The sequence below is a fragment of the Mucor mucedo genome (genome assembly GCF_025094135.1).
Source record: "Mucor mucedo strain NRRL 3635 chromosome Unknown EV154scaffold_168, whole genome shotgun sequence".
Lineage (NCBI taxonomy): Eukaryota > Fungi > Mucoromycota > Mucoromycetes > Mucorales > Mucoraceae > Mucor > Mucor mucedo.
In genome coordinates this window covers 1-65,317 of record NW_026252452.1, presented here as the reverse complement: position 1 = coordinate 65,317, position 65,317 = coordinate 1, and the positions used below count along the sequence as shown (strand labels likewise).

The window sequence follows — 65,317 nt, the reverse complement described above, 5'->3', positions numbered from 1 at the left end:
TACTCACTCTCAAAGTACATTTTTTTGCGTGCCATTTAAGAAGATGAGAACTTTGATATCAGGCGATGTATGAATCGTAATTTTTTTGCCAAGGTGTGGCTCAAACTGACTCGGTATGCACGAGGAAGTGTTGAGGATATCATAGATATAATAATAAAGTTAATTGTCACATCACATTAAGGATGGATAATAAATATAAAGTTAATCATGAATCACGCATTACCCTGCTTGTCCTCATCCTACCGTTGGAGTCTGTACACAGGGCACATCCCTGTGGCGAGTAAATATTTATTCTGCAAAAGCAATACAATCGAATGGGCTTGGACTAGAGAATATTAATAGATCCTGAGCACAAATTACTCTTGTCATTTGATGTTATAACTGTTGATCCCTCTGACTAATATTTATATACTCAGTATGGAAGGGCTAAATTTAAAGACATGTTGATTATTTACTATCACCAGATTATTACATCACGATCCAGTAAGGCGCTTAGTATTCTCCCTAAAACTATCCGAGTTCTTGATATAAATATCCATAGTTTTTTCTCATAGACCATCAATACATTTTGAATACATTTTTTTTTATACGTTTTTAATTATATTTTTTCGTCCATAATAAAGTGGTATCCAAGTTCTAACAGCATCACTTTTGGGTTATATTTTATTTTGTTCTCCATGCAAAACAGGAAGGGCTGGCGGAAGAAATGCGGTGACTCGTGCATTCATTGACACTTATCTTGATGACTATTTGGAGGTCACTGGTTTTGTTCCATCAGATTTCCGCTATGTTCAGCAAGCATCTTTAATCGAAGGAGCAAAGATCTTTACATCTTATAGCAACAATGTTCAGATGCGTTTGGGAATTCATATCAGACAAGCTGGTAATCATCTACTCCGTATCAGACAAAGAAAAGCCGAATTAATTGCTTATAGAAGACGTGAAGGATTAATTGAAGCACTGATAAAATCTGAAATATACAGAGAAATAACTGAGCCGGCGACAAGATTTAAGGAACTTATAGCTAGAAGGTTACCTCAAGATTTTGTATTGGACGGAGAGCAGTTCGGGGACCCTATCTACAATAACGCTCTTGAAATTCTTTGCCTGTCCTTACCAGTTATCCCGTTGACTACCAGTTTTGTGGGAATAGCATTTATTACGATTCCAAAGCAAGACCAGTTGAACATATGCGGGCTTTTTACGAACTGGCTTTATCATTTATTGATATAGAATTACCTGTGTTTAATTGCTTCCATTACGCCGCTTTTGGATTCCTTGCTACACAACCATCGATTCAAAAATTCTTTGTCAAAATATTCTTGGTCGTCGGTGGACTAGTCGTCAAGATAAGATAGCACTTTGGCGTGAAGTAATTAACCTAAACTCGGATGCACTCAAACACCAAGAAAATGGTGAGCTCCAGTTTAGAGAAACTATTTAAACGGATGGAGTAGGTGTAACTGTGATCAAGAAAAGAATGGACCGTGAAAGCAGATATACTGCTCGTTTTGCTGTTGTGGTTGAATCAATTTAGTACATTTCACAAGAGATTGCTCAAGAAACTGTTGGAAGATGTGTTACAATTGATCCTGGACGAAGAGATTTGCTATTCTGTGTGCATGAAAACTCAACCGCAAACAATCCAAACAAGTTTCGATTTACCAAACAGTACCAAGACAGGTTTGAAAAAATCAAAAAATACCGTAGAATCCGTGAAGCTGTGAAACCCGCTAGAGTAGCAGCCGCTGAAAGGCTTTTGATTAATTATGATTCCTTGAATAGAGATGAATTTGAACAGTATCTTGAAAACAGGTCCAATATGACAGGCATCATCCAAAACCACTATGTCAACTTCCGAACCAACCATCTTACTGCTCATCCTTTGCACAGAAAACTGCGGCTATCTGCCTATATCAGAAGACAGCAAGGAAACGAGGATTTTATTTCAAAACTAGATGAACATTTTGGTGTCGAAGCTGTTTATGTTATGGGTAACTGGTCTTCTCCTAATACAAGATTTCATGAGCCGGTCCGAGGCCTTGGATTCCGTCGGTTGCTTTAAAAAGCTGGTAAAAGGGTGTAGTTGATTGATGAATTTAGAACAAGTCAGTGCTGCCCAGCTTGTGAACGTAGAAGTCTTGAAACGTTTCGGATGGTCGATAACCCGCGCCCTCATAGACGAAGAGCAAATCCTCGTGTAATCAGACATGGTCTCTTAAGGTATGTTAATTTTACTTGTTGATAATTTCTTTATCTAATAATTTTTTTTTGTTCTTGTGACAGATGTACAAATCATAATTGTAGAGCCATGACTAATAACACAAATAGGATTGTTCTTCGTCTATGGAATTGTGATATGGCTTCTTGCTTGAACATGGTTGATATTGTTCGATCTCTTCGTGCTGGAAATGGCATCCCCCCAAGATTTCGACGTGGAGAGGCTCCCCAGAACCAACGGAGAAAAGCAAGAACCCAAAATGAACAAGCAAACATTAGAAATGTTCGTCAACGTCGCAACTAGAATTTTCCAGGCCTGTTATCGCAGGTCAACCATAGATACACTTAAGTGGTAAGCTCAATTTTTTTTTTTCGGTCTTTGACACAATCATTTTTTCGGAAGATGAACGTATTTTTTTTTATGTTGTGAACGAATTTTTTTTTACATTTTGATCTAATATTTTCTGAAAATAGTGTATGCGCACAATATATCCAGCCTATAATCTACTTGATATTTAATAGCAACCCGGTACTGAAACATAAACCATTAACTGATCAAGATATTAATGTCTACTTCCAATCCACGCTCCCATCTGATCTTTCCGGATAACAATCTATTTCAATCCATTTTTATAAAAAGGATTCCCTTTTCCATTTAATAAAAAGATATCTAGTTTTAGTCTCAAATAATTTAACCGTTTATTTCTTGGAATATATCACGATCGTGTTATTGGCTTGTACTATTTAAAATAAATGTATGACTATTGTTGTCTATGTGTTGATGAGTAATCAAGGTAAAGTGATAGAGTGCAATAGTATTTATTTTATGCAAGGAATAATAGAACTTGATTGAAAGAAAATAAGAATTGATGAGAGAGTTATATAAGTATATAAACCATCGCCAATGATAAATTTATAAAAAGATGACCTTAAGCTCTGTACACTCAAGAGATAACCTTCAAGCTTATTACGATTTTTTATTTTTTTGTTCAGACAGATACACCTGTCGTGTTTTGTTTGCAAGAAGGATCCTATTTGAGCCCTTAAGCAAAACTATATTGAACATTACTGAATTCAGTCACGATGGTATCTTCCAGCATTATTTGAACTCTGTCCGTATTCTCAAACCGATAATGATTATTATTTTTGGAGAGATTTGACAATCTTTTCAGAGAGTAGTGAAACATATTCGGACCATTGTGAAAAAAATCTAGCCGAAATAAAAGTAAATTTGAGATAAATGCATCAGGAAATTTATTATCCAACACGTTTATATTACGTACTTAGGCTAATTAAATTTGTCTACTGCATAATTACTTGAACTCTGAAGACAAATATGAATATACCATGACTTAGTCTTTTGTCTTTTATTGATAAGGACTCAAATGGAGAGCATGTTGACATAAACAGTAACATAACAAAAAGTGAGAAGATTTTTAAAAATTATAGGAGCAGCCGAGTCTTGTTAGTATTCTATATATCTAAATAATATTATACTAAATCATTCATTCAGATGGATTTTTATAATAGCGCACTGAACGTTCTAAGTATTTTCTTCTTTTTATTTATTTTTACAGTTGCAATCTATGAAAAAGCAAATAGACCAAACCTGGAAACTTGAGACGATGGCAGAAGTAAAAATCTAGTACGAGATAAAATTGAGTCCGGCGATATTTTTAGCTTACGACAACCAGGTTAATACGTTAGTATTGTACATTAACCTCATGGATTATATCTGCAGTACATACAACGACGATAAATAAAACCCTAATTGACAGTGAGTTCCGGTTCGCTTGGTATAATTGAGCTGTGCTAGCCTACATTATCCAGAGTGAAATATATCCGTACTTCTTTTGAAAAGATGTAGTTGATAAATTTGCTTTATAAATATTAGATTCAGTCAACTTCGAAATCCTGAAACCTTTTTTTTCTTAAAATTATAATTTGTGTGTTCAAGATGTGAATACTCAACAAGATATTATGAGAAGAGCTGTTGATGAGAAAGCCAAAAAAATAAACAAGAGCACAGTAACATTTAGGATTTTTAAGTTGTAACAGGCATAGCTTAGCGATTATCATCACCCACGTGTTAGCTTAAACCAGGTACGAAAAGACCATCAGAATCCTTTTGGTCGGCTCACATACGGCCCGTTGGCATGGTGGGGTCTGGATTATTTCTCCTACTTAGTTCGCACTAAATAAAAGTAAAAAGAAAAAACTAAGTGTAGAGATTGCAATAAAAGTAATCATAAAATAGTGCAAAACAAAGCAGACGATGCGATCATTATTAAACAGCCTAAAAGTTAAAGTGAATTCTATACAAACTGCATATTTAAACATTCATCAACAACTTATTCAACACTGTTACTTAGTTCGCATAAAAAGCAAAAAAAAAAAAAAAAAAAGGTTACGTAGAACGGGACGAATCAAATCAAACGTCTGCATTGAAACACACAAAGTTGTACTAGTGACAATCTTGAAGAAAGAGTACCTGAATGTTTCAGCCATTTTTTAAAAAATATAATAGTGCAAGATCAAAGCAGCATATGGAATACAAAGCATCTAAGGTAGAAGAAATCTAGACCTTGTCTTAGGAAGATAAGGTCAAAAACAACTGTGAAAACCGAATAAAAGGCTATATCTGGACAAACTCCAGAAGTTATCTGAGCATGATCACAATACTGTAATGCGTGTACAATTATTTGAACTATTACATAATATTCATTGGCGATCAAGCAATCAATGGTAAGATCTTATCATAAAAACTAAATGGTGTGCAATCACGTAGTTTTTTTTTTTTTTTTTCAAAAAAAAAAAAGTTAAATTTTAAATTTCTTCCTGGTAGTTCAATAGAGTATTTGTTTAGCTCTACTAGATAATATAATGCAGTTTATAATATGGTTCCATTAGTGTGCAACGAATAGTTACTATGTAACTGCGACTTGTATTAAAGTTGCTACAATATACATCCATAATATTGTCGAATGCCTTGAAAGCATATTTGTTATACACTGTTTCGAAGTTATGTGATAATCACCCCCTAAATCTCAGAGACGGTCAATTTTTTACCGTATCCATGACGGGCACTGCCTTTATTTCATTATTTTTGCCGTCTCTGTGAGAGATACTGTCCTTAATTCATTATTTTCACCATATCCGTGACAGATAGGGTCAATTTATTTCCGTTATCGACCGTATATTCGACAACATATTAAAGAAAGAAAGGGGAAAGGAAAGGATAAAGCCAATGAAAAAAGTAACATTCCAAAGAGAGAAGTTAGTGTTAATGTAACAGTTGGTATTGATAAAGAAAAAGAAATGAGAGCCGTAACATCATCTTTAAGTTCATTAATTCGTAATAATAACCCGATAATATTCGCACTTTTTTTATAGAAACTATTCGTTCAATTATAGAAGAAGCAACCAACTATACTACTGACTATGGTATTGCTGTCAGAAAGCTTTTCTTAGTATTCAAAAACTATAGCTTTGATATCAGCAATGACAATGTTATATCTCTTGTAAAATCAAAAGGAGAAAATATAAATACAATTATTCCTGATGGTTTCAACATACTACAAAATAACGCTTTTCTTAGGGACAGCCAATTTTTCCTTAGGGACAGCCAAAGTGCACGTAGTCGCAGCGTAAGATCTGAGATTTGGATGTTCTGTAGACCTGGGAACAAGGATATACAATCAAAGACTATGTATCAATTACAAATATATGTATACTAAACGATTTATACTTATTTTGACAATTCCATCATCACTCTTTCGCCTTTGAGCTCGTTTGATCTTAATCTTACGCAGAAATATTAAGGTTAAGTCCAAACGAGAAGCTGAAAGTAAGCTGGAAAACACATATTCTGGTTTACACTATGTTGTTTGTATATATTTCAAGTTGTTAAGTTATACTGCTCTCTTGATGTCTATTAAAGTATCATAATCCCAACATTACGACTACGCGCACCCTGACTGTCCCTAAGAAAATTTGGCTATCTCTAAGAGACACGACAAAATAATGCTCATCTGCCTCCTGTTTATGTCAAATGATTCGTAACTCAAATTATTTCAATAATCATTACAAAAAGTTATTCGATACAAAGCATTAACATATAATAAATCCAAGTTATTTTGGCGAGAGAGGAACTTTACAATCCACACTAGAGAAGAATATATTGCATCAAGAGCTCCTTAAGATTGTAACCTCGTGAACAAAACAAAATACCGCAATTAGACGCCTACGTTATGAGAATTGTTCTTCAAGTTTTTTGTACCAACTTTGGAAATATATGGAACAACAAAAAAAGTTGTCAAAACTGTTATCAAACTTTTTAAGAGTTTTACTTCGAATTCATTTGGCTCCCAAAAGAGAAGCACGATCACAAAAGTACAAGGCAGAAAAACAGCAATAGTGTAACACACGATGTAAGAAACCGTTTTTTTAAATAGCCTACCATTCGATCGTATTGGTATTATCAACAAAAACCGAAATGGAAAAAGAGCCCTTTTTAAGAATGAAGAAAGAAGACTAAAAAAGTATGCTAGAAAAGCTGAAGTTGATAAAATAAATGGTCACAAGTGGATTAGGAAATCCGAAAGTTGCCAATTCAGAATAAATACGTATAAAAACGTACTTTTGAAAGAGATAGATATGAATACTATTAGCTCCACATCTAAAACTAACCACAATTACTATCTTACAGAGGAGAGAGGATACAAAAAAAGATGCCCGAGAAGAACTTGAGGCTCCGGATGTCGAGCTAGAAATCATGGCGGATAGTAATATTTCAGCTGAGAAAAGACTGATAGAAATTGAGGATGGTAATATTAATGATGACGAAACAGCTGATACGTCCAGAAGACAGATAAAATCTTTGGTAGCTGTGGTACGAAATGTAATGTTCAAGAATTTCGGGAAAACAATCAACGAAAAGCATATACGAGCCATATGTTGTACTGATATTCAACCTAATGAGCTAGAAACATGCACCCTTATTGTCAATTTCATAATGCCATATATACCAGAAAAAAAGAACTGGAGAGTCTTGCCGTATCAATTGCCGATGGTTTTAAAGACGAATGAAATTTTCCATTGATGTGGATATAGCAAGTTTACTACTGCAGTATCACCTTTGACAAAACCTAGTCAACTTAACGCATTAAAAATGGATGCCCCTTCCTTTTTTTCGTTGTTTTTCTCATCTAAAAAAGGTCAAAATTCAGACATTTTTAACTATATTAACAATGTAATAGCTTTTAGACAAATTGCAAGTGAAAACAAGGATGTCGTGATTAGCTCTTTTTTAATATGCCCTTAATCGAAGGAATAATGGAAAACCACAAGCGAAATTTTGCCCATTGGTTTACATTTCTACCAGACGTCAAGACAGTTAGGTTGATTGGAACAAGAAAAAACTACCCCGCTTCAGGTACCATTAGACCTGGTAACCAATCAAATACGGAATCTTTAAAACGCAGTGACCAGTCCTCAATGATGCATGAACAATCTGTGCAAGTAAAAAGTTTAGAAGAAAATTCCAGTAGACTCAAGTTATTACAAGCTAAAGTCTTGGCGCTTGATGGTTTGCTGAAAGAAGCTTTCGAAGACAGGAGATTGAATATGTATCAGAAGGATATAACCAATTTGAAAAAAAGGTGGGTTCATCCAAACCATTACCAAGCATTGTCTCCCCAAAACCTTCGTTGTTAAATCGAGAGAGAGATAGAGTTTGGAAGTGGATCAAAGAAAGTCGATTTTTTTTAAAGATCGACTAATTATAAAGGAGATAGAAGCAACCATACTGATATATTATTAGAAGGCTCAAGAAGTATAGATAAACTCCAGAACGCATACGAAGAGCTTGTCGAGAATAGAGATACACTTCGCAATTTCTATTATTCGAGAAAGAATTCAATCAAAAAGAAAGGTTGAGTTACAAAAGAGAGAGTTTGTTGACAGATTACTTTCTAACGAAATAAAATACGTTCCCAACGACAAGTAATGCAGAAGCACTATGTTCGTGGGTGACCGAGGGTATGGCTTGGGATCCAGTATTAAAGGTCACTTGAAGTACGGGGGGATTTGGAAACCAAAAAAACATAACTTGTATACTTCTGTTGTTGAAACCAACGAACATAATACCTCTCAAACTTGTATTTTTTGCTTCAACAAAACATCACATCCAATTTCAATATTATCCGCAAAAAACAAGTCTGTCGTCAAAAGTATCAATTAACGTCAGTTTGCAACAGTAACTGTATATCAGTCAAGGTAGCATTTTCCTATGAATTAAGAGAAACTGTTTTCGCTTTAGCTATAGGAATATCGGATTAACAAGTCTTCTTTTTGGTTTACCTCTTCCACCCTTTAACCCTAAAAAATTAGTCAATTTAATACTGACCCCATTAACCATGCCGTCACATCTTTCCTCAGAAGAAACGATTATAGACACGCTATCAATAATAGCAATATTTATGAAGGTAAAGCACTATACTCAAAAGTATATTCTTGTGTTCTAATCTTATTTTTTATTTCATTCATACATATATTTCAGATAATTATTTCGTGAGACTTAAATTTTATTTCAAACTCATTTGCTGTATATACTAATTTTTTTTGAGACCCATAGTCCATTTACCCTTACAGTATCAGGCTTGGGGCAGATAAACGACAAGAAATTATGGTCAGGCTCTTTGTTAAATTGATAAATAAAAATAAGACCTCCTCAAATATGCTTTAGATTTATAAATCACCCTTTTGAAATTTACGCAATTATGGTAACATTTAAGACTTGTAATTTGATTTCCAGCAAAATGATTTATATTTTCGGCCTTGTTATTAATACAATTTTGACACTTTAAATTCAGACTGGGATTAGCTTTTTTATGAGACAAATTGAAATCATAATTCGGGCTATGTCTACTTGTTTCGGGTGAAATGAAAATGGAGTCGATGTAACCATTAAATCAAAATTAATCGACAGAAAGATATAGGGTCCTAACCCGATTAATCACAGGTTTCCCATACATTGTAGTGTTCAACTAAAATATTTGACCTATTTTGTATTACACGCTGCATTAGTTGAAATAATTAGTCCAATGTATTTCTTTTTGTGTGTTAGTGAAGAGCACAGGAATACTAAATGTTTACAAAATTTGAAAGTATTTTTCCTAGACTTCTTTGTTAGCAGAAAACACTAAATGCGTTTCAATACGTAAAAAAATAGTCGCCTAGCAATGAGGTCAGATAAACAGTACACAGCACTCACTTCCGATTTGTGCCTTTTTTTTTCTGTCTCTGTGCTTACATTTGAATCATGCACGGTGCCACAAACTTTGTTTGAAGTTTCGGGCGGAATAAATAAAGTCTCCGGGTTGGACGGACTGGGCATAAACAGAGACGAAGTTTTAGTTACACTTGCGCGTCGGTAACATTGAAACTGTTACTAGAGAGTGGTATGAGTATTCCAAACTTCAATTCCACATCATATAATAAATGTATCTGATTACTTAGTATTGCACTAGAATGTGGAAATAACTGATCATAATTTATGACCAGAGCAAAGTAATCAATTGTTGTAAATGCTACATTTCTGTGCTGTTTAGATTCTCTATATCCTGTGCAATTTAATATAATCTTATCAGTGCATACATTGCATTCAACAATGAAAATTAGAACTCGTGCCACGTATGGGCGAAGATCATTACTATAGTGTAAGATTGATTAATAAACTTGATGCATGCTATAAATGGTGCTTTTACGAAACACTGAGAATAACATGAATATTTCAATGAGTTATAAAACCACGGAAAAAGGTGGATGTCTTGCTAGCATGCTGTAATATTGTACGCATGAAGAAAGATCAACGTTCATTCAAGTTTTTTATGTATAGTCCTTCAAAGCAAGTTTAGACTTTACAGTATTTTTTATACAATAAACAGCTGATTTTAATTACAAGGCTGTTCTCATATGATGATGTCTATAAGCACCGCGAACTTTTTTTTTGGCACTGAAACCAGAGCATTTACAATAAGCCTCTTACGGGTTTCATCTTTTCCATTTCGCCCGTTTTTAAAGAAGGTCTGTGGTTGGTTAGCGGGAGGGTATCATGGACGTTAATTTTAAGCTCAGGACCATGGCATTATTTCCATGACTCCTTCACGAATATAATATTTCTGGTACCATCCTAATGATTTCCTTGATATATATATATATATGAATGATCACCAGTAGTTACACATGTCTTTTGATATTTGTCGTCATCAAATAAAGCAAGTATTTACAAAAAAAAAAAAAAAAAAAATGATGGCAGGTGGTTCCTTAATTTTTTTAATTTCTCGATTCATTAAAAATGCGGGGGAGAAGGCTAATCGTTGATCATGTTGCAGTACACAAGCTGCTGTCAAAATCTCTGTTTTGTCCGAAATTCGGAAATGAAAACATTGCTAAATATGCTCATTGGGACCAACAACAAAGTTTGATTTGCTTTTAATAGTGAGATTTAATTTTATAGCATGTTTTTTTTAAAGAGTGGGGTAAAAAAAAAAAAAAAAAAAAAAAAAAAAAAAAAAAAAAAAGAAAGCGGTCTAAATATAGTACTTCTAGATCGCTGTCGAGATTTAAATCTCATGTTTATCCCTATTATATCATCATGTGCCACGCGTTTTATTTATAAAATGCAACATAAAAAAAAGGATGCATGTCATTTATTCGTTTTGTAATTTGGAAAACAGGGTCCGGACTTACAAAATAGGTTACGTGAAAACGACAGATATGTCATTTGCCTGTGTAACCATCAGTGTGGATATGCGCACTAGTTCTATATATTTTTTTTTTAATTCTTGTCAGAATGTAAACCAATCCCAAGTAGATAAATAACCACCTATAACGATTTATGGCTATTATTTTGTAAGTCAGAAATAGAACACCAGCGAAACTTTTTTTTCGATATGCAAAAACGTATATCCACTAAGGTGGCGGGAATAAACTGGGACATTTTTTAGGAAGGGCACCCCCCAGAAATAGTTTGTGTTCCATTCCATTGGTTTTATGAGTGATTTTATCAGCACTTTGTTTGATTAGATTAATCGTTTCCCCGTATTTTTCATCTATTTCTCCGAATAAAGCCAGCTTAGCAAATCCACCAATAATAGAAAGTTGGAGATGTGCGTGTAACCTTCGATAAGATGATAACAAAAAATGCTCATCAGATCCAGAAAATCGATAACATCTTTTTTTTTAATGAATAATAGCAACGGTTAAACGATTTGGAAGATAAAAATTTATGTGATTTTAATTTTTATTATAATTTTTTTTTTTTGTAAAAAAAAGAAAAGGGGTGAATATGTATAGATTTTAAAAATAAAAGAGAAATATATAAGAGAAAATATAGAGAAAATAAGAAAGAGAGAATTAAGCTTCTTCCTTGACGATTCTGGCAACCAAATCACCAGAGTTCAAAGAATCACCTTCTTGTACAGCCACGCGCTCAACCTTACCAGCAACAGGGGAGGTAACAACGGTTTCCATCTTCATGGCGGAGAGGACAGCAAGAGGATCACCAGCCTTGACGTGAGAACCCTCCTTAGCACGGATCTCAACAACAACACCAGACATTGGTGCGGCAATATCTCCGGGGTTGGATAAGTTGGCTCTCTCACGTGTCACAATCTCTACAGCAGAGTTGCGATCGACAATACCCACAACACGAGCTTCACCGTTCAATTCAAAGTAGACATCACGCTTACCAGTGTTGTTAAGAGGACCGACAGCCAATAACTTGATGATCAAGGTCTTACCCTCTTCAATTTCAACATGGAATTCTTCGTTGATCTCAGGCTTGGATAAGAAGTAACGAGTAGGTAAAACAGAGAGATCACCGTATTGGTTAACCATATCACGGTATTCAGCAAAGACCTTGGGATATAAAGCAGCAGAGATAACATCATAGTCACGAATATTGGAACCATACTTTTCAACCAATTCCTGCTTCAACTTGGCCATATCCAAAGGAGCCAAAGTGGCACCAGGACGGGTATCAAGACGAACTTGGTCACGAATGATGTTGGAACGTAAAGGCTCGGGGAAACCACCGTAAGGTTGACCGAGATAACCTTGGAAGAACTCGACAACAGATGTGGGGAAAGAAAGAGTAGCAGCACGTTCTTCAACTTCGGGTCCAGTGAGACTGTTGGAAACCATGAATTGAGCCAAGTCACCAACAACCTTGGAGGAAGGTGTGACCTTGACAAGATCGCCACAAAGAGTGTTAGCTTCTTGGTAAGCCTTCTTGATTTGCTTCCATTGAGTACCGAGACCTAATTGTTGAGCTTGGAACATCAAGTTAGTGTATTGTCCACCGGGCATCTCATGCTCGTAGACACCAGAATCAGCAGCACGAACATTAGCCTCGAAACAAGAGTAGAGCAAACGGGCTTGTTCCCAATAAGAGTTAATGGCATGAATATCTTCCATACGGATACCGGTACCCAAACTAGTTTGTTCGAAACCAGCAACAATGGCACCCATAGCAGGTTGAGAGGTGTTACCAGACATGGAATCGATAGCAACATCAACAATATCAGCACCAGCGGCAGCGGCAGCCATCATGGAGGCAACACCAGTACCAGCGGTATCGTGAGTGTGAACATGGATGGGGAGATCAGGGAACTTGGCACGGATGGTAGAGACCAAAAGACGAGCAGCCTCAGGCTTCAAGACACCAGCCATATCCTTGATACCAAGAATATGAATACCTTCGTTGACAAGTTCTTGGGTCAAGTTGACATAGTAGTTCAAGTCGTACTTCTTACGTTCAGGGTTGGAGACATCACCAGTGTAACAGATGGTAGCTTCAACAACACCACCGGCCTTCTTAACAGCGTCAATACCGAGCTTCATGTTTTCAACATAGTTGAGAGAATCGAAGATACGGAAGACATCCATACCACACTTGACGGCCTTGTCACAGAACTCGTAGACAACGTTATCAGGATAAGAGGTATAACCAACAGCGTTAGCACCACGGAGGAGCATTTGGAAAGGAATGTTGGGAACAGCCTTACGAAGAGCAGCGAGACGATCCCAAGGACACTCGTGAAGGAAACGCATACAGACATCAAAGGTAGCACCACCCCAACATTCAAGGGAGAAAGCGTTGGCAAGGGCATGAGAAGTAGCGGGAGCAATACGCAAGAGATCTATTTTTGAATTAATAAATATATATAAAAAAAAAAATCATGCCATAAAAATAGTTTATAATACGTTACCAACAGTTCTCACACGAGTGGCTAACAAACTTTGATGAGCATCTCTCCAGGTGGTATCGGTGATCAAGACACCGGGGTAAGCACGAACAGCCTTAGCAAAAGCAGCAGGACCTTGTTCGACAATGATCTTACGCCAGCCTTCGGTGGCAGGGGCAGAGACATCGATGTCCTTGTTGCTTCCCTTTTCACGTAACACAGGAACCTCGATCTCATCCTTGAAGGATGGGTCACCTACCTGGCCCTTGATCTGAGAACCATTGACTACGACATCACCCAAGTAACCCAACATACGTTGAGCACGGTTTTGGAATTGAACAAGACGGAAAAGATCAGGAGTGTCATCAATGAAGGTGGTCCAGCAGTTACCGTTGATGAAGGTATCGAAAGTCAAGAGACGTTGCAAGAAGGGAATGTTGGTCTTGACACCACGAATTCTGAACTCGACAAGGGCACGGACAATCTTTCTACGGGCAACTTCGTAAGTAGAACCGGAACAAGTGACCTTGACCAAAAGAGAATCGTAATGAGGAGTAATGATGGCACCGGCGTAACCTGCACCACCATCGAGACGAACACCGTTACCACCAGAGGAACGGTAGACCTCAATCTTACCAGTATCCGGTTGGAAATTTAATTCGGGGTCCTCAGTGGTGACACGACATTGAATAGCAAAACCACGTTGACGAATACGTTGCTGAGTCAAACCCAATTGAGGTAAAAGAGCACCAGCGGCAATTTGAATTTGAGCAGCAACAATATCAATACCGGTAATTTCTTCAGTGATAGTATGTTCGACTTGAATACGAGGGTTGATCTCGATAAAGTAATGACGGTTTTGGGCATCAACCAAGAACTCGGCAGTACCAGCATTCTTATACTTTACAGCCTTGGCAATCTTGATAGCATCGGCTAAGATGGCTTCACGTACCTTGTTATCGAGGTTCTTGGCAGGAGCAATCTCCACAACCTTTTGATGACGACGTTGGACGGAACAATCACGCTCGAACAAATGGACAACGTTACCAGCACGATCAGCAAGCAATTGGACTTCAATATGTCTGGGTTTGTCAAGGAAACGTTCGATGAAGACGGTACCATCACCAAAGGCAGAGAGAGCTTCGGATTGAGCACGAGTGAAGGAATCTTCCAAAGAAGCCTCATCACGAACAACACGCATACCACGTCCACCGCCACCCATAGCAGCCTTAATAATAATAGGGAATCCATGCTCCTTGATGAAAGATTTAGCTTGAGTGAAATCACTGACGGGACCAGGAGTACCGGGAACGACAGGAACATTACAGTTCATGGCTTAAAATAGTAATAAAGTAAGCATCCGAACAAAAACAAAAAAAAAAAGAAAAAAGCGTTACTTACCGATGGTTCTGGCTTTGGTCTTGTCACCTAAACTATCAATGACTTCGGCAGAGGGACCAATGAAGGTGATACCAGCAGCCTCGACCTTACGAGCAAATTCAGCATTTTCAGACAAGAAACCATAACCAGGATGGATCATGGAAACACCACGTTCCTTGGCGATACGGACAATCTCATCTTGGGCCAAATAAGCAGCGACAGGAGTATATTGACCAATCTTACCGATTTGATAAGATTCATCAGCCTAACAAGAAATGTTAGAGGTAAGCCCAAATCTAATCTCAGAGGGTTCGGATATAATATTTACCTTGTAACGATGCATGGACAATCTGTCTTCGTGAGAGTAAATAGCGACAGTCTTCATGGAGAGTTCGTGTGCTGTACGGAAGACACGAAGCGAGATTTCCTACATGAAAGTGTTAATAGTTGCTATATTTGTAAGTTTGTGCTCATGAATCTTACACCACGGTTGGCAACCATCAATTTACGAAGGTTACCCATGACTTCACTATTTCTGCGAATAGTTTCGACGGAGTGTTCACGAGCAGGAGGCATAATATTTGTTTGTGAATGAAAGAAGAAAAAGGAAAAAAAGAAGTAAAAGAAAAAATAAATCAAGCTGTTTATATAACCTTACCAGATTTTTTTTTTTTTTTTTTTTCTCAGGAGGGTCCGGTAAAAAAAAAATTCTTATCCCGTTTGATTTCATGTGTCATCATATGTATTATTCTTTACAATAGAGTCCCCGATATTTTTTTTTTGTTCTTTTCCTTTTGGAGAGTTGCTGGTTATTGGACCTCCCCCCCCCAAAAAAAAAAAGCTTATCTAGAAACGGAGATTGTATTCAAAAAAAAAAATAAAATTTATTTAAGGTTTTTATCCACCCATCAAGTTCATATGTTCAAGTAAGAATATCTCCAAATCTTGCCAGCCACCACCCACACGTATCAAGACCTTGTTTCTTTTTTGTGTTTGATTGCGGTTATTGTCATAGGTCATTAGTTTACAAGTATAAATTTTTTTACCACCTCCCAGCGATGGAGTTAATTCATTACCAAAATAATATCGTCCTTCATGCTGTCCTGCTGCCTTTTGACATTGAATGGGTATTGGGCTAGAATTAATAATCATTCCAATTTCCTTATCAAGTGCATCTTTGGGATTGGGTCTATATTTACCAGCTTGTTGTTGTGGTGGTTGCTTTGGTATCATGGGTGACCCAATACGATTCAGTCGATAGTTGGGCGTCTTGGGTCGAGGTATCAGTGAAGACGCTGTGGGGGTCTTGGGTCGAGGTATCATACTAGGTGTCCCACATCTCCTGGCATTCGGTGTCATCGATCTTGTACTCGTAGATAAGCTACTTTTAGATCTCGCTGAATTATGTAACTGTTGTTGGCTTATGGTGGGTGTCTGCTGTCTTCGAAAATCACTCGTATCAAAATCATCATCTTCCTCTTCTTCTTCCTTCACTGATCTCTTGAACGTGTCAGATGTGCTTGGTACCAGGTTACTTCGCTTCTCACGAGACAGTGGACTCATCTGCTGTGATCTACCATACACTGGACTAGGCGACTTACTACTATTCATACTCTGCCAGAGATTCTTACTAGGGTTCGTAGGCGTCTTTCGATGATACTCGTCCATCATATTAAACGGAATAGGTGAAGAAGACGCCACCGACGAGATATACGGACTTCGGGATCGATCCATCGTATTTGGTTCAGGCGACTTCATCAAGAACTGGCTTGTGTCACTTCTATCACTAGTACGTGACCAACAAATAGAGGCGGGACTCACAGGTCTTGTATCGGGTAAATCTTTCTTTCTCAGGTTATCCATGGTAATTTTCAATTGATTCCAGCGATTTAACATGGCCTCATGACGGTTTAAGGTTAATACGTTTCGGGACACACGTGCTGCAATACCGTTCCCCAACATCATTAGCATTTTAGCAATTGAAGGTGTATAATACTTGTATTTGGCATCAAAGTTCTTCTCCACCGAGCGCAACTTATCCAAAGAGGTGCTGGTATTCGATCCCGTAGAAGAATTACTGGTGGTGGTTGAGGTCGAGGTGCTAGTGGAAAGCCCCGTCTCTTTTATTTGTTGTATCATCAAATAACATTGCGAAACAGTTTTATCTAATCCATCCATCATCCCATCCACTTGATCAGCCACTTGTTTAAATACAATCAACCAGCGGTCTTCCTTTAATTCAATCTTTAACTCATCAATTTCTAAACGCAATGATTCCCAACGGTCTTGTACCAGCAAGTGTTTACGGCCTAATAACCCGGAGCTGTCTTGCGGTGGCGAAGTAGACATTCTGGTATATACTTTCTCGACAAGGTTAAACAAGGGTCCTACTTGGTTGTCGATTTCGATCAGAATACCGTCCTCCTTCTGCTCTCCTTGAGACACCGTCTGATGCCGTTTCTCTTGGTACTGGAATATCATGATGGATAAATCATCAATCTGGAAAAGTATGGTCGACATCAGAGACAGCAAGTCGGATTTCTCATTTAATTCTTCCATCGATTTTTTCACGCTACTGATAAAATGTTGTAATCCAGACCATTCCGATTGAATCTTGGTGATAGTGACGGTGGGATCGTCATGAATGATTTCATTCAGTTCGATTAACAAAGGTATCACCGGTACCATTCTTTGACACGTCTTTAATAAAGGAGCCATGTCTGGAACTTGCTGTCGCTTGATATTCTGCTCTATAGTAAATGCTGTCATGTGTGCTACTTCTAACCATTGCATAATACGGGTCGTGATCCCTTGAAATTGACATGTAAGCTCACTGATCGACAGTCTATCATGTATCTGGAGTAATTGTTGTACTTCTTTATCTGGGATTTCGAGTTCGTTTAATGCATCATACACTGACTCTCCTGTCGTTGTAGTCGTCGTCATGGAAACGGATTGCGTGGGTAATAAATTCAATGCCATCACTCTATTTTTCTTCTTTTCAAAAAAAAAATTAGTCACAAATGTCACGTTTACATATTTTTTTAGTTTTCTTACTTTTTTATAAAAAAAAGATGAGTTGTGTTTTTGTTTTGGTAAAAAAAGAAAATGTAAGAGATGGGAAAAGGGAGTCTAATGGGTATTTGTTATTTCTATTTGTTTGCAGGTTGGGTATAAAATATAAATGCTATGACATGCAATAAAGAAAGATAAATATATTGTTGTAAAAAAAAAAAAAAAAAAGAAAGAGAGAGAGAAACAACAACAAAAAAAAAAAAATCTGAGCTATAAAAAAAAAGAGAGCAAAAATTTATTTATAGAACCCACACATGAAAAAAAAAAAAACGCGCGTGTTTCTATTGGTACTATTTGAATGCACCTCTTTGCATTTTTTCTTTTTAGACGTAGAGTTTAATTAATTCGTCAGAGACTCCAGAGGGAGTCAAGACACCTAAATCGGTCAAGAGTAAAGTAATGTATTGAGGAGGTGTATAATCCACAGAAGGGTTTGACAGGGCTAATTCTTCCATAGTCTCTGCTTCTGACGTGGTCGTAAATGACTTGTCTCGCTTGGAGGTGAATGTCACAATCTCTGGTGTCTCTGAGGGAATATCGTATTGATTTAAAGGATACACACGCACAAACTTATAACTCTCGGCAACCGCATATACAGGTTTACTCAAGGCTTTGGCTACCAACGCAATTTGAAATGTACCAATCTTGTTCACAATACCTCCATTTTCAACAACTCCCTCTGCACCAACAAACACCATATCTACCTTGTCCATGATGTATCCTACGGCTGAATCCAACACTGCTCTACAAGGGATGCCTGCCTTTCTCAACGCAGCCACTGCTTGGATACTAAGCGATAATATGTTAATAAAACTATTCTTCTCTTCTCTCATCTCCCTACTTACCCGTCGCTGTTAGGGCGGCCTTCAGTCACATACACCTTGAATCGTTTATGTTGTACATTGGCAGCATGATACAAGACGCTCATAATGACACGCGAGTAACCTTGTACTAAAACTACAGCATTGTCATTGATGAATTGGGCACCGATAGCAGCCGCCTTTTCACGGGCAGAAGCAGCCTTGCCCAAAATCAAGGCAGCTCTGGATAATAAATTTTCCTTGAAGTCTTCAAAACTACCTGCCTCTTCCGAGAGCTTAAATTTAAGGTTGTGTTAGTAAACAGCAACAAGACAGTTGTATCTCTATCCATTTTTTTTTACCGAGAAATCATGAGAGTTACGGGTGACGAATCTCATAAATAAATCAACACCGGCAAGAATGGCGATGGAAGCCTTGTGTTGGTTGTCGCCTTGTGTTTGAGGTTCCTCACGAATGGATTTGGCAGCTTTTTCCAAGGTTTGCATAAACTCGGACATGGTGGGTGCTTTTTATTTGATTTTTTTTTGTTTGTTTCGCTAATGAATTTAGTTCCTGTACTTTCGCTTGTGCTCATGTGCTCTTTACCGGTACTGTGTTGAACAAAATCAGTCAAGGCCTTGAAAATGGCTACGGGCGTAGAGATTTCCTTTTTGTAAAAAAAAAGAATGTTTGGTCAACATGATTGTCATTCTCTTTCCATTAGACTAATACCTACAGTATCATTTAAAGAGGTTTGGTACGCTGAAACAACATTATAAGGTGGTGCCATTTTTATATATATAAAAAATAATAATAAACAAACGTATGGAACAACAAAAAAAGGTTTTTTGAACAAAAAAAAAAGTGACTTGTTAAAAAAAAAAACGTCGCTTTATTTTTTTTTATCATTTGTTCGTTAATAGCTTTGCTTTACAAAGAAAATGAATGCTTCACAAGACAACGACACACTAATGGATAGCCAGGAAACACCACCCCCTCAAACACCCATCGAAAAAGCTCAAGTGGATAAAGAGAAAGAAATGGCTGAATTGCTAATGACGATGGATAATTATAAGGCCATTGTACTCTATTAAGTCGCTCCCTTTTTAACATTTTATGCTAAAAAAAAAGTGTACTTCTAGATACCCGATGCCGTCATTGACTATTACTTGAATAAAACAGGGTTTGACTGTGACGACGCTCGAATGTAAGACTACTCACTCTTACCTATAACAACCAAATTATAATATATCTTCTAGTAAAAAACTATTTGCTTTGGCAGCTCAAAAATTCATTGCAGATATAGCAACAGATGCGTTCCAATACAACAAGGTCAAACAATCCAGTGCACGTACCACCACTAAAGCCAACAAGGTAACATTCATATCTTTCTCTGCTAAACAATTACACGTATTAAAACCTTTAAACAGGAAAAGAAAATTGTCTTGAATATGGATGATTTATCTTGTGCCTTAGCTGAATACGGTGTCAATGTCAAGAAACCTGATTTCTATTAAAAATGTCCATGAATAAATTACGCGAAAGAAAGATGGATGTAAAAATAATTAATACTGACGAGTTTACACTGATATGAGTGAGAGGGTATAAAAAGCAATGCATTTATTCATTCTTAGTGTCTGATCTGGTTGCGGGTATACCCAAATCATTCACCAATAAGATTACTCTCTTTTTACTTTTTGCTGCATGCAATGTATCATCAGACAAGATCGGCAACGCGAGAGCTACCACATGATCTTATCATCACAATGGCTTTCTGTCTATTTATACAAATATTTTTTCCATACAAAGACCTTATTATACAAGCCATACGTAATTGACTCCCCCTCCTAAAAAACCCCTTTTGGATACCTCAGTGGATAGTTTAACTTTGAAAAATACCATAGCAACAAATGCTTTATATTTAGAAGAGTTGGAAATGTTGTGTGACTCTAGCTCGTTCTTCGTATTATAAGTCTCTCAAAGACCACAAAACGCTGTTAAGACTTGGCAAAAAAAAAAAAAAAAAAAAAAAAAAAAAACTAGATCTGGGTCTTTATCATCATAAAAGCAAACACTGTATGGGTAGTTTGTGATAATAACCTATGTCATAATGCAGAATTTACAATTTGTCACATTAATTAAAAAATCTGAGTTTTTTTTTATGCCCTATTACTTTTTTTTATTGAATTTTGAGACGGAAAACTAAGCTGTTAAAAAGTTCCCTTTGCTTTTGTCATTACCATAATGGTCCTTGTCTTGACCCCTTGTTCTACCCCTTTATACTCTTGTACTCACGGATCCTTTTTCTTTCCCAAAAATTGGGTTCATGCTCCGAATCTGATTCAAAAATCATAAGAGCTTCGCTTCCCTGCCACCTTTGCAGCATTTTTATTGTTGGCAAAAATTGCTGTCCACAAATTTAATAGTGCCTCGTATAATTTTGATTCCAAGTGACGAAAGATGCATCATAGACTGTAAGGAGTTGTTTCGAATAGTCATTTACATCTATACAAATCCATCCATGTGTATTATGCTTTTTTTTTTAGGTGGAACCATGTATTTATAAATAATCATTCAATAATTGCATATTGACTTGAAACCTGTTTTTTTGTTTATATTTATACTTATTAACTTGAATGCAACCTAGAACTGTTTATTATCGATAATAGATGTGAACAACTAATTAAACCACTTTTATCGTCTATTTGACATCACCCTCTTGATGCAGACCTGAATTATCTGTGAAAGAAAAGGAAGTTTGTAAAACAATGTCACGACAAACTTCTACATTGGGGTGTACACAAATGCGGCTGTGATTTATGTTCTTTTCAAGGCCATAGATTGACCGAACGGGCTCTTACAGGGATCGAGTTTTTAAATCATTTAAAGGTATCCAATCGTGACAGTAATACTTAATACCAACTCGCGCTTTTGAACCTCTCAATTTTGCATTAATCATAGACCAAAAAAAAAAAAAAAAATAACATAGTTTATTATGGTTTGGTGTCCTAACTAACTATTCAAGCCATCAGTGACAAAAAAAAAAAAAAAAAAAAAAAATCGCGTCTCTTAGGGACAGCCAGGGTGCACGTAGTCGTAATGTTGGGATTATGATATTTGAATAGACACCAAGAGGTCAATATAACTTAATAATTTGAACTAGATACAAATATATCACAATCAACATAGCTTAAACTAGTATATGTGTGTTGTAGCTTACTTTCAGCTACTCGTTTGGACTTTACCTTAATATTTCTGCGTAATATTAAGATTAAACGAGCTTAAAAGCGAAGAAGTGATGGTAGAACCGTCAGACCAAGTATAAATCATTCAATATACCTACAGAAGTTATATCCAACACATTTTCAGTCCTTTTAAATTTTTATGGATTTGGTACAACAAAAGACAGATTTTTTCTAGATATATCAAGGAAGACAGCGAGCTGCGGAAGCGATGGTGAACATTTTGGTGCACGGTACTTCAAAGTATAACAAACGTGAAGCTGCAGGTGAGTTGATCGCCGAAAATAAAATATCCAAAGTATGCAGTCAATGTTATTTTGATGACCTAAAGGTGATTAAAACCCCCCGGATTCAAAGGTAGTGGAGTTCTTTGCTGTCAAAAATGTGAAAAGGTGTGACAAAGGGATGTGAATGCTGCCAGAAATATGATGATTATCTCAAAGGCGATTTGGTCAGGCGAAGGAAGACCAGGCTTTTAAACCCAAAAAAACTAAACAATAAGCCTAATATTTTCCCATTATCGTATCGTCGTATCAAACACGGTTTCCTTTTGTCCAAAAAAGTAAACCAGCATGAAAATTAAAACTTTCAACTGGTTGTGCAGAGCTGCCCAAATAAAAGTACGTTAGAATGCCACGAAAAAAGTGTGTACAAAAAAAATTAAATAAAAAAGACGTAGGTGTAGACATTCTCGAGTTTACTTGAAGTCAGAATATTTACTTTCTACAAGTTGTTGTTTGGTGTCAGCCATGTTGTGATGAGAGTAAACGAAAGCTTCGCGAAAGAAACACAAAAATTACGATGCAGAAATATTCAATGCAAAAACACGCGAAATGATGACGTAGATAACATTCTTCATGCAGAACTTGAAACCAATCATGACTGACGTGAAGGTAAATATACTGGCTTCAAGTAAGCTCTTGACTAAAAAAAAAAAAAAAATCTGCAGACGGAATAGTCTCAAAGGGATACATCGTCAAAGAAGCAATACAATACTTTTTTAAATGTCATTATAACAGCTGGTCAAACATAAATGTGTTGTCCTTCATTTCTCATGTTTACTTTTTTTGAGCAAACCCAGCGAGCTAATCAAGTTGAAGGACGCATTAATTGATATTTGGACACACAAGACATAATACAAAAAGTGCAAACTTTGCTTGATCGAACAAGCTATCAAACCTTGTAGTAGTATTGATGGTCTTTTCTTCTGTTCAATTTTAATGTCTTATTATTTTAAGTTTGCCGATTAATCCTAAAACGTAAAAATGAGATTTATCAAATTTGTTCGATTCAATATTCACCATAATTCAGTAAAAGTTCCATCGGTTACACGTTAATAATCGTTGATTTACTTTGTACATAAAGATACGAACTGAGAATGTCCAATACGACTTATTTAGTTATAGCAACAACATAGAGCCCATCCCCCCCACAAAAAAAAGACATGCTAATAAACTCATGTTCCTCATAAAAGTTATCTGTGGTAACTACACTCAATGAAGAATACCCACGATTATTTTATAGCTCACATTACGTCATGGAATGAAAATGCCCCAAAGTTTAAAATAAAAATAAAAATCCATACCCGAGAAATGTGCTCATTGTTCCGATATACATTTATTTATCTGTTATACAACACTTAAATGACCTTCATAAAACACTATAAAGACACACACAGATCATTGAGTTTAGTATGTGTATACGTCATGCAGACTACACAGGATTTACACACAATGAGCACCTTTTTTTTTGTATATGACGCTAAAAAAAGAGAGAGAGAGAAATCACGAGAGACACTTGTCAAAGGGCACTCTCAGGCACAGTTGGAAGCGGCGGAAGAAAGTAAAAAAGAAGGTGAACACAAAGATTGCGTAATGAACGTCATACCTTGGAACGAGAGATCAGTTCACATCATGTATATTTTACTTGATAGTGTGTGAGATAGAGAATACTCTTTTGATAAACAAGGAGAGGAGATAAATGATTCTAGTGTTGAATGCAGAAACTACAAATAAACTTGTAAATCATGGAGCAAGCAAGCGCATTTAGTTCTATAAATGGCAAGGCGTTTTGGTGTACTCCGCCAAGAAAGGGATCTACGTTTATTTTGACTCTTTTTTTCTGGTTGTTTCAGAAACGCTTTTTTTCTCTATTTCTTTTTCTTTTTTAGTTTTTCTTTTTTAAAAAAAATATATATATTTAACAAAATGCAGGTGGCAGCTACAAATTATGCTAAAGGAAAAGTACTTGGTAAAGTAGGCGATCACCTTCACAAGAACCAAAGGAATTATGAGACGGATCAAGAGATTATTGCGGCTACTCAAGAAGCAGCGGCCAAACAAACGCATCACTGGTGGAAAAAAGATAAAGTATTTACTCCTGACATGTTATTGAGTAAACACGACCGAAAGATTCTCCTCAAGGTCAAGAACCGCGCTTGGTATCTGGATCAAGGCTTCCATTGTTGTTGTTTTAATGTTGGGTTGGATGGCCTGGTGGGTTTAATACCCGGTATCGGCGATGTGATTGGAACAGCCTTTTCTGTAGAATTAATCAGGACAGCTGCAAAAGCAAACTTACCCAAAGAACTGCTTGCTAAAATGATGGTGAATGTCTTGTTTGATTTCATGGTAAGCAAACAATTTACACAATAGATTTAGGTTCTTTTTTAATTAACACCAAATCTAGATTGGATTGACACCCGTTGCTGGTGATATTCTTGATATATTATTCAAGTGTAATATGCGTAACGCTGCACTGTTGGAGGAATATTTAATTTTGCGAAGACGAGACGAGATTCGGTTGGAAAAAGGTGAACCCGCTGCTCATGCTCTGATGGATGGCCCACGTCATGGTGACACAAGTACATCATCGACAACACCAGTTCCGACCCACGTTGTCAACCATACTGACCCTCCGACTATTACTGAACTAGATGCAGAGGGACAACCGGTAAAGGACGATGATAAAAAGAAGTATGGTACATTCTTTGGCAAATGGAAGTCGTAGTTTATTCACAAGTTTTTTTTTTAATTCACCGCTATGCACAAACATTTTTTTTTTTTTTTTTTTTGACCACAATAAAAACACAACTTTATATTTTTGGTATAAATAATGTCAATAGATCCACAACCCATTACCTTTCAGCATCATGTGTTTGACTTTTCATTTCATCCTAGTCGGAATCTAGTTGCAGTAGGATTAATCAATGGACAAGTGGAATGGTAAAATAAGTAATACATGCACAAGGAAAGGGGATATGCCTCATTGATATCCCGTCGTTTTTATTTTAGTCATGAGTATTCAGAAGAGACTAATACATTAGCCTGGACAACACAGGCCTCGAAAAAGTCTTGCCGAGGGGTGGAGTTTACCAACGACGGAGCTCATCTCATGTCGATATCTCGAGATAAGTCTATTCAAGCACTGGACGTAGCCACGGGTCGCCTGCTTTACAAGATTCCCAAAGCGCACAAGTATGCGATTAACAAGATTTGTAAACTGGACACGAATCTAACAGCAACAGGTGATGATGAAGGTATTGTCAAGGTAACAAAAAAAAAAAAAAAAAAAGAAGAGTAGAAGGAGAGGATATAATAATAAAGACTATGACAGATATGGGATATGAGGACGTGTAAGGCGACAGGAGAGTATAAGGTGCATGAAGATTTTGTAGCGGATATGGAATACAGCCAAAGTAATTTATTAGTGGCAGGAGGAGACGGAGTGATGTCAATATATGATATTCGGAAGGCTAATAGCACGTTGCAAACAACGGAAGAACTAGATGATGAATTATTATCCATGACGGTGGTAAAAGAGGGCAATACAGTGATTGCAGGTAGTCAGAGCGGAGCCTTGTACATGTGGCAATGGAACGCATGGGACAGTGTCAAGAAATGGATAGGTCACCCAAGTAGCGTGGATGCTCTATGTAACATTGACGAAAATGCTATTTGTACTGGAGCCAGCGACGGATTATTACGGTATATTTCCATCTCTCCACAAAATTTCGAGGGTGTGTTGGGGGACCACGGACAGGACTTTCCGATCGAGTGTGTAAAACTTAATTATAGCCATGATTATTTGGGTAGTTGTGGGCATGACTTACGATTAAGGTTCTGGAGTATTCATGATAAAGACCCTGATACTCATCAAAAGAGACAGTATGAAGAATTAGATGAACCAGTTATGAAACGACAAAAGACACGTGAGCACTTTTTTGATGATTTATAACACATCATGTTATTTTTAAAATTATCATTCATTTTTATGATATTATCATCGCACTACTTGTAACACATCCAAATACCTTATCTTGTTATATCTTAATTTAGAAGAATTCCCGTCCTGTGGGTAATCCTTAGCCTAAAGGCTTGGTCTCTTGAAACTCCTACCTGTACCCCCCAAAAAAATATTTGGGGGAAAAAACAAAATAAAAATGGGAAAGCCTGTTTCAACTTTTTTTTTTTTTTTTTTTTTTTTTCTTCATCTTTTTCTCTCTTTCTTCTTTAACAAACACTGATGTCTGCCAATAACCTTTCTACTTCTCCTCCTGTCGAGAAAATTAATCGCAAGTATATATATATCTTGGATAGATTCTTTGGAAGACTTACCTAAAAACTTGTATAGGTTTGGAGAACCAATCAGCTTTCCCCTCCAATATTAGCAGATTTGATGTCCAAGATATCGACTTGGATGGCTTATTAGCCAAGAATAAGGTTTGGGCCAACTCTGTCTTGCAAGAAGATCCCAACTTTTTTAAGCGTATTGCCAATGCGCAAAAACCCAAGATCCTTTGGATTGGTAATAATATTCTTTTTTTTTATTATTATTACAAATACAACTGATTCTAATATAACAATGTTATATAGGTTGTTCTGACTCACGTGTACCAGCAGTAAGTTTGATCATATAAAGGCTGTCATGTAGTCAACTAATCATGCTCTCTATAAAAAAAAAAAAAGAACTCAATCTTGCAGCTTGGTCCAGGTGAAGTGTTTGTACATAGAAACATTGCCAATGTGGTAAGTCACTCTGATCTCAATTGTTTGTCTGTGTTACAATATGCTGTCGAAGTATTAAAGGTCGAGCACATCATTGTCTGTGGTACGTAACAATTTATTTATCCCTGGTGTTGGTGCACGCTACGGTGCGAGCGTGAGACTAAAATAATATTTCTTTAATTAGGTCATTACAACTGTGGTGGTGTGGGTGCTGCTCACGGACACGGACAATATGGTCTTATCGACAACTGGCTCCGAAACATCAAGGACGTTTATAGACGTAAGTAGGCCTGTGTGGGGTTGAGATTTTTGGGGGGTCGAGCACTAGGATAAAAAAGATATTAACTTGTGTAACACATTAGTTCATAAGAAAGAATTAGAAGAGATTGACGATAGTACTGCTCGTTTACACAAATTGATTGAATTGAATGTGATCAATTCAGCAGAGAACGTCTGTCACTCTACCATTGTTCAAAATGCCTGGCAAAATGGCCAAAAGTTGACTGTTCATGCTTGGGCTTATGATATTGAGACTGGGTAAGTTTTTGTATGTGTGACCCAGATCTAAATCTAACTTGAATATTCTAGAACCGCAAAGAAGTTGGAATGGGCTGCTAGTGATGGACGTACACTTCAATCCATCTATCAAACACAAGAATCTCATCATTAAGCAATAAACAATAAATAATCAATAGCAATAGCAATAATAATAATAATAAAAAAAAAAAAGAATTATACCAAGAGAAAAGAAATGCTTTACTGCTTTTTCATTTAAAAAAAAAAAGAAGGTTCAAAGCGCGATATTCTTTACTACTTTTGGCCATGCATTTTGGGTTTGACAGATTCTTGGGAAAGCTAAAGATCGAAAAACCATTAATAATTCAACGATTGGCATGGTTACCAAAAACAAGTTTTTGGTTGAGCCAAGGAGGTGGGGGGTGAGTAAAGAGAGGTTGTCAATGATTCACTTTTTGACAAGGGAGGCCCTTACAATTGTCGCGCACATGGAGAACAAGACGTTAAGGAGAATAATTGTAGATCCGATTTTATTATCGTTTCTCTCCCTTCGCAAAGTAGTGTTTTGTCAAAACCCCTTTTATATTAAAAATATGTCTGTTTGCAAAAAAAAAAAAAATCTCATATAAATACTGCTGCTGGTCTATTCTCTTTCTTTCTTTCCTAACCCTTCTCTTTTATTCTCACTCCTTCTTTTATTTTAATGGATATTCTCGAATTGATCCACATTGAGACACAACAGAATCAATGTAAACCTCATCAATGTACTGTAGTCAATTGTAAAAAGGCCTTTGGCAGACGTTCTGATCTTGCTCGACATTTACGCATACACACCAACGAAAGGTAAGCGAAAATAAAGATGAGAAATGCAATGCAATGGCTAATAATATTACGAATAGACCATACGTATGTCAGGAAAAAACATGTGGCAAAAGCTTTATCCAACGCTCTGCACTAAAAGTTCATCTACGCACTCATTCGGGTGAACGGCCTCATGTCTGTGAATTCGGAGACTGCAAAAAGAATTTCAGTGATAGTTCATCATTAGCTCGTCACAGGTAAAAAAAAATTAGATCGATGATAATTTGGATGATTGGACCCTAAAAAAAGTTTACACCCCCTTTTTAATCTACAGACGAATCCATACTGGGAAAAGACCATACAAATGTCGTCATGAGGGCTGTAATAAGAGTTTTGCGCGCAAAACCATTTTGACCACACATCAAAAGACTTCGCATGGAACTACTACAAAGCGAACCATGCTTCAATGGAGACCATGTAACGAGATTCCCGAACTCTTGAAAAGATCGCCTTTACCTTCTCCCATTATTCAATGGAAACATCAGTACCAATACCGTGCTGAAGAAGAAGAAGACGACAGTACAGACGATTCCTCTGCATCGCCTCAACAAGACGAATTAGCTTCGTTTTATTATTCTTCGCAAACCAATGCCTTACCAAAATTATATTCCAGTGAAAACACCTTTCAACAAATTCCCTCGTACTTTTATCGTTCCTTTTAATCTTCATTCTATTCATTTATGCTTTCCTGTCCTTTATACAACTATGCCTTTTTATGTTATTTATGTTTTATATGTGTATATAATTTCATTTGAATAAAATTTATTCAACCTCAATCTTTTTTAATTATAGGGGGGTATCTAGCCATTTTGATACACAAGGGGTGAAAAAAGACTTAATAATTTTTAATCAGTCCTCCTAAAGACTTTATCTTATTGTTACTCTAAATAAAAAAGGGGTAAAAAAGAGTAAACAATAATCTCCCAGCGTTTTAAACAAACAAATCCCCCAATGTAATGTTATCCTCCCCTTTTTTTTCCCATCATTGTTTATTTTCTTTTTGTACACTCATAAATGGATACTCTAATTGAATTACTCGAAACACACAACATGTCCAATAAACAAACTTATATTAAAACCATTTTATTATCACAACGCTTAAAATACATGGTATCACAGCTCAAATGTCAACAACAAGAAGAAGAAGCTACATCTCCTACAGAAACAGTGGTTGCATTTGGACAAGAAGAAAAAGATAAACCGTTGCCTAGTCCACCGTCCTTATACATGATGTCATTTGATTCTGCTATTGATATAGGTCCTGTACGCAATAAACCTTTACCAGCAATAACACATTCCATCATCCATGTTAAAAGGGTAAAAAAAAAAAAAAAAAAAAATACTCAACAAGACATGCTTTACATAAAAAAAAGAGAACTTACGCTTCGGAGTAGAAATATAATGGCGTAAAAGGGTTATTGACTCGGTCATTTCAGATTCATGATATACTCGTATCTCGAAATTATTCATTGGCAACATCATGCTTTGTGAAACTATTTGTGTGCAAGGATAAAAACACAGGACAGATCAAACAAGTCTTAAAAGTGTCCATGACAAGTCATCATCGGCATGATTTATACGTGATACCCCAATGCACATTTACATTTCATCATGCACATACTATGCTAAGTAAAGCACAAAAGGCACGAGACAATCTATTACTATGTGAAGTGACGGATCGAGAAATCCAATCCGCTTTATTTACATGGTTAACTTATCAGCAACTTCCATCCACCGACTTGGTAACGCATGTGTTACGAGAAGGATTAAAGATCTACGTTGTCTATAATAAATAAACCCCCTTTCTATTTTCTTTTTTTTTCCTCTCTTTTTCTTTAAAAGTTAACACCAAAGCCAAATGAGGCTTTGATGGCTCTCCAATAATAACCAGACCAATTTGTTTTGGTTAATTCTTCTTCACCAACAGGGATTCCGGTTTGATGCATCTTTAAGAGAACACAGTCTGTACCTTGTTCCAATTCAAAGGTGACCTTGGAGAAATGACCTGCAGGCCAAGATCTTAAGCGCCAGGTTTGAACAATCTTTTTGTCAGGTACCAATTCCAAGATTTGACCAGAGACATTACCACCAAAGAATTCAAATTGAGATCCAATCTCACGCGATAATTTGACAGGTCCACGAGTCCAGACTTGAGCACGATTGATGTCCGTCAAAGTCTCATAGAGCTCATGAGCAGAGGTTTGGAATTCAGTGGTTTCGCTCAAGGAAGTTGTGTTGACTTTCTTGGCAGGTGCCTCACTACTACTAGTAGTAGTAGTAGTAGCAGTAGTGCTGGTGCCAGAAGAACCAAACTTGGTGCTGGCACTGTGCTCAGTGGTAGCAGGGCGTGCAGGTGTAGGTGTACCCATCTTGTGTGATTCAATATAGACATCTTCACAATTCTCCTTGATCATGGCAGCAGAAAATCCTTCGAATACCTTGATCAACTTGGGTGTCAAACCCTTACGTACCACTTCCTTGATGCCTTGTTTGGCGTTGCTATCATCATTGATGGAGATTTCAAACTATATATAAAAGCATGAGAAGATATCCTCGGGGCCTTTTTCCAATATAACAACTTACAACAAAGTCATCAGAGTCGGTATCATGGGCAATTTCGGGAATATAAAGTGAGCCAGTCACCTCAGTACCGTCAGCAAGAGTTCCTATAGGATTTGTGTTGGCATATGTTTGCAATTGTTAATGTGCGCGTAATTTTTTTATTTTTTTACCTTGCCATCCAAGCTTCAAAGTAACATCATAAATGGTAATAATCTTTCCCTTTCTTTGGTTCAAATCGACATCACCTTCACATTCCATCATCTTGTTAATGGAAGCCTTGTTACCATTCTTTTCGGCTTCAATACCAACACAATGTTGAGTAAAATAAGCTTGAGCCCACTTTAAACAGTTTTTGTTGACCCTATTCACCCCCAATTTTATTTTATTTTAGTTTTTAAACTTAGAAATCCCCAAATCATATCTTACCAATGCCTATTAAATAAAATTGTAAGTAAACAGTACATACACAGAAAAAGTATAAAAGCACTTACCAGTTGTTGACGTTTTTCCAGTTAGACATGATATAGAAGAAAGATATAAAATATAAAAAAAGATGGGAGAAAGAAAAAAAAAAACGTCAATCGAAATTCATAGAAAAAATGACGGCAGTCACGAGGAAGTGCACCCCCCTAATTTTGATTGTTCTAAACAAACAACAGCTGGGTAATCTTTCTATAAACGCACTGTTTACTCTTAACACAGATTAATAATAAAGGTAAAAATAAGGACTTCTGCCATTATTGTCAAGCACGGAACAAAAATAGGTGGTTGTCGAAAACCCGCCACATGTTCTAGCATTTCGAAATAAATAAAAAGCCTGTACCAGTTCAGAATGTACCATAAAAAACTGTTTGTAATTTATTTGAAGGGTATATCATACTAAGGTCAGTGGCCTTTACAAAAAAATTCACTTTAATTTGTGGACAAATTTGATTGGCTGAGATTTAAAGCTCTTACGTCAGCACTCAAAGCAGTATAAATTTTTGCAATTTTTTTCTTGTTTTTCTCATATATGCCACTCATCTGTAAAGTCTTCAATTCCGTAATGGAGTAACTTTACATTGTTAACAGTGGAACTTGATTCAGATAACAATTTTAGGCACTACAGAATAAGTTTGATGGCATTTTAAAGACTTATTGAGCTGAAATGCCAATTTTCATTAATTCAGGGCTATTAAAGTAAAAAAAAAAAAAGAGCCTCATTTCTTGATATTAACACACCCAAAATGGTAAAACTAGTGGTTTGTTTAGACTTTAGAGATTTAGCATGAACTTTTATACTTTAGCTTTTGGGAACAATGCCTTTGAATATGCATTCTTCTTTGAGGAGTTGACAGCGATAACAAAGACATTTAGCTACCGAAATGGATCATTAAGGTATTCCGAGAAATCTAGTGCTACTTGCTTTTGATGGATACACAGCTTAGTCATAAAATAAAAACCTTAATTTACAAAACGGTCAAAAGCAGACGGTCACGCATAGTCGGACGTAAACAAACGATAGCTTCTTTCTCTTCCCCTCTCCTTTTTTAATAAAAAGAAAAAGAAATGACAAGCCGTCTTTTTCCAGAGGAGATTATGAATATCATCTTGGGGTATCTCTCAACAAAAGATAATTTCTTCCACTACCGCTTGGTGTGTTCATTGTGGAATTCAAGAATATCTTCTTTATATTTGAAGGATGGATTGCATATACAACTGTACGAATCTGAAATACCTAAACTCGCCTCTGATACCTCGAGTTCTGCTAAACTGGCAGAAATGATATATGGTATCGACATGCTTGACGATACCGAGATAACCGATACAAACTTCATAAGGGGACCTAATAATCTTGAATATTTTGTGAAGGTTGTCACAGCGTGCCCTAACCTAGCCAGGTTAAAATTTTCACCAGGTCCTTCAGTGAGAGATTATTTGGAGTTGTTAGTCAGAGAACAAATAAACTTACCGAGCATTAATGAAATCAGCATTGCAATGAATGGAATTCCCCACCCACATGAGAGAATCTTAAATATGAAGCTTAACCTTGTCCATTGCAATAAGATCACAAAGTTGAAATTCGACTATAAAGACGTGGATTCAGAGGAGATTGGAGGATTGTATAAGTTTATTACGAATTTTCGAAATTTAAAGGTGTTGGACTTTCGTTCTTTGTATGGAACTAACAGTATTGACATTGCTCGTCTTATGACGACAGCATGTGCGTCAAATTTAGAGTCATTGCGAATCTCAACACTTCGAGCGGTTATAGATGTGGATAGTGCACCTGATGATACAATAGATAATACAAAGTTTAACAATTTGAAGTCGGTAGTTATTCAAGCATTAAGCGTCAGCAATAATACTTTAGAGTATATCATGACCAATTTCAAAAATCTGGATACGCTTCGTGTCAGTACTCGTCCACGGAACTGTATGTCAGTATACAAAAAAGCGGAAGATAATTCTTTCTTTGAAAAACTAATATCATATTGCAATGGTTTAAAAACTGTTAAACTTTATGTACGGTATAAAGAAAATCAAGAATTCAAAATATTTAAATATTTTGGAAGATAGTGAAGAGTTTGAGAAAATCAAGAAGCCTGAACAGAAATCTTTATAACTTCAGCTACATCAATATTGCGAGAAGAAGTCCCAACAGTGATCTAAAGTTTACATAGTAGTATAATTTATGTTAATAAAAGTGACAGTAACACCAGCTTAAAGCTGAACTTATTTACTGCCAGACAGAGCTAATGAGTGATTTGGTAACTATTCCATGCGTGCTCCGCTTCTGTAGTGGAGGAATTCATCCCATAATTTATACAGAATGGAAAATAGTTGTTTTGACATGACAAATTATATAACTTTTCCGACTTTTATTAATATATATATATGTTACTCAGAAGTATCCCCTAGTGCTTTTATAGATGTTTTTGTGCTGCTCTAAAGTGCTGGTACTTGGTAACGCTGTGATTTAAGATTCGAATGCCGATGAACCCGATGATTGGAAATGGTAAGACGTGGGCAAATATTTTCCTCATCCTTTTTCTTTCGCTCCCCCTCCCCCCCCCCTTTTTTTTTTGATGGAAACATATAATATAAATAGTCTTTTTTCGGAAGAGATTATGATTATGATATTTAAATATTTCTTAACTCAAGATAATTTCTTCCACTACCGCTTGGTGTGTTCATTGTGGAATTCAAGAATATCTTCTATATATTTGAAGGATGGATTGCATATACGACTTTATGAATCTGAAATGCCTAAACTTGTCTCTGATACATCGAACTCTGATAGATTAGCAGAAACAATCTACCGTATCGAATTGCTTGAGGATGCCAAAATTATCGATAAAGATTACATAAGAGGACCAAATCATCTTGAATATTTTGTAAAGGTTGTCACTGCATGCCCTAACCTAGTCAAATTAACATTATCTATGAATCATTCAGCGAGAGAATATTTGGAGTTGTTAGTCAGAGAACAAATAAATTTACCAAACATCAGCGAAATTTGCTTTAGATCAATGTTTGGATTTTTCAACCTAGATGATAGAACCTTACTTGTAAGGCTTAACCTTATCTACTGCAATCAAATTACAACCTTGATCTTCTACCAGGAAGGTGTAGATATGGAAGAGTTTGGAGGATCTTATAAGTTCATTTCAAATTTTCGAAATCTGAAGGTGTTGGAAGTGCGTTCTTGGGATAGAAATCAAAAAATTGACATAGCTCGTCTTATGAAAGCATGTACGCCAAATTTAGAGGTCTTGCGAATCCTTGCATTTCGATCAGTTATGAATGTGGATAGTACATCTGATAGTGCAATAAATATTAAACAGTTTAAAAGTTTAAAAAATATATTTTTTTACATATTAAGCATTAGCAGAAATGCGTTGGAGTTTATCATGGTCAATTTCAAAAGTCTGGATTTTCTTCGCATTACTACTCCTCCGCCTAGTATAAGAGACAATTCTAACTCCTTGTACAAGAAAGGAGAAGCTGAACCTTTCTTTCAAGAACTAATTTTATATTGTAAAGATATAACAAACAGTGGTATTTCAATGATGTATGAAGAAAATCAAGAACGTAAAACATTTATAATTCCTTCTAAAAGGATTGCAAAACAAAGAGTTTAAGTAAATCAAAAATCAATAAACTGAACATTTTATGACTTTAACTATATCAATGCTGTAAGACGAGCACGAATAATTTATGACAGTAGTGTAAAATTCACTTTAATAAAAATGCCAGACTGCCCAAGACAGTAACACCCGCTTGGAGTGATACAGACACGTACTGCCGGACAAGATTAACAAGTGATATACCAGCAGTACAGTACGTGTTCCAGATACAAATTCGCGTGGTGGAGTATTTCTACAAGATGAAAATAATTGGTCTGACATGACAAATAGCGACTTTTATTCATATTTATGTACCTATTAGATGAACAAGCATCATTATTCTCTATGAATGTGAAATCACTATTTTCGATGCAGATACTGTAATTGTACATAGTCTATCAGTGATTTCAGTTAGAATAGCTCATTTTGATATTCACGTGGTTTAAGAAACAAGCAATTGACAAAGAACGAGAGAGAAAGAAAATAAAAACTCCTCGTGACTCTGGTGGCTTTCTCCAAACTCCGAGTATACTCACTTTTTTGAAGCATTTTTTTTTATTTTTTGAGTGTTCTTTTGTTGCAACCCCTTTTTTTTTATCTTTTTTTCACAAAAAAAACTTACGCATAATTGTAAAGAGATGAGTGCTTCAACATTTCTTGACACTTTAAGGAAGCATGAACTCTCACAGGTAAAAAGAGAGAAAAAGTCAAGTGTATAGATGAAAGTTTAATTAACAAAATATTAAAATAGTTTTACCCTACGTAAGAACAAAAAAAAAAAAAAAAAAAAAAAATGAAACGACTTTTTTTTTTTGTTTTTGTTAATGAGTGGTAAATTCAACTAAAATTTTGTTTGTAGGTTTTCCACTCATGGTATCACTCATCTTCAAGGTTTAGCTCAGGTACGACGGAGAGAGAGAGAGAGCTCTATAACATATAAAAAATCTCCTTCAAAACTCATATTGTTAGTTAGCTTTCGTTACAAGATTATTCCAGACTCGGGATAACAGACACCGTCGATAGAAGAAAGATATTTGGGCTGGTTCAATCTATTCGTAAAGATACAGAGACTCGAAATATTTTACCTTCTGCTTCAGCCATGACAAGTGGTTTGCGTCAACCTCAAACTTATCAAAGCCGATTACCTCAACCCGACAGTTTCAGCACGACCAATCGTGGTCGACGCCAAAGTGTCATTGGGTCTCCCTCTACCCTCATCAAATCTCCACCTCTACAACAACAAACCCTCGAACACGCTAGGCCAATAAGAAACCGCACCATGTCAGATGCTCCACGACCTGACCCTTCTTTACTACATCATCAACGTCAAGCTCCATTTAAAGATAGAAGAACAGAGTTGAGAAGATCTTTATATATGGAACAACAACCCGCTTTAGATGATGAAGAAGATTCAGATGAAGATGATCTATCCAAAAACAGAAAGTTTCGAGCTTCAGCTCCTTTGTTGGATGCTTATGGTGTACCCTTAAGCCCTGCTAAGCAAAGAACTGCTGCCGCAGCAGCAGCAGCAGCAGCAGCGGCAGGTTCATCTGCTTCTTCATCATCCTCATCACTGCCCACACCAACCGTCTTTCATAATTTGCCTCCCAGCGATTTAAATCAAAAGATCCGTGTCTGTGTTCGAAAGAGACCACTTAGCAGAAAAGAATTGGAAAAATCAGATAAAGATGTAGCTCCTATGAATGGTACTCGAAGTTTACAAATCAACGAACCAAAGTAAGTGTTTATCGAGAGAAGATTTATATATGTATTTATTAAAAAAAACAAAAAAAAATAAGGTTACGGTTGGATTTAAGTAGATACACAGAACAACATTCTTTCACTTTTGACGATGTGTTTGATTTAAATTGCGCCAATTCCATCGTCTATAAACGTACAGCACTTCCTCTGGTCAACTACATTTTCAAAGGAGGAAAAGCGACCTGTTTTGCCTAGTAAGTGACAACTTACTAAAAAGTAGCAAAAAGAAAAAATAAGACTAACACTCGAATATTTATATATATATATAAAAAAGCGGACAGACAGGTTCTGGCAAAACATTCACTATGCTGGATCCCAAACAAGGTCTTTATATTATGGCAGCGCGTGATATCTTTGCCATGTTACGTGAGCCGGAGAATCAACATTTATCTGCATGGATTGGACTGTATGAAATATACCAAGGTCAACTCTATGATTTACTAAACGAACGGAAGAAATTATTTGCTCGAGAAGATGGAAAGAATAATGTGATTGTCACAGGACTTAAAGAATATCCTATAGATAATGTTGATAAATTAATTCAAGTCTTTGATTACGGTAGCAGTGTTCGTAGCACAGGTAAAGTCGGTCATCCATCCAAGGCGTGTCTCTTCCATACTAATAAATAAAGCTAGGTTCTACTGGTGCAAACGATAGTTCTTCTCGTTCACATGCTGTGCTTCAAATTTTACTCAAGCACAAAATAAACCGAAAAAAGATTCACGGCAAATTAAGTTTTATCGATTTAGCAGGCTCTGAAAGAGGTGCTGACCGTGGCGAAGCAGATACAAAGACGAGGTAGGTCTATAAATATATGTATACACACACAAATGAGGCCCAATGTATTTATCTCGTTTGCCCAATAGAATGGAAGGTGCAGAGATCAACAAGAGTTTATTAGCATTAAAAGAATGCATTCGTGCTTTGGATCAGGACAAGCGACATACACCTTTCCGACAAAGTAAATTAACTCAGGTGTTGAAAGATTCTTTTGTTGGTAACTCGCGTACCTGTATGATTGCCACCATTTCTCCCGGTGGATCTAATAGTGAACATACCCTCAATACCCTAAGATACGCAGACCGAGTAAAAGAATTAAAAGGTGAACGAGACAGAAAGTCAAATATGGAAAGAAGCACAAGTGGATCTGGAAATAGTATACCAGATGTCAATCCACATACACAACAATGGATAGAAAATAACACAGAAGAGTACGAAGAAGAAGAGGAAGAGGAGGAGGAGGAGGAAGAAGAAGAAGAGGAGGAGGATCAGTTTACACATGATGAATCCAATGATGATTATTATAGTAATGAATCTGATATTCTGGATGATGACACATTTAACGTGGACGAAGAAAATATCTTTGATGTGGATTTCCCTCATGAACAAGATGCATTGATTCATAACACATTTAATACTAGCAATCTATCTCCTCCCCAGAAATCACCGCCTTCTGTACCAGCAAGATATAGTCATCATAGTAGTGGAAGTCGACCCAATTCCATCTCATATACTGCTGAACCTTCCATTAATACTAATAATAACACGAGACCATTATCATTGCAGATAAAGAGATCCTCATCCACTTTACCTCGATCTTTCTCCATGTATTCACCCTCTCGAAATTCAATGGAATCTGATAATTCATCTACATATTCCAATCCACAAAGACCGTCTGCACCACAACAGCAACAGTATGTATCACCCGAACCTTACCGAGCTCTTCATCCTGCACAACCACCACCGCCACCGCCACAAGCGGACCTGATATCGCTTAGTGGGGTCCCCTCCTTTGATTACGGTAGCATGGACGAGTTTGTGAAATTTCATCGAGCGGAAATTCGGGAGATTACAGATTGCACGAAAAAGGAAACGAAATTGGTAGCGAATATCTCATTGGATTTATCATCGAATCAAGACTTTGATGATCATCATAGTGTGGACACAAAGAGTCAGACACAATTTCAGAAATACCTGCAAGATTTGGATGAAATTCTTGAACGAAAATTGGCGGCAGTGGAAGCTTTAAGAGATCGTATCAGTGATACAGTCAATCAAATCGAATTGTAATTTTATATTAAAAACAAAAAGAAACAAAAACAAAAACAAAAAAGACTGTAATAAAGTAAACCCACCCCCCTCCACATATCTCTTTCTATTTTTTTTTTTCTAAGAAAGAAAATTGTTTATTTCATAAAATAATATGAAGGTCGCCGTCGTGGTCGCAATATTGTAGTGAGTTGGAAAGTCAACAAGCAGCCACGCACGGCAACAATCAAGCAACGCGAGGGAACAACCGTGTTGAGATGCGAACACATCCTCCCATTAAGCAACGACGCAGGTCTCCTTCACTTTACAGAACCTGACAATCTTCTTTTTAGCCAAGAAAGAATCGAACAAAAACGATAACACTTACCCCGAGAAAAGTACGAGAAGCTTCACACAAAAGGACAGCCGGTTTTATACAGTGTAGTAAAACATATCGAGTAAGAAAGAAACAAAGGCTGATTAACAAGTTGTTAGGTAGTCTTTATATACTTTTATCACTGATTGATTGACTACAAAAAGCAGCGGCTCCTAAACAAGTATTAAACAGGGCCCAATTAACTGGTATTTTATATCGTACTGTCATAGTTGAAAATTTAAGTGCATCCCTTTGTTAAAAATAACACAATGAACACGAGTAGAGCCAGACAGATAATAAAGTCAAAAAGGAACCGTAACAAGCTCAAATCACCGTATCCAAAGAAACGTACATTTCTGAATAATACATATTAATAAATTTTTCTGCAAACTAAACACCCCTCCTCTTTTTTTTTAATATTAAATTCTTCCCCTCCTTCGGTAAGAAAAATAAGGAACACACACACACACAGACGGAAAAAAAAAGATGAATGTATAAAGTTTCACTTTTTATTTTTTGGTTTAAAAAATTCGACAGTCTAAAAAATAAATTTAGATGTTGGAAGGGTAAAGCATCTAGTAAAAAAAAAAAAAGAAAGAGAATGAGTACATGGTTGACAGCATAAAGAAGAAAAAAAGACTTACAATACGGACGGAAGCACCGAAGACCTTGGGGGGCAAGTTCTTACGGAAACGGGCCTTGACGACACCGTTGGTACCGTGGGTACGAGCAATACGACCCCAGATGACACGGATCTTGGAACCGTTGATCTCACGTTGAGCACGGTAGACATAGGCGATACGCTTACCGAGGTAGAATTGAGCATCCTTGGTGGTTTGGACACCTTCAACTTGAATGAGAGAAACGTTAGGGTTTTGGGTACGCATGGCACGTTCGAAGCCCAAGACGCGGCCCTTGCTGTACAAACTATAAAAGACGAGTTAGTTTACAAGTACAATTAAGCCATTTAGAAATAAATCAATGTCATGCTGTGCTTTTATAAAAAAAATCACATTTTTAAGAATTGTTCCATCCATTGTTGTTTCCCCATCTAATGTCCTGTTTCTAATTTTTTTGATGCATCCATTGATTTATTTCTGCTTGTGATTAATGTCTTACCGATCGGATCCAGACATGTCTAATGATAGGTGATGAAAGAGGAAGGTGTATGAGTTTACGCCATTAGATTTTCCTTCTAACCACCCCCCATTTTCCGCCTCCCCATAGTGACCCATCCTGCATTTTTCGTCCCAGTCAATAAAAAAAAAAAATCAGCTCCATTCCGGACCGGACCAAATTTATAGATCTACCCGTTGTGTTTTGAATAGCAGACCCCAAAAAAGAGAGTGTGTATGGTTTATTTAGGCGTGTAACAAAGTTATATAGGGCACTTCTCTTTTTCCTCTTCTTTTTCTCTTTTCTTTCTTTAGTACCCAAATGAATGAAAAGAAGAGAGCACATCATATCTCAGCGCCTATTTCACCCAATTATCAAGGGTTCGGGCACTCGACATCAGATTCATTTTTTGATGATTATCCACCACCACCTGCATATCAACCACCTCAACTCCATTCAACAATGAATGAACACCAGCAGCAGGTATTAGAACAACAGCACCAGCAGCAAAAATGTAACACCAATTTGAACAATTTTAATCAAATCAACCAATTCTACCTTCCAACTCCTGCACCACAAACTGTCATTGTCTATCGACAGCCCACTCGATCAAAAGACGCATGTTGTTGGGGATGGTAAAATGATATCATTCTTTTTTTTTTTTAATTTATATTCTAAACACTCTTTCTATATAGTCTAGCTGCAATATGCCTCTGTTTCGGAGCAAAAGAATGCTGCTAGGTAAAGCAAAAAAAATCATTATATTAAACCCATTTCATATACCCCTCTCTCCTTTCCCAAAAAAAAAATAAAAAAATATATAAAAATTACTTGTTAAATTAAGGTATGACAAACACACGTTTTTTGAAAAATGTTATTTAGTAGTCTTCCATTGAAAGAAATTGCAATTAAATTGATGAGCCGGTCCATCTTTCGGTCCTATAGGTTTTGAGCAAATATAAAATATACGGCCCAAATTAGGTCCCTTTTTGGTGACGGTTCGCTCCAAACATGGTTCATTATGGACTTTACATCGTGGAACTTCCCGTGCCGAAAATAAGCTTGTCCATGCTTTTGTCGTTGTTTCCTTTTGCTCCACATGCTGAATAAGTTTATCCACATCATCATCTTTTTTATTACTATTGCCATTGAAAAAGGACTGGATAGACTTTTGTTTCTTTGGGCCACATGATCTTGACATTTCATCATCGGCACTTCGTTTACTTGGCGTACATACTGATAAAGTAGGCGTGCTACTACTAGTGGATTTGCTGAAATAGTTTGATAGTTTCTTTTGCTTGTTACTAAACTCGGGATAGTGATGAGACAGTAAGGGTGATTCATATGTCGTTGGTTGTTTATCCAATAGATCCACCATTTCATCCAGGAAATCTGCATACACTGGGCAATGATCAGATCCCATGATCTCTGGTTGAATATCCGAATATTTAAACCAAGACTTTAATCCTCGCGACGCCAATACATAATCAATACGTGTACCTGATTAAATTACGCTGTTAATAAATAATAACAAACAAAAATAGTCAATTTTACCAAAGTTGGCGGGCCTGTCATTTACAAAGAATTAATGTTCCTATTCGGTACTTTGTGTTCAATCCGGCCCTTACCTTGCATTTGTTCTCGTGTTCCAACCTATCATTAAGTAAGTATATTAAAATAGTTCACAAAAGAATATATATATATATATATCTAAAATAGGCTTACAAGTGAACATTTTTTGACGATCTGGATGATAAAGTCGAGTCATATCAATCAATGGACCATTAGGAACCAATATCTGATCTAACCAACTTCTTTGTGGTAGATCCTTAAAATTCTTAATCCCATGTTCTCTGATGCTTTGTTTGGGATCACAATGATCTATTTCTTCATGCACTGCATTTATGTCGCCTACCAAAATCACCTCTTTGCCCATCTCTAAAAAGTCCCGTACACGTTGTTTCACGCATACATGATAATCCATTTTAAACTCGAGTCTCGTTCCCTCTGAATCATTAGGGAAATAGATATTGAACAGGACAAGAAACCCAAAATCCAAGATAATACATCGTCCTTCCGCATCTAATTTTTCCGCAGGTGTAGTTAAATTGTATGTGAAACTGCTTCCGGTGTCTAGTATTCCCGTAATACCTTCATAGGTACGCTGTGGTTGAATGAAGGTGTCCTTGATATACACTGCTACACCAGAATATCCTAATTTTACTTTTGAAAACGAAAAATAGGCATGATAACCAGGTACAAGGGCCATATCTCGCGGTAATTTTGCACGTTGACACTTGATTTCTTGTAGACTTTTGTATGTGTGTGTGTGTTTGGGTTAATGGGAAGAGTTGCTTAAATAAAGGGAGACAGAAAAGTTACCATATAATGTCTGAATTTAACGTGTCCAGTAAATACTGTCAAAAAGCGTAAAATGTTTAGACATGCAAGTGTTGTCCATATTGCATACTATTTACTTTGTAGGTCTTATGTTCTGTCCATGGGTAGTACTGTAATGTACTTGAGAGCCCATTGACGTTCCAAGTTAGAACTCTCATTACTGTAGTGTTAAAAAAATAAAATAAAAATGTGACAGGCTAATTAATCGTGCTCTTCATAAATCAATTTGCATAAGCGCCATATGCGCATGATCAATGGCTTATTACAAAGTAAGAACTACTAGTAAATAATTGAGGATGTATTTACAGAACATCACAGAGACCATTGTCAATAGCATATCTAGGTCTGCTAGTGGAAATAGGCACACAGCTTCTCCTCTCTCAGCTGCTGCTATTTAGTTACAGTATGTCCCCAATGAATCCTCTGGGTATAAGATTGTTACATATGAAAAAATAGACAGTGATCATACAATGCAGGAGTATATTTCACCAACAAAGAACTATTAAGCTGCTATCAGAATACACATTCAAAGTGGTAGGTTTTACCGTCTTGGGTTAACTCGAATTGGCACTCCATTTACTACAAATCAAGCTTTGATTGGACAATTTTAAATACGTCATCTATTATGACAAAAATTTCGAAAGCTCTATTTGCAATTTTTTTATCCTTCTTAGCCTACAATGACCAATGACTTGAGGGGGTATGTATTGCTTCCTGACGAACCCGGCAAGCCTATGGAGGAACTTTGGAATATAGGAGCTCCCGCGTCTGCTTAATCATTAACTTGGAGTCTTTCCAGATTCGACAATAGCCCTTCAGTTTACCTGATCGGTGGTTATTGATTAATATTGTCATTGTTTTGGCTTTCATCAGATGAGTAATAGAACAGTGACTTGAGGTAGTATGTATTGCTTCCTGACGAACCCGGCAAGCCTATGGAGGAACTTTGGAATATAGGAGCTCCCGCGTCTGCTTAATCATTAACTTGGAGTCTTTCCAGATTCGACAATAGCCCTTCAGTTTACCTGATCGGTGGTTATTGATTAATATTGTCTATTACATACATCTGATGAAACTTGTTTGATATTAAGAAAAACTGAAAACCAGGTAATAATATCTAAAGGAATCGAAATTCCGTAGTAACAAGTTAGTTTGTTTGATTGCATAGAGTTGATTATTCTGCATGCATGTGTAAAAAATGAAATATGTCATTGCAACAGTATCCTTCTTAGCCTACAATGACCAATGACTTGAGGGAGCATGCGTTGCTTCCTGACGAACCCGGCAAGCCTATGGAGGAACTTTGGAATATAGGAGCTCCCGCGTCTGCTTAATCATTAACTTGGAGTCTTTCCAGATTCGACAATAGCCCTTCAGTTTACCTGATCGGTGGTTATTGATTAATATTGTCATTGTTTTGGCTTTCATCAGATGAGTAATAGAACAGTGACTTGAGGGGGTATGTATTGCTTCCTGACGAACCCGGCAAGCCTATGGAGGAACTTTGGAATATAGGAGCTCCCGCGTCTGCTTAATCATTAACTTGGAGTCTTTCCAGATTCGACAATAGCCCTTCAGTTTACCTGATCGGTGGTTATTGATTAATATTGTCTACTACATACATCTGATGAAACTTGTTTGATATTGAGAAAAACTGAAAACCAGGTAATAATATCTAAAGAAATCGAAATTCCGTAGTAACAAGTTGGTTTGTTTGATTGCATAGAGTTGATTATTCTGCATGCCTGTGTAAAAAATGAAATATATCTACGGCAACAGTAAAGAGATGATGGTCCATTTCACTTACAATATCGTAAACTCTAATTATTGCTTGGAAACTTCTTATGTAAGTGAAGTTAGTAATCGGAGTCCCGAGACAAAAAGATTAACGTTTGTTTGCGCAGTTCACTTTGTTGGATGTTTTCATCAGCTCAATCTTACCCTATAGACTCGTTTTCATATACTCGTTTTCATGGATTCTCTCTGATTTTCGGTGTTAATTGTAACGACAATACTGTTTAGACAAGCAACACTTACAAATGCTGTCGGCATCGGTGGTAGTTATCTATTTGCAGTTACAATGCTTTGGTCCTTCGAGTGATCCCCTAATCCACGTTACACCAGCTCCCATGGCTGATTGTGGCTTATACAGGTATGCATAAAATTTATTTAGATCGACATCTGTATTAAAGTAATTGTTTTATTATAGTTTGGAGCATTTGAATATTGTTCAGCTTGGCAATAACATGGCTAAAAAATCACCCACAAAAAAACCGAACACTTGAGGGAATTCCATGCTCATATGCTGAAGATTAAGAATAATATAACGGCATATTTGAAAGTTTCACTATGGTGTATTTGACATCTTTAAAAAAATTAATTCTTTTTTTATTCAGGCAACACGTTTGTATCTTCTATTTTCTTTAAAGACGTATCCGCTAACGTTTTATTTTATGGCGTTTTTAGCAACCAAGATCAGGATTTGGAGGTTATCTATGCCAGCAAGCAAAATTTATATCACAAATTGTATCGGTTCGGTCGAAGTGCCAGTCCAAGCAAAGACATGTGAAGAGAAGTTAAGAAAGCTAATTGACTTATTTTGGTTGTTGAGGGTAAGATATATTTGATCCATATTTTGTCATTTTATTTCTTATTAATGCCTTGTTAGCTTCTGATCAAGGAATCATATCAAGCCATGGATGAACTTAAGGAATCTCATGCTAGGAACATAAAAGTAAAGGCTAGGAAGTTGGAAGGTTATGATAAAGTTACAAGCTTGTGACAACTTCAAGACAAATACCCTCGTTAAGCTCTTTCAAATTTATATAAAAAAATCAGGCCACATGCAGATAAACAGTTCAGATGACACCAATTAAATAATAAAAGCATAGTTTTTTTATAAAATAACATAGTCTACTATATACGCTATATTTGTCAATCCGAAGTAACTACAATTATATTGGTTTGTAGGGTAGTAGATACGATTGCTGCGTTTAGTTATGTCATAAGTTACAATCGCCGATTGGCGAACTGATGACATAATAGACTCACGACAATAACTTGTGACCTAAAAATCAAAAGAAAAAAACTTGTTTCCCTTTAATTAAATGCTCAACTTCAATGAAAAACTCGTCTTGCCAAACAAAAAAGAGTCTGTATTCTTTAGACAAAATAACTTGTCGAACTGGAGTTTAAAAGCGTATATGGAACATTGTTAGGGTACAAGTCGTCTTTAAAACCTGAAAAAATAACTTATCAGTACAAATTGTGTCTTAACAACATCAAAGACGACGACGTGAAAAATATATGGAGAATTTATTAGAAATCGTTAGAGAAGTAAGGTTAATTGACTTTTCTCTGTAGTGAGTAAAACACTTATGTTCAAAATAGCCCACCGAAGACCAACTGCGCACTACTATCAATAATTTCCATAATGTCAACTATGGAACTACGGCCGTTATGGAAGCACATGGGGAAGTCAAGGTTAAACAAGGAAACAAGAAAAGAAAAATCGCTGACAATCCACAAACATCTGGTCTATCGTTATCACCAGAACGTTACGCTCCACAACCTTATGATTCCTGGGAAGATACGGTAAGTATACAATAGCTTTGAAGGAAAATAATTTCTATCTATTTACCGCTTTTTTTTTTTTTTTTTTTACCGTTGATAGATTGAGGAAGAAATAGTAGTGGAGGAAAATGTTGAAATGAATGTTTGGGATGTATGGAAGGAAATACTTGAGACTAGGCAAAAATAAGGTAACATCGACGAGTACCCTCTCTTTTTTTGTCTTTATGCGTAATGATTAGCAGCGAATACTCGGATCAAAGGAGGAGTTCTGACCATTTCGATGGTGAGCATGGTTCTAATCTTATCCAAGGCTTTAATCGCCTGCGAAGATTGTTCAGAGCTATATTTAGTACAGGCAGATAAACGAGAGCTGATGATGGAAGCCGATTTTCTGGATGCACCTATACCTCAATATTACATGCCTCAATTACATAAAGTAGAGTAAAGTTTTGGAATTTTACAACAAAAATAAGAGTTCTCTTTTCTATTCTTTTTTTTACACCCCTGTTCTTGTTCATTTACACTACAGCAATACTTACTTTACATTTGACTTCCGTTTAATTGTCTTGACTCGTTTTAATGGTAATTAATAAATAAAGGTGTTTCTGTTTGTTGTGACAGAAATGTTTGTTGCATCTAAATTCATTTATTCTTATCAGCATTATACATACATATTGACTAAATATCTTTTAAAAATTCCAAATATAGCGTATTAGTAGACTGTGTTCTTTTATAAAAAACTATCGATAATATATGCTTTTATTATTTAATTTGTGTCATCTGCACTATTTATCTGCATGTGGCCTGATTTTTTTATATAAATTTGAGGGAGCTTGACAAGGGTATTTATCTTGAAGTTGTCACACAAGCTTGTAACTTTGTCGTAACCTTCCAACTTCCTAGCCTTTACTTTTATGTTCCTTGCATGAGATTCTTCAAGTTCATCCATAGCTTGATATGATTCCTTGATCAGAAGCTAACAAGGCATTAATAAGAAATAAAATGACAAAATATGGATCAAATATATCTTACCCTCAACAACCAAAATAAGTCAATTAGCTTTCTTAACTTCTCTTCACATGTCTTTGCTTGGACTGGCACTTCGACCGAACCGATACAATTTGTGATATAAATTTTGCTTGCTGGCATAGATAACCTCCAAATCCTGATCTTGGTTGCTAAAAACGCCATAAAATAAAACGTTAGCGGATACGTCTTTAAAGAAAATAGAAGATACAAACGTGTTGCCTGAATAAAAAAAGAACCGATTTTTTTAAAGATGTCAAATTCGCCATAGTGAAACTTTCGTCCGATTACATGCAACATGGCCACAAGACCGTACCCAGCTTTTATGTAGTCCTGAGTTTCCTTAGGATCGTTTTGCTGATGAAATGGGCCTGTTGTTTCTAATATGGCTATTTCTATCTTACTTTTTAGGTTCAGTATGATGCCGTCAGCATTGTAAAAATGTCGGTTATCATTCATCAACTTAAGCTCTTGGGAAACAGCTTCCAATTTTTTTTCTCCCAACAAAAACTTAGTTGTAATAATTGATTTTGATAAAGACGTCAGAATTGGCCATAGGATGAAGTGATTATAGCTTATTTCGTTAACATAAACATCACTGTCTTCGTTGAATAGACCGTTGATGCTATAATTTGGTAAGTTAAATAGATACTGCAAAACCTGAATGATCTATCAAAGACTTACAATGATTGTAGAACGGTAACAAAAAATGTCATGAATGGATTTTTGGACTTCAGTGCAAGTAGGGCCGCTTCGGTTAATATTGTATTCGAGGAAAGCTCGTCCGAAAGAACCTACCAATCACTTAGGGTGTTAATAAATGTCACTATTTTAAACTGTTGGTTGATCTTTTTACTCACAATAATATCAAACACGCCGTTATAGAATTCTTCATCTTTTACAAATGAGCATGGAATTTCTTCATATGTTAGGCCGGTTTTTTTTATTAGTTCTTTCGGGTAATACTCCCGGGTGATTTTTGAGCCATGTTTATTGCCAAGTTGAACTATATTCAAATGCTCCAAACTATAATAAAACGTTTAATTTAATACAGTGGTCGATCTAAATAAACTTTATGCATACCTGTACTTATCGATGTTGCCATCATTTTGCATGGTCTCGAGTATTTCCTTCCATACATCCCAAACATTCATTTCAACATTTTCCTCCACTACTATTTCTTCCTCACTCTATCAACGGTAAAAAAAAAAAAAGCGGTAAATAGATAGAAATTATTTTCCTTCAAAGCTATTGTATACTTACCGTATCTTCCCAGGAATCATAAGGCTGTGGAACGTAACGTTCTGGTGATAACGAGAGACCAGATGTTGGTGGGTTGTCAGCGATTTTTCTTTTCTTGCTTCCTTGAGTAACCTTGACTTCCCCATGTGCTTCCATAACGGCCGTAGTTCCATAGTTGACATTATGGAAATTATTGATAGTAGTGTGGAGCTGGTCTTCGGTGGCCTATTTTGAATATTAGTGTCTTAATTACTAAAAAGAAAAGACAATTGACATTACTTTATCATTGGCAACCTCTGCTAAACTATTAACATAATGTTTCACGTCGTCGTCTTGGACATAGTGCTGTATGTTGTTGAGAAACAATTTGTATTGACTACTTAGTTTTTCAAGTTTTAACGGCACGCGACTTGAAGCTTGACAATGTTCCACATATGCTTCTAAACTCCAGTTCGACAAGTTGTTTTGTCTAAAGAATGCAAACTCTTTTTTGTTTGGCAAGGCGAGTTTTTCATTGAGGTTAAGCATTTTATTAAAGAGAAACAAGTTGCTTTAAAAGCAATCTTTTTTTTTTTTTGATTTTTTGTTCACAAGTTATTGTCGCGAGTCTATTATGTCATCAATTCGCCAATAGGCGATTGTAACTTATGACATAACTAACCGCAGTAATTGTATCTACTGCCTTACAAACCAATATAATTGTAGGTGCTTCGGATTGACAATTATGAATAATATATATGGCTTCAATAAAATTTATCTTTATTCTTATCTTAAAAGTCTAGTAACAAGTTTATTGTAGTAAATATAAGAGAGCGTTTTATTTTCTTGTTATAATTTACACGTATTTTAATTTCGTATCATAATTTAGTGGCAAAAAAAAAAAAAAAAAAGAAAGTCTTTCAATGACAATAACGAAATATTTTTCTTCCTCTTTTTTAACGTAACTTAATTTTTTTTATCATCATAGCTTATCAACACAGCACTGAAGAAACCCTTGCTAACGGAAAAATACTATTATTTTGCTGAAGATGACGGAGAATATTTGTTAGAAGACGATATGCTTTAACGTCTAGACGTACGAGTCTTCAATAGTGGTAAGTGCTTGAAATTCAACATGTTGAGTGACAAGATGTGCATAGATTCTCATTTGGTCGAGTCTTTTGTCTAGGAATAATGCTACGAAGATTGGCATATTCAAATCGCCTTCCAGACCTTGAGATGTTGTTTGGAATTAATCAAACAACCATCGATGTTGTTTTTAATGATATGATTGAATTAGTCCAAGATAACTTTCACGAAGGTATCAAATGCAATAAGAAATATTTGAATCTTTTTTATTTTCAAATGTTTTCAGCTGTCATTCATGCAAAAGGTAAGCATGTTGCTAAATATATTGTATAATTGTTAACAATACGCTGAATTGTACCTATCGCTTACATAGGATCTCCATATGATAAAATTGTGGGGGCTTTATAGATGGTACTTTGGTCGCAGTTGCTAGACCCATCCGCGGCATAAGATTTACTCATATTGGGTACACGGTTAGTATTCAATGATCAATACGTGTTTCGTGTTCTAAATGTTCAAATTATGTTCTCTTACGTAAAGCGCTGTCATGATTTAAAATAACAAAGTATTGTCACGCCTGATGGGATCACCGTCAGTCTAACAAGTCCTTTTGCTTGAGCTATTCATGACCAAAACATGTTTGACACAAGTGAAGTAATCGTTGATCTTCGTCAATGCCTTGACTTTTCTCACATTAAAGAAAGGATATACGCAACATACGGAGATCCTGCATATAGAAAAGATAGATGCTTGTTAAAGCCATTCAGAACAGGTGATAGTATACTGTCGGTTTCAAAATACAATTACGTATCATAGTGAACGGCAAATATTAGGCACCCAAATGACAGACGCAGAAAATGATTCAATGAAAGCAGTAGGAATCGCAGCAGGATGGGAGTTTGGCCATGTTGTAAAGTTGTTTTCTTTTGTTAGATACAAGCCAGGACAAAAGATATTCCAAAGCAGATGTGGTCTTTTTTATGAAATTACAACGCTCATAAAAAATGTTCACATCTGTGTCGATGGAGGTAATTAAACGAGTAAGTAATTTGGAAGAGAACCGCCAATATTAGAAGAATATATTAATGAAATAATGAAACAATGAAATAATGCCATAATAAACTAGTTTTTATGGTAGATTTTTCATAATGTCTTGCTTTTAAAATTGGGCAGGCGCAATAGAACGAGGAGGAAGATGACGATGTTGAGAGACAGGACCTATGAGGACTTGGTGTAATAGTTGCTCGTTGTTATCCTGCTTTTTGATGGCAGTCTTTACCATGTCTTCAAGTACATCGGTTTTAGCACCCGTTTTTTTATGGCATCTTATTCTTGTAACCTTTCCTGTTCCAGGTTCACAATTGAGCGTTTGATGCCACTGTTTAATCCAGGTACGGGATTTACACAAGCTGCCTTTTTATCCCTAATGGCTTCTTCATCTCATTCAATTTTTTCAAGAGATGAAAAGTCCGGCTGCTTCGTGTTGGTTTGCTGACCGACTGCATGTGTGCCCTCTTTGAAGCTGCTACCTAAGCTTCTTGATCTATTTTTTTCTTAAAAAGACCATTGGCTTCGGTCTCTTTTGTCTTACTTTTCGACTGCTTGCCGTTTGCCATCTAAGTAAAATTTTAACATACGATGCCATATAGTTTAAATTGGTTGCTTACATTCAGTTTCGATTCCATTACGCTGTGCTCCAGGTAAGTCTCAGAATCGTTACTTCCAGTGCCATAGGTATTGTCATACAGTTGCTTTTTACTTACTTCTTCGATCAAATTGTTGATCTTAAGTTGAAAGGTATTCCAACTTTGAATTTTTGCCGCATTGCTATCTATTTCGTTAACCTTTTTCCTGGCGTTTTCTTTTGCCTTTGACACTTTAAGCGTCTTTCAATCATATGGATGCAACGCAAACATGGCAATGACTTTTCGTTCTGTCCATTCTCTGTAGTGTTTTTTAGGTGGAGAAGATTTTGAGGTATCGTTGTTGTTTTAATTTGAAAGATATGAAATAGGTTTATTATTTTTGAAAGTAGGCAAAAGATAGCGTTTAAAAATAAGAGAATATAATAGCTTTATTGGAAATCATCATGAGAAATTTCGTAGAAATCACTAAAATTAAGCAATATGATTCGCTGAAAAGAACTGACAGCAAAAAGCGCATATATTATACCTCCTTGTTGCCTTCACTTCAGACTCCGAAGGGGTACCCTTTTTCGCGGAACAAATTGAATTTTGCACCATGGGACTATCATGAATTCGCATACTTGGTTTGTAGTAATACTTCTCAAATGTTCCGGAAAACAGACTCCAATTGGCGTGCTCCTTGACGTTTGGTATGTCCATTCCTTGTATAACTGCTTTGGTACTAGATGCTACCCTAACCGAATGTGGCTCATAAGCCGCATCGACACCGGCATTCTTCAAGTAATTCGTTACCCATTATGCCACCGTCGCTGGTTATATACTCGTCACCTTTCACCTGTACGCCTGGTTAAAAGCTTTTAAAAGTAGTGTATGATCCTCGGATAAGAGTTCTCTCGTGGTAGCTGTTTCTTGCATAGATTAGATAAGAATATTCACCACACAGACTTCTTTCTGTTCACCCTCTAGCAGGACCCCCAGTTTGATATTTTTTTGCTGTGCTTCTTTTGACTCTCTGACTTGAATTTTGACCCCTTCATTTTCACCAGTGGCTTGACTCTTTATTTTTAGAACGTCTCGGTGTTGTATCCTCCATATGTGGCTCCTTGGACGCATACACAACAACAATACCAGACATTTTGTTGCAAATCATATAAGCTTTGACTTTTTGTTAGAGACGGAACCAATTTGATGTATAGTGGTCTGATCAGTCATAGTATTTCCATGATGCACGGCTTAGAAAGATCTAAGGGAAAACAGGGAATAGTATAGTTTTTTATTAATATACAATCTAAAAAATAAAGCGTGCTCAGAGAGCGAAGGAAACAAGGATTGTGTTAGTCACGACATACAATTAAAATTTGGCTCTATTGTAAAAAAATTAAAAAAACAGGGGATCTGCCCAATTGATTAATCAATGAAAACAAAACTATGTAAGAGAGTTCATAAGGTTAATTACAACTCTTTGTTATTTCTTATTTACCTTTTTGATAAACACCCCCATCCAATTTCTTCTTTTTTTTTTTACTCCAGGCTTTTTACCCAAGATGCCATCAAACAGACAAAGGCTCGTCAATCTGAATTTTATTGAAACAAAGAAAAGGGAAAAAACAGAGACTTCTGGAAGCAGGAGTGACAGTAACGGTAATAGCAGTAGCCGCTGAAGTACTGGAAGCAGAAGGTATATTGAGAAGTACATTGTCTATTCCAATTTTTTTCTCATAATTTTATATGATAGAGAATCGTTGCAAAGGTCGTGGACAGCTAGGGCATAAAGATACCAGGAGTCATTTGTGTCCTATGAGGAAGAATTACGATACTACTGTAGCAGGTATATGAATACCTAATATTAATGTTGAACTTCATTTTTTTAACATTGTTGTTTTTTAACTGAAAAAGAGAAAACGGGATGATGCCACGAGTGAAGGACCTCTTACCAAAAACAAAAAATTGATATTGAAGGTCTCCTGACATTAAGCCCATACTTTCTAGAATAAAATGATATTTTTTGAGCGTGAAAATCTTCCAATAGAACCCCGCATTCAATCATTGAGATATTACAAAACATTGTACTGAAGTATCAATTTAAAGGAATAAAGCATTTTAGTGTATGTCAAGTTCATTTGGGTAAGCTGGGCTATCAGTGAGTTTAGGAGTTGAAGAGCCTTTTGCATTTAATGGTATCAGGCTCGCCGTGAGTTGGAAGATAAATAATTGCACATCCCATGCGTCAATGCAGAATTTGCGCTTCTTTTAATCAGCTATAATACCATTATCTTTGCGTATCTTTAAAACTAATAAAATGTATTTATAAGCATACATTTATTGAAATTTTTGTTTTGTTAATAAAAAAATGAAGGTCCCCAAATACATCATGGGGCTCTTTTAAACATTATCAATTGTAAAATTACTGATAAAGTTATGTTAATGACTAATTAACCTATAATAGCTTATATGTAGGTGGTTGTCAGCGGCTGCCCTAGAAGTATTTGCCTCACATAATCCCAGCTTTGACCTTTGTTATCCCCCGTTAATCTTACTGATAACTGTAAAGTATAGGTGTTTGAAATTAATTACATATAACCGGTGGGATCTTGTTCCTTTGACCATCGATTTGTATTCCACATATTAGACCTTCGGGATTATTATCCAAAAGTATGAAACAGGTGACACCTAAAAGGTCATACATACATGAAAGGAACCTTAACCCGGATATCTACATAAATATACGGGTTATAGTTTAGATTTTCCGGAACACTTATTTGTGTTCGCTGCAACAAAGTAGCCAAAAAAACTACTGTGGACGATGGTAGGTTCCAAATAATACTTTAAAAGGGTGATACAATATGGATATACGGATTGTTTGTAAACTAAAAGTAGGCCTAGTGGGTAGAGATGCGGATGTAATTGCCGGAAGTTAGATTCATGTTGAATACATAACTATACAGACTTTATCCATACATTTATTTTAAGAGTTTTTTGAAATACAGCACACACACGACGCAGTACCAGACAGATGTACTAATTGGTAGAGTGACCATTGAAAAACGACTCCTTGTCAATCATTTACCATTAACTCCATAGCAATATTAAGTGCTTCTTGGATTATTGCGGTATATATGGGATAAAGTGACGAGAAAACCGAAAGTTTGAATGGATCTCCTAACTGAGTAGAAAATCTACTTCGTCATAGCCAAATGATGTAGTGTTTGTCATTGAAGCCTCCATTGTTGTAGTTGGATTTTGAATGACTGGCTTGATACCCTTTTCAATCATGTCGCGAAGAAAAAGAACAACTGTGTAAGGGCATTCGCTCGTGATTTTAAAATCATGTCCACAATCCATGTCAATACTTATATGGCCCAAGCTCAACTACAAGGAATTAGACGAAAAGAATACACATATTAAATAGATATATTCCACTTACAGCTTATATCAAGCATGACTTTAATCTTTGATAAATAGCATTGTAACCTTCTAAAGAGTTTAAGTGCGTGGATCACTACCTTTATTCTTGTACTTCAGTAAACGATACGGTCGCTAGATATCAAGGAAGCCCGAATGTTTTCACATAAGATGTTGTATACATCCTCTATATGTAGTATTTTATCCGGAATAATAATGGTGGCAGCATTCTCTTCAGGTGTTGACAGTTTAACTACTTCATGTAAAGTGGGTCGAATATGCTTTTGGTGAAACTGTGCGACAACAAAGTACGCTTTGATTTTGAAGTCAGCGGTTTTTAATTTATGTTGAATAGCAGAAAGAATTTCTTCGCCGTAAGTACATATTAGAGCTTTCCAAAATCAATATCCAATAACTTCTTTTCACCCGAAAAAACCAACGTAGTATTTTTGTCCCTCCAATCTTTTCCAAACGCATTGTCTGATTGGCCTTCCATCAACGTGTATGTTATATTAAAGAAAAGTGAGTAGCCTGGATGGCAAACAATTACGGGATTATCACCGTCAGCTGCAGATGGTGCAAATGTTTAAAAAACATCTTATCCATGTTAACCTTGCCCAACATATTCTATAATTTTTGTTCGTTTATCAGCTTTAGCTAATATTCATTGCTAGGTACTTTTATAAACAAAATGTCAAATATGCCTTACCCTCAATAACCAAAATAAGTCAATAAGCGTTATCAACATTTCCTCACATGTCTTCGCTTGGGTTGGCACATCGACTGAACCGATACAATTTGTGACATAGATCTTGCTTGCTGGTATAGATAGTCTCTGAATCCTGATCCTTGTTACTAAAAACGCCATAAAACAAAACATTAGCGGATACGTCTTTAAAGAGAATATAAGATACAAACGTGTTGACTGAATAAAAAAAAAACCAGTTTTTTTTGAAGCTTTCAAAATCACCATAATGAATTGTTCGCCCGATTACGTGCAACATGGCCACAAGACCGTACCCAGCTTTTATGTAGCCCTGAGTTTCCTTAGGATCGTTTTGCTGATGAAATGGGCCTGTTGTTTCTAATATGGCTATTTCTATCTTACTTTTTAGGTTCAGTATGATGCCGTCAGCATTGTAAAAATGTCGGTTATCATTCATCAACTTAAGCTCTTGGGAAACAGCTTCCAATTTTTTTTCTCCCAACAAAAACTTAGTTGTAATAATTGATTTTGACAAAGACGTCAGAATTAGCCATAGGATGAAGTGATTATAGCTTATCTCGTTTACATAAACATAACTGTCTTCGATGAACAGACCGTTGGTGCTATAATTTGGAAAGTTAAAAAGATACTGCAAAACCTGAATTATCTATCAAAGACTTACAATGACTGTAGAACGGTAACAAAAAATTTCATGAATGGATTTTTGGACTTCAGTGCAAGTAAGGCCGCTTCGGTTAATACTGTATTCGAGGAAAGCTCGTCCGAAAGAACCTACCAATCACTTAGGGTGTTAATAAATGTCACTATTTTAAACTGTTGGTTGATCTTTTTACTCACAATAATATCAAATACGCCGTTATAGAATTCTTCATCTTTTACAAATGAGCATGGAATTTCTTCATATGTTAGGCCGGTTTTTTTTATTAGTTCTTTCGGGTAATACTCCCGGGTGATTTTTGAGCCATATTTATTGCCAAGTTGAACAATATTCAAATGCTCCAAACTATAGTAAAACGTTTAATTTAATACAGATGTCGATCTAAACAAATTTTATGCATACCTGTACTTATCAATGTTCCCATCATTTTGCATGGTCTCAAGTATTTCTTTCCATAAATCACACAATCATTTTGATATCTTCCCCTGTCGCGCACTGGGCCAAATTTGTAACTTGTAAATAAGCCACACATATTACAGTAAACCCGCACGTTTGTCAAAGACGAGACAAATGGCACAATACACGGCCATACCACCCAAGACCCAAAAGAAGTAAATAGTATCCGCAAAATCTTTTCTGAGAACCTTGACCTTCATATTTCACAAACCACCACCAGCGTCAATTACCAAGGAAGTCAAACGATCGTGACATTATTCGTCATATTATACATCTGTGTCAACTCGAAATTCACTTGGGCAAGATAATTCGTATCCGCACGATGCAATATGCGGTCATAATGACTGATATTCTGGACCATCAACACCACGTGATCTGGATATCGCCCAAATACAACAAGACATCGTTAAATGCCTTCTTTTCTTTTATGGCGTTATACGGTGGCGTATTGAAGGAGGTATGGATTCTCGAGTATGCTTTTTCGTTTGATGGTTCGTATTCAGTAACGCATGATTGACCTGTTGTGGAAATGATTGTTGTTCGATCAACGCGAATTTGCGTGATTTATCCTCGTAACGCTTCATTAAACTCTTGATCACATCCAACTTGGAACCCAATAAAAGAGAGAGTTGGGTGAATTTCTTGCGACATCGACTGATTGGGCGCAACATTTCCCCTTGTTCGGATTTCGTCAGGACCAACGAGAGCTCGTCAATCAAGACTGTTTCAATCTCTACTTGCAAGATGATGGGGGCAAAACTATCCGTGAACGCATCAATCAGTGCATAATTTATCCAGTTGGATGTAATCATCAACTCTTTCAGTTGATCTGTTCTTTCACGTACTGTGTCACAATAACGGGATTTCTTATAACTAAACTGATTTTTAACAAGAACAAAAAAAAATGTCAATATGTTGGATTCAAAGAAGAGACTGAACTTACGGTTAAAAGGCCTTCCTTAAAGATCAAGGTATAAAAGTTAAGGGCTTGATTTGGTCGGACACATGATCGATATCAAAAGCTCGAAAGCATACAAATGTATAATTCGGGAACAGTTCTACTTTTTCACGCGGTTCCTGAGCTTGGATGTCTTCTGTGGTTAGCGGATGAATCCAAAATGTCTACATGAATAGTATATTAAAATAGATGAAAAAAAAAAGATATTGCATATTTATACCTTCTTTGCTCAAAATTCGCATCTCTTCGGCAGAGAGAGACAGGACATCCAGCCACCATCCTTTGGAGGAAACAACCGATTCCAGCGCTTTCTGTCCATGTTCGGTCAATAACTACTCCAAGCCTGTAGAGACAGTGGCATACTTTTGCGAAGAATAAATATTGAGTCGGACACCTGTCGGCATTAAATCGTCGTATTTGGACCGACCGTATAAATGGTTTTGTTGACTGGGTATTTTTGCGAGTGGGATGGTGCCTGTGGTGGATAACTTGCGGGTGTGGTTTTAAACCATGCGTTCAAAGGCAGCAATATCTACTTTGTCATCTTGACTAACATTGAAGCGAGGATAGATGGCATCGGTCTTGACATCATCGTCACTGCCCGACCAACACTTTTTTCGCTGAGGAAACTGCTATGAAGACTGGTGAAGTCGGTGAAGGATTGTAACTGGCGTCATGAAAGGTGGGCAGATTGTTGGGTGTGGCTCCCGTCGTCACTCTTTTGCGTATCAAGAATATATCATTGGACATACTTGTAATTTAATCTAATTTTCCTAGATGGTCTGAAAAAAAAAACCATCTTTTGTATTGGTAAGAGGCATGTTTAAAAATGTTTTACTCTTGCTCTATTAGCGGTAAAAAATAACTGTAATTAGATAGAAATTCTTTTCTTCCAAGGCTATTGTATACTCACTGTATTTTCCCACGAATCATGATTTGAAACTAAATATGTCTTTGGGTTATATAAAGTTGAGATAAATAAGGCGGTATTAACCCTCGTAATTTTTCAATGCATGCGTATACCCAAGCTCACCAACGAAACCAATACCGTTACAAATAACGTCAGCATCACCAGTCATTTAGTTAACTCTGTTATTACAACAGCGTTATTCTTTAAGTTTCTAATTTGCGATATCGTGATGACAAGGTGGATGTGTCAAACGTTTTGAAATCACTAGTGTTCAATTAGTTGTTGTCACTGTCCTTCATAAGAAAAGCAATTGTTCTTTTCATAGGCGTATCGACTTGTACAACTAGTTTCTCGTTTGAGCAGTCCGTCATTCAATTACTTGTACTTTGCAGAAATCTTGGATTTGTGTTAACCGCTGAGAGAAAAAGGACATTATCATAGATTTTGATTTTTGCAAGGTCATAAATTTTCGAAATGATGACGTACTTTCAATTTTTTCGGAAAGCAAGTATTATTGTTTGGTGGGGTGACCATCGCGAGCATCTAAATAAAAGCTTTTTTGGTATCAAGATATTTTAACATGTCGATGGCAGTCTGGTAGCTGGAAAGCTCAAATTAAAAGAATAATTACTTTAATTTCTTAAAATATATCTACCGATTAATTCCATCAAGGATAGCATTCGTTTTTTCTATGCTCATACCGATAAACTCTTTACTTTACTTTAAAGTAGACATATTGGATATAGCATCTTGGCCAAGGATATTGGTTTACGTATCAGGAAAGTCCTTATTCCAAAAATCTACCACTCGTTGAAGACACATTCTTTAAAACATTGATCATTTAACACTTACTTGACCAACTGTTTGACCCTTCACATATTTTTCTTCCTTGATTCAAACCCCTATAATAAAGTTCAGACGTTATAGAGTCCTTTGCATAATTCATAAAATTCTCTTTATGTACCTCATTTAGTTAAGCATGGTTAAAACCAGAAAGTACATCCTATGCAAATCGCATTACTGCATTTGATGCATTTATAGGGTTACCTATAATGTTTGAATGTTACATTTTCGGATGAGTCCTTAATATCTTCAAAAAAAACATCAGCCACCTTTTTGACGCTATATGTCGGCTCAAACGAAGATACAGTTAGTATATAATAGCTTTGAAAGGAAATTCTTTATATCTAATTGCTACTTTATTTTTGATGTTGATAGAGTGAAGAAGAAATAGTAGTAGAGGAAGATATCGAGATGAATGTCCGGGATATATGGAAGAAAATCCTTCTAAGCAAACATATGGTGATATCAACAAGCATAGGCATAAATAAAATTGACTTAGCTTCACACCCAGTTATATTAAATATACCACTTTATCTTAACTTGAAACATTTAGCTTGAAAATAGGCTTGATTTCAGAATATTACCCCGAAAAAAGTCATTAAATTGACAAGAGCTGTAGGTGAAGCTTCCACGCGAAGCATTTAATCTTCCCACGAATCACAAAGCGTCGGAGCGTTGTACGATAGACCAGAATGTGTTCCGATAGATGGATGGTCTACCTCGGACATTTCTAAACTAACAAACAAATGCCCTAGTTTTTCAATCGTATATTCATTTACCAGAACTAATTCCTCGCTGAAAAAACGATACATTCAACAACATCAAATATGCACGAAAGCGATTTGTAGAACTAGGGCTTGTCATAAGGTTAAATAATCTTTTGGGAAGAGACAAGGTATTTCTTGCTCCATCAGTGGATCTTAAGCTTTATTTTATAAACCCTTTTACAAATTCTTGAATAAATTCAGCACCATAATCACGAAGGCCTGCATCTGAGTTACATGCAACTTCAAGGCAAGCGGTAAGTAGAGTCATAGTCTCTAAATTTTCTGACTGTGCATTGTTTGTAAGTCATTGGATAATTTGCGAATAAAGTAGACGGAGCATGTCTCGAGCAATTTGATCTAAATCAATACCTAATCTTATCGTTACTGGAAATATCTTCAGATAAAACCTATGAAAATCGGATTCACTGGCTTCTTTGGCATATTGGGCTTGGAAGGCTGCATTACCAATCATAAAAAAAGTTAATCCGTGAAGTAGCTCGCACACAGATGCTTTTATTAGTCTTTCGGGTGATGATTTGGCAAGCTCACAAATAAGGGGTAGGTCTTCTCATTCAAATAAACGTCTACTTTAGAACTTCTGAAAGGAATGCGTGATTTCAATCGCTCTACAGGATCCCAAGCAAGCGTTCCAATTATCTTGAATGAAATGCTGTCCTGATAGAAGTTGTTTGCTTTTACTACCAGTCGCCCTGAAAATTGCATCATACGTAATTGTGACTCAGGAATACTTGAATAATTACTTTAAGCAACTCCAATTTGATCGAAAGTCATATTGACATGAACTGATCTGTAGCGGTGTTCTGTGCGGTAGGTGCTCAATAGATCTTGTCGGTGTTACTTCCGATTTTGTCTGTATTAATGGCGTTTGTGAATTAGAGGTTTTCTTTATTGCTTGGTTTTCAGTAGATTATTTTGAACAGCATTATTATCTAACATACTACAAAGAAAAGAGAATCAACATTACTTTATCAATGACCACCTCTGATAAATTTTGAGCGTAATGCTTCAAAGATTCCATGGTATAGATACGCTGATGCTGGATGATGACGTTTTTATTCACATAACTGGTATCCCAAAAACCTATACTGGGTAGAAGCCTTTACTTCGCTGGTCCCGGAAGTCGTCCTCGAGGCAACAAGAGCATTGTCCGCAAAGGCTTTATGGTTTGAGCTCTGGTCAAAAACAAAAAAAAAAACCTTTGTTGTAATGGTATATTTAGACAAAGACGTTAGAATTGGCCATTATATGAAGTAATTGCAGCTTAATTTACTCACGTAAACATCACTATCTTTGATAAACAGACCGCTGGTGCTATAACTTGTAAAGTTAAATATATACTGCAAAACCTGAATGATTTATCAGACTTACAATAACTGCAAAACGGTATGAATTTTTTTTATAAATGGCTTGGCTACAGTGTATTAACACTTCAAGTGATTGGCCGGCTCTTTCGGATGAGCTTTCTTCAAATGAAGTATTGTCTGAAGGGGGTCCCATTTGTATTTAAGTCAAATAATTCCGGATTATTAATCAGCGAGAACAATGCTTAAACGACCCAAGCTATACTAAAACAATATATTTAATACAGATGTCGATCTAAATAAATTTTATGCACACCTGTACTTACCGATGTTCCTATCATTCTGCATGGTCTCAAGTATTTCTTCCATAAATCCCAGACACTCATTTCAATTTTCTTTCACTACTATTTCTTCCTCACTCTATCAACGGTAAAAAGAAAGCGGTAAATAGTTAGAAATTATTTTCTTTGAAAGTTATTATATACTTACGTATCCTAACACGAACCCATAATGTGGTAGAGCGGATAGTGATACACCAGATGTTTGGGGATCATCAACAATTCTTCTATTTTTTTTTTTCCTTGATCGATTTTGAATCTTTTGGCTCATTAAAGACCTTGGTAATGCTAGGAGCTGACGAGGAGGAAGGTAGTTGACTCCAGATACTGCCATTACTGGACAGATCACGAGGTTGATCGACATCTCTACTGGAGGGGGGTTCTTGCTGGTTTACTAAACGAGAACAGCGACTTGAGGAATGTTGCTGGCTGATATCACCACATACTTCTTGTAACTTTCACCTCTAGAATTGCGGACAACAGTTGCAGCATTGTAGCTGTTTCCCCATGTGCTTCCATAACGGTAGTAGTTCTATAGTTGACATTATTGAACTTATTAATGGTAGTGTGCAGTTGGTCTTCAGTGGGCTATTTTGAATATTAGTGTCTTAATTACTTAAGAGAAAAAACAATTGGGATTAGTTTCTCACTGACAACCTTTGACAAATTTTGAAATGATCGTCGCCGTCTTGGACATATTGCTATATGTTATTGAGACACAATTTGTACTGACTAGTTATTTTTTCAAGTTTTAAAGGCACGCGAGCTGTAGCTTGACAATGTTCCGTATACGCTTTCAACTCCAGTTCAACAAGTTGTTTTGTTGTCTAACGAATTCGAACTCCTTTTTGTTTGGCAAGGCGCTCCTCCCACCGAGCCAAAATTCTAGCGAAGTCTCGCATCACTTGTTTGGTACAAGACACCTCCATTGTTACTTAAACACGCGTGATTATGACGTGCCATTGCTTGCTGCTCTATGTACATGTTTTTTTGGCGTGCTACATACGTGTAGAAAAGTGTTATAAACGTGTAGGGAAGTGTTGTAAACGTGTAGAGAAGTGTTGTAAACGTGTAGAGAAGTGTTGTAAACGTGTAGAGAAGTGTTGTAAACGTGTAGGGAAGTGTTATAAACGTGTAGGGACGTGTTTGAAACGTGTTTTGATGTCTTGTTACCGTGCTTTGATGTCTTGTAAACGTGTTTTGATGTCTTGTAAACGTTTTTTTGATGTTTTGTAAACGTTTTTTGATGTCTTGTAAACGTGCTTTGACAATATTATTATGCAGGTCGAGCATTTTAATAAACGGAAAAAGTTGCTTTAGAAGCGATGCATTTTGTTTTGTTTTTGTTTTTAGTTCATTAGATGATCAAGTCACGGGTTATTTGTTTTTGACTGATAAGGTATTTGCTTTGAATGGGTGCGATATCAGTAATAACTAAATCGTAAGATAACATAAAATGCCTTGATTATAGAGCAGTTTTTTGGTATTGCTGTATAAAATGGGTAGCAGAGTATTAGCATTAGACGATATTAAAAGGACAGGGAAATGTCTATACCTCCGTATTTTTTCAATGTATTTTTTTGTATCACTTACAGCCATGACCAGCAAGCCAGTATGACCACACATATTACAGTACAATTCCTGTTATTTACAATCTATGCATTGAGTGTCTCAAAGCCTAAGAACTCAACCTGGGAGATTGCCATCCTATAGCAAAGACGATCCGTAGCAGAGAAATCACAAGAATCGCAATGTATCTTTTGCATTTTTTTAAAAAAAGAAGAGATAATAATTTAGGAATTTGTGAAAGACAAAAAGTCATCATCAACTAACCTTAGTTACTTTCATATATATGTGAAAAAAAAAGAGAAATAAGTATTAAGGGAAGAGAAAAAAAGGAGGAAAAAATGTGTGAACGAGTCTTATATCATGACTGATAAACAAGAGCTTATGTCAGAATGATGTAATCATCTATAATGTTTGGGCCTTTACTTAAAATGGAAACATCTACATATACCCCAAGCAAGTCGTTGTCTATCAACGTTTCAGTAATAGCATGCACTGATAGTAAAGCATATTTTAGGAAAAACAAAAAATCGATCATCCTATGAAGTTAAAAGTCAAGACAATATGGCATGTCTATCAACGTAAACATTTTTCTTAGACTTATGTGTAGACCATTATGGAGTTTTGAAAAATACGGAGGTTTAGACATTTCCTCAGGTAGTAAGACGAGTGAAGCAAACAATAACACTAGCGTCAGCAGTAGAACAGTTATTAAGAACACTAGGAAATAAAAATTTAACAACGTCTCTATTGAGAAAAGCTCCACGACCAAAAATAAAAAAGGTAACCTCTTTGTTTATAAATATAATGGCATAAAACAAAATCACCAGTAATCCAAATTTATAATTTTTACACATTGGGTACAATGGAAGAGCCTTTAAAAAATAATATCAGAAGTCATTGAAGCAATCTGCAGGCGACTACGTACCACGAATTCATGTGGAATTTAACAACGAAGATAAAATTATGGGCAGGCAAATATTAATCACGGTCAGCTTTCAAAGAGTATAAATAGACCCTATTATTTCATAGTTAAATCTTCAGTACCTTTCGTATCACTGTTTTTTTATACTTTTATTTTTTTTTTTGTATTAAATCAGAAAAACTTGATTTGTAATAGAAGCAAGACCCGACTAACTACGCTTCGAATTGTCTCGAAATATCTTAAATCTAATTATCAGTTTTCGTACATGGAAATTTCCAGAAGGACTCAATAAGATATTACAAACGAGTTTGTTCAGCTCTCTATTCAAAGCACTATTCCGATTGTTTTGTGGATATAATAATTGTATCCAATAATAATGAAATATAATAATGGATTGACCAGAAAAATTAAGCATTGTAAGAAATGATTAATATGGAATTGATATTTATTAAGTTTAATATATTACCTGCACAAAATAAATATAGTTTTTAATATAGAATTGATAAAGGTTCTACATTGCATCCAAAGCTTACAGGAAATATACGATCGCGTAAACCAAGTTAATATATATATATATATATAATTTACAAAATTGCTTTTTGCAATTTTCAATCACGTAGCACGATTTATTCAATGATCCAATATGTTATTGGTATTAGGAGCTAAATATACTTTACGACACAGTTTTCTTCTATTGAATGAAGTCTACTCATGATATTCAATTTTTTTCTACAGATCATCAACACTCATTAAATGCGGCATTGTAGATTTAATTTACATAGGCTTGGAAAAAAAATCACTTTTGAAATTGCGATTCGACATATCAATCCCAGATGTATAAAAAGATGTACATGATAATTATAAGTACGCTTGTCGACTCTAATACACATTGTATACACTAATCGTGTAAACTAAACCTGTCACATTGATTTTATTTTCTAAAATCGAAAAACAGGTGACTGACAAAAGTCTATATTTTTTTCAAGAGCATCAAGATCAATACAGGTACAGTTTTGTTTTTGGAACTGTCAAGAATAGTGATCGTGCTGTTATAAAAAACATATTTCCCTGAATTGCAGAACACGATCGTGCCATGTTTGATCATACTAATTATGCTCTCGCACTCGTCCCATAAAACTACCAAATTTGATAGTACCATTCTCCGAAACTTAAAGATATGGCATATCTT

At 36.1% G+C, this 65,317-nt stretch overlaps 23 protein-coding genes across 23 annotated transcripts; 12 read left to right on the top strand and 11 right to left on the bottom strand.

The window, feature by feature from the left end:
- Nucleotides 1-1,480: 1,480 nt before the first annotated feature.
- EV154DRAFT_578578 (uncharacterized protein) lies at nt 1,481-2,222 on the top strand (the record flags this gene model as incomplete). Its single annotated transcript, XM_051606561.1, has 2 exons — nt 1,481-1,522; nt 1,673-2,222. 2 exons carry the CDS (start codon nt 1,481-1,483, stop codon nt 2,063-2,065), a joined length of 435 nt encoding a protein of 144 aa, XP_051451872.1. The 3' UTR covers nt 2,066-2,222.
- EV154DRAFT_430593 (uncharacterized protein) lies at nt 2,087-2,524 on the top strand (the record flags this gene model as incomplete). Its single annotated transcript, XM_051596551.1, has 2 exons — nt 2,087-2,223; nt 2,287-2,524. Coding segments are annotated over 2 exons (375 nt in total), but the record flags the coding sequence as incomplete, so codon positions are not given.
- A 3,990-nt stretch (nt 2,525-6,514) lies between these two features.
- On the top strand, nt 6,515-7,321 carry EV154DRAFT_487059 (uncharacterized protein; the record flags this gene model as incomplete). Its single annotated transcript, XM_051598927.1, has 3 exons — nt 6,515-6,612; nt 6,675-6,855; nt 6,929-7,321. The coding sequence occupies 3 exons, from the start codon at nt 6,515-6,517 to the stop codon at nt 7,319-7,321; spliced, it is 672 nt and encodes a 223-aa protein (XP_051451870.1).
- Nucleotides 7,322-11,533: 4,212 nt separating this feature from the next.
- On the bottom strand, nt 11,534-15,449 carry EV154DRAFT_607068 (pyruvate carboxylase). The gene is made up of 5 exons (XM_051607585.1): nt 15,333-15,449; nt 15,178-15,276; nt 14,871-15,114; nt 13,494-14,804; nt 11,534-13,424 (listed from the first exon to the last, which is right to left on the bottom strand). Exons 1-5 carry the CDS (start codon nt 15,423-15,425, stop codon nt 11,638-11,640), a joined length of 3,534 nt encoding a protein of 1,177 aa, XP_051451869.1. The 5' UTR covers nt 15,426-15,449; the 3' UTR covers nt 11,534-11,637.
- A 266-nt stretch (nt 15,450-15,715) lies between these two features.
- On the bottom strand, nt 15,716-18,092 carry EV154DRAFT_473208 (uncharacterized protein). Its single transcript, XM_051597927.1, has 2 exons — nt 17,907-18,092; nt 15,716-17,846 (listed from the first exon to the last, which is right to left on the bottom strand). Exon 2 carries the CDS (start codon nt 17,829-17,831, stop codon nt 15,747-15,749), a length of 2,085 nt encoding a protein of 694 aa, XP_051451868.1. The 5' UTR covers nt 17,832-17,846; nt 17,907-18,092; the 3' UTR covers nt 15,716-15,746.
- Nucleotides 18,093-18,130: 38 nt separating this feature from the next.
- Nucleotides 18,131-19,556, bottom strand: EV154DRAFT_527659 (uncharacterized protein). The gene is made up of 4 exons (XM_051603506.1): nt 19,461-19,556; nt 19,087-19,391; nt 18,770-19,020; nt 18,131-18,713 (listed from the first exon to the last, which is right to left on the bottom strand). Exons 2-4 carry the CDS (start codon nt 19,240-19,242, stop codon nt 18,248-18,250), a joined length of 873 nt encoding a protein of 290 aa, XP_051451867.1. The 5' UTR covers nt 19,243-19,391; nt 19,461-19,556; the 3' UTR covers nt 18,131-18,247.
- EV154DRAFT_527654 (transcription initiation factor TFIID 23-30kDa subunit-domain-containing protein) lies at nt 19,548-20,733 on the top strand. The gene is made up of 4 exons (XM_051603505.1): nt 19,548-19,806; nt 19,867-19,931; nt 19,984-20,098; nt 20,155-20,733. Exons 1-4 carry the CDS (start codon nt 19,666-19,668, stop codon nt 20,239-20,241), a joined length of 408 nt encoding a protein of 135 aa, XP_051451866.1. The 5' UTR covers nt 19,548-19,665; the 3' UTR covers nt 20,242-20,733.
- Nucleotides 20,734-23,995: 3,262 nt separating this feature from the next.
- EV154DRAFT_527650 (uncharacterized protein) lies at nt 23,996-25,330 on the top strand. Its single transcript, XM_051603504.1, has 3 exons — nt 23,996-24,596; nt 24,655-25,190; nt 25,260-25,330. Exons 1-2 carry the CDS (start codon nt 24,174-24,176, stop codon nt 24,973-24,975), a joined length of 744 nt encoding a protein of 247 aa, XP_051451865.1. The 5' UTR covers nt 23,996-24,173; the 3' UTR covers nt 24,976-25,190; nt 25,260-25,330.
- A 365-nt stretch (nt 25,331-25,695) lies between these two features.
- On the top strand, nt 25,696-27,513 carry EV154DRAFT_430559 (carbonic anhydrase; the record flags this gene model as incomplete). The annotated part of the gene is made up of 6 exons (XM_051596549.1): nt 25,696-26,154; nt 26,607-26,772; nt 26,841-26,866; nt 26,934-27,075; nt 27,157-27,252; nt 27,335-27,513. The coding sequence occupies 6 exons, from the start codon at nt 25,696-25,698 to the stop codon at nt 27,511-27,513; spliced, it is 1,068 nt and encodes a 355-aa protein (XP_051451864.1).
- Nucleotides 27,514-27,913: 400 nt separating this feature from the next.
- EV154DRAFT_527640 (uncharacterized protein) lies at nt 27,914-29,221 on the top strand. Its single transcript, XM_051603503.1, has 3 exons — nt 27,914-28,331; nt 28,388-28,546; nt 28,624-29,221. Exons 1-3 carry the CDS (start codon nt 28,192-28,194, stop codon nt 29,009-29,011), a joined length of 687 nt encoding a protein of 228 aa, XP_051451863.1. The 5' UTR covers nt 27,914-28,191; the 3' UTR covers nt 29,012-29,221.
- A 178-nt stretch (nt 29,222-29,399) lies between these two features.
- EV154DRAFT_569900 (uncharacterized protein) lies at nt 29,400-30,145 on the top strand (the record flags this gene model as incomplete). Its single annotated transcript, XM_051606164.1, has 2 exons — nt 29,400-29,666; nt 29,744-30,145. The coding sequence occupies 2 exons, from the start codon at nt 29,400-29,402 to the stop codon at nt 30,143-30,145; spliced, it is 669 nt and encodes a 222-aa protein (XP_051451862.1).
- On the bottom strand, nt 30,008-31,544 carry EV154DRAFT_527638 (activator of Hsp90 ATPase). Its single transcript, XM_051603502.1, has 5 exons — nt 31,403-31,544; nt 31,338-31,343; nt 31,082-31,272; nt 30,933-31,015; nt 30,008-30,874 (listed from the first exon to the last, which is right to left on the bottom strand). Exons 1-5 carry the CDS (start codon nt 31,429-31,431, stop codon nt 30,185-30,187), a joined length of 999 nt encoding a protein of 332 aa, XP_051451861.1. The 5' UTR covers nt 31,432-31,544; the 3' UTR covers nt 30,008-30,184.
- Nucleotides 31,545-32,410: 866 nt separating this feature from the next.
- Nucleotides 32,411-35,061, top strand: EV154DRAFT_527636 (uncharacterized protein). The gene is made up of 2 exons (XM_051603501.1): nt 32,411-32,480; nt 34,013-35,061. Exons 1-2 carry the CDS (start codon nt 32,460-32,462, stop codon nt 35,033-35,035), a joined length of 1,044 nt encoding a protein of 347 aa, XP_051451860.1. The 5' UTR covers nt 32,411-32,459; the 3' UTR covers nt 35,036-35,061.
- Nucleotides 35,062-35,982: 921 nt separating this feature from the next.
- On the top strand, nt 35,983-38,992 carry EV154DRAFT_87736 (P-loop containing nucleoside triphosphate hydrolase protein). Its single transcript, XM_051607821.1, has 5 exons — nt 35,983-36,757; nt 36,820-36,975; nt 37,056-37,360; nt 37,417-37,579; nt 37,648-38,992. The coding sequence occupies exons 1-5, from the start codon at nt 36,120-36,122 to the stop codon at nt 38,849-38,851; spliced, it is 2,466 nt and encodes an 821-aa protein (XP_051451859.1). The 5' UTR covers nt 35,983-36,119; the 3' UTR covers nt 38,852-38,992.
- A 680-nt stretch (nt 38,993-39,672) lies between these two features.
- On the bottom strand, nt 39,673-40,392 carry EV154DRAFT_527626 (ribosomal protein L35A). Its single transcript, XM_051603500.1, has 3 exons — nt 40,305-40,392; nt 39,830-40,112; nt 39,673-39,760 (listed from the first exon to the last, which is right to left on the bottom strand). Exons 1-3 carry the CDS (start codon nt 40,319-40,321, stop codon nt 39,737-39,739), a joined length of 324 nt encoding a protein of 107 aa, XP_051451858.1. The 5' UTR covers nt 40,322-40,392; the 3' UTR covers nt 39,673-39,736.
- Nucleotides 40,393-40,552: 160 nt separating this feature from the next.
- Nucleotides 40,553-41,142, top strand: EV154DRAFT_527624 (uncharacterized protein). The gene is made up of 2 exons (XM_051603499.1): nt 40,553-40,936; nt 40,997-41,142. Exons 1-2 carry the CDS (start codon nt 40,623-40,625, stop codon nt 41,040-41,042), a joined length of 360 nt encoding a protein of 119 aa, XP_051451857.1. The 5' UTR covers nt 40,553-40,622; the 3' UTR covers nt 41,043-41,142.
- Nucleotides 41,135-42,888, bottom strand: EV154DRAFT_527620 (Endonuclease/exonuclease/phosphatase). The gene is made up of 5 exons (XM_051603498.1): nt 42,684-42,888; nt 42,027-42,613; nt 41,930-41,954; nt 41,856-41,869; nt 41,135-41,801 (listed from the first exon to the last, which is right to left on the bottom strand). The coding sequence occupies exons 2-5, from the start codon at nt 42,568-42,570 to the stop codon at nt 41,176-41,178; spliced, it is 1,209 nt and encodes a 402-aa protein (XP_051451856.1). The 5' UTR covers nt 42,571-42,613; nt 42,684-42,888; the 3' UTR covers nt 41,135-41,175.
- Nucleotides 42,889-45,151: 2,263 nt separating this feature from the next.
- EV154DRAFT_430592 (uncharacterized protein) lies at nt 45,152-45,483 on the top strand (the record flags this gene model as incomplete). The annotated part of the gene is made up of 2 exons (XM_051596550.1): nt 45,152-45,313; nt 45,370-45,483. Coding segments are annotated over 2 exons (276 nt in total), but the record flags the coding sequence as incomplete, so codon positions are not given.
- Nucleotides 45,484-47,349: 1,866 nt separating this feature from the next.
- Nucleotides 47,350-48,408, bottom strand: EV154DRAFT_540494 (uncharacterized protein; the record flags this gene model as incomplete). The annotated part of the gene is made up of 5 exons (XM_051604418.1): nt 47,350-47,489; nt 47,540-47,925; nt 47,985-48,094; nt 48,161-48,306; nt 48,384-48,408. 5 exons carry the CDS (start codon nt 48,406-48,408, stop codon nt 47,350-47,352), a joined length of 807 nt encoding a protein of 268 aa, XP_051451854.1.
- Nucleotides 48,409-55,367: 6,959 nt separating this feature from the next.
- EV154DRAFT_401169 (uncharacterized protein) lies at nt 55,368-55,541 on the bottom strand (the record flags this gene model as incomplete). The annotated part of the gene is made up of 1 exon (XM_051595285.1): nt 55,368-55,541. A coding segment is annotated over one exon (174 nt), but the record flags the coding sequence as incomplete, so codon positions are not given.
- Nucleotides 55,542-55,584: 43 nt separating this feature from the next.
- Nucleotides 55,585-56,381, bottom strand: EV154DRAFT_400801 (uncharacterized protein; the record flags this gene model as incomplete). The annotated part of the gene is made up of 3 exons (XM_051595276.1): nt 55,585-55,987; nt 56,047-56,156; nt 56,223-56,381. Coding segments are annotated over 3 exons (672 nt in total), but the record flags the coding sequence as incomplete, so codon positions are not given.
- A 369-nt stretch (nt 56,382-56,750) lies between these two features.
- Nucleotides 56,751-57,400, bottom strand: EV154DRAFT_87061 (uncharacterized protein). Its single transcript, XM_051607819.1, has one exon. It carries the CDS (start codon nt 57,309-57,311, stop codon nt 56,925-56,927), a length of 387 nt encoding a protein of 128 aa, XP_051451851.1. The 5' UTR covers nt 57,312-57,400; the 3' UTR covers nt 56,751-56,924.
- A 2,451-nt stretch (nt 57,401-59,851) lies between these two features.
- EV154DRAFT_487038 (uncharacterized protein) lies at nt 59,852-60,449 on the bottom strand (the record flags this gene model as incomplete). Its single annotated transcript, XM_051598926.1, has 4 exons — nt 59,852-59,940; nt 59,990-60,129; nt 60,151-60,263; nt 60,363-60,449. The coding sequence occupies 4 exons, from the start codon at nt 60,447-60,449 to the stop codon at nt 59,852-59,854; spliced, it is 429 nt and encodes a 142-aa protein (XP_051451850.1).
- Between the last annotated feature and the right edge of the window lie 4,868 nt (nt 60,450-65,317).

Excerpts from the sequence above, each read along its gene's own strand:
- EV154DRAFT_527654 (XM_051603505.1), top strand. The coding sequence starts at position 19,666 with ATGAATGCTTCACAAGACAACGACACACTAATGGATAGCCAGGAAACA. Across the intron at positions 19,807-19,866 it reads TGGATAATTATAAGGCCATT|ATACCCGATGCCGTCATTGA; the intron begins GTACTCTATTAA and ends GTGTACTTCTAG. Across the intron at positions 20,099-20,154 it reads CCACCACTAAAGCCAACAAG|GAAAAGAAAATTGTCTTGAA; the intron begins GTAACATTCATA and ends ACCTTTAAACAG.
- EV154DRAFT_87736 (XM_051607821.1), top strand. The coding sequence starts at position 36,120 with ATGACAAGTGGTTTGCGTCAACCTCAAACTTATCAAAGCCGATTACCT. Across the intron at positions 36,758-36,819 it reads TTACAAATCAACGAACCAAA|GTTACGGTTGGATTTAAGTA; the intron begins GTAAGTGTTTAT and ends AAAAAAAATAAG. Across the intron at positions 37,580-37,647 it reads GAAGCAGATACAAAGACGAG|AATGGAAGGTGCAGAGATCA; the intron begins GTAGGTCTATAA and ends TTTGCCCAATAG.
- EV154DRAFT_527640 (XM_051603503.1), top strand. The coding sequence starts at position 28,192 with ATGGATATTCTCGAATTGATCCACATTGAGACACAACAGAATCAATGT. Across the intron at positions 28,332-28,387 it reads CGCATACACACCAACGAAAG|ACCATACGTATGTCAGGAAA; the intron begins GTAAGCGAAAAT and ends TATTACGAATAG. Across the intron at positions 28,547-28,623 it reads TCATCATTAGCTCGTCACAG|ACGAATCCATACTGGGAAAA; the intron begins GTAAAAAAAAAT and ends TTTAATCTACAG.
- EV154DRAFT_527650 (XM_051603504.1), top strand. The coding sequence starts at position 24,174 with ATGCAGGTGGCAGCTACAAATTATGCTAAAGGAAAAGTACTTGGTAAA. Across the intron at positions 24,597-24,654 it reads ATGTCTTGTTTGATTTCATG|ATTGGATTGACACCCGTTGC; the intron begins GTAAGCAAACAA and ends CACCAAATCTAG.
- EV154DRAFT_607068 (XM_051607585.1), bottom strand. The coding sequence starts at position 15,425 with ATGCCTCCTGCTCGTGAACACTCCGTCGAAACTATTCGCAGAAATAGT. Across the intron at positions 15,277-15,332 it reads TGATGGTTGCCAACCGTGGT|GAAATCTCGCTTCGTGTCTT; the intron begins GTAAGATTCATG and ends ACTTTCATGTAG. Across the intron at positions 15,115-15,177 it reads TGTCCATGCATCGTTACAAG|GCTGATGAATCTTATCAAAT; the intron begins GTAAATATTATA and ends ATTTCTTGTTAG.
- EV154DRAFT_87061 (XM_051607819.1), bottom strand. The coding sequence starts at position 57,311 with ATGATTACATCCAACTGGATAAATTATGCACTGATTGATGCGTTCACG.
- EV154DRAFT_527626 (XM_051603500.1), bottom strand. Across the intron at positions 39,761-39,829 it reads TCGGTGCTTCCGTCCGTATT|ATGCTTTACCCTTCCAACAT; the intron begins GTAAGTCTTTTT and ends TTTTTTTACTAG.
- EV154DRAFT_527638 (XM_051603502.1), bottom strand. The coding sequence starts at position 31,431 with ATGTCTAACTGGAAAAACGTCAACAACTG. Across the intron at positions 31,016-31,081 it reads TTTGAAGCTTGGATGGCAAG|GAACTCTTGCTGACGGTACT; the intron begins GTAAAAAAATAA and ends CAAATCCTATAG. Across the intron at positions 30,875-30,932 it reads CCGACTCTGATGACTTTGTT|TTTGAAATCTCCATCAATGA; the intron begins GTAAGTTGTTAT and ends TTTTATATATAG.
- EV154DRAFT_527636 (XM_051603501.1), top strand. The coding sequence starts at position 32,460 with ATGACAAGCCGTCTTTTTCCA. Across the intron at positions 32,481-34,012 it reads TGACAAGCCGTCTTTTTCCA|GAAGAGATTATGATTATGAT; the intron begins GAGGAGATTATG and ends AGTCTTTTTTCG.
- EV154DRAFT_527624 (XM_051603499.1), top strand. The coding sequence starts at position 40,623 with ATGAATGAAAAGAAGAGAGCACATCATATCTCAGCGCCTATTTCACCC. Across the intron at positions 40,937-40,996 it reads GACGCATGTTGTTGGGGATG|TCTAGCTGCAATATGCCTCT; the intron begins GTAAAATGATAT and ends CTTTCTATATAG.
- EV154DRAFT_473208 (XM_051597927.1), bottom strand. The coding sequence starts at position 17,831 with ATGGCATTGAATTTATTACCCACGCAATCCGTTTCCATGACGACGACT.
- EV154DRAFT_527620 (XM_051603498.1), bottom strand. The coding sequence starts at position 42,570 with ATGGCCCTTGTACCTGGTTATCATGCCTATTTTTCGTTTTCAAAAGTA. Across the intron at positions 41,955-42,026 it reads TCGTCAAAAAATGTTCACTT|GTTGGAACACGAGAACAAAT; the intron begins GTAAGCCTATTT and ends ACTTAATGATAG.
- EV154DRAFT_527659 (XM_051603506.1), bottom strand. The coding sequence starts at position 19,242 with ATGTCCGAGTTTATGCAAACCTTGGAAAAAGCTGCCAAATCCATTCGT. Across the intron at positions 19,021-19,086 it reads GTAACTCTCATGATTTCTCG|CTCTCGGAAGAGGCAGGTAG; the intron begins GTAAAAAAAAAT and ends CTTAAATTTAAG. Across the intron at positions 18,714-18,769 it reads GGCCGCCCTAACAGCGACGG|TATCCAAGCAGTGGCTGCGT; the intron begins GTAAGTAGGGAG and ends ATTATCGCTTAG.